This window comes from Xenopus laevis, chromosome 2L (assembly GCF_017654675.1).
Source record: "Xenopus laevis strain J_2021 chromosome 2L, Xenopus_laevis_v10.1, whole genome shotgun sequence".
In the NCBI taxonomy this organism is placed as follows: Eukaryota; Metazoa; Chordata; class Amphibia; order Anura; family Pipidae; genus Xenopus; species Xenopus laevis.
The window spans coordinates 182,446,084-182,518,172 of NC_054373.1; the positions used below are offsets into that span (position 1 = coordinate 182,446,084).

The 72,089-nt window shown below is 40.7% G+C and overlaps 7 protein-coding genes across 7 annotated transcripts in view; all 7 read right to left on the reverse strand.

The window, feature by feature from the left end:
* Window positions 1-6,641: 6,641 nt before the first annotated feature.
* On the reverse strand, window positions 6,642-7,688 carry LOC121399682 (olfactory receptor 6B1-like). Its single transcript, XM_041581215.1, has one exon. It carries the CDS (start codon window positions 7,620-7,622, stop codon window positions 6,642-6,644), a length of 981 nt encoding a protein of 326 aa, XP_041437149.1. The 5' UTR covers window positions 7,623-7,688.
* Window positions 7,689-15,324: 7,636 nt separating this feature from the next.
* Window positions 15,325-16,345, reverse strand: LOC108705137 (olfactory receptor 56A5). The gene has a single exon (XM_018241938.2). The coding sequence runs from the start codon at window positions 16,324-16,326 to the stop codon at window positions 15,325-15,327; it is 1,002 nt and encodes a 333-aa protein (XP_018097427.2). The 5' UTR covers window positions 16,327-16,345.
* A 6,534-nt stretch (window positions 16,346-22,879) lies between these two features.
* Window positions 22,880-23,990, reverse strand: LOC121399776 (olfactory receptor 56A5-like). Its single transcript, XM_041581343.1, has one exon. It carries the CDS (start codon window positions 23,891-23,893, stop codon window positions 22,880-22,882), a length of 1,014 nt encoding a protein of 337 aa, XP_041437277.1. The 5' UTR covers window positions 23,894-23,990.
* A 6,448-nt stretch (window positions 23,991-30,438) lies between these two features.
* LOC108705136 (olfactory receptor 6B1) lies at window positions 30,439-31,437 on the reverse strand. The gene has a single exon (XM_018241937.1). It carries the CDS (start codon window positions 31,435-31,437, stop codon window positions 30,439-30,441), a length of 999 nt encoding a protein of 332 aa, XP_018097426.1.
* Window positions 31,438-44,347: 12,910 nt separating this feature from the next.
* On the reverse strand, window positions 44,348-45,497 carry LOC108705135 (olfactory receptor 2M3). Its single transcript, XM_018241936.2, has one exon. It carries the CDS (start codon window positions 45,495-45,497, stop codon window positions 44,457-44,459), a length of 1,041 nt encoding a protein of 346 aa, XP_018097425.2. The 3' UTR covers window positions 44,348-44,456.
* Window positions 45,498-53,075: 7,578 nt separating this feature from the next.
* Window positions 53,076-54,134, reverse strand: LOC108705134 (olfactory receptor 56A5). The gene has a single exon (XM_018241935.2). It carries the CDS (start codon window positions 54,114-54,116, stop codon window positions 53,076-53,078), a length of 1,041 nt encoding a protein of 346 aa, XP_018097424.2. The 5' UTR covers window positions 54,117-54,134.
* A 17,169-nt stretch (window positions 54,135-71,303) lies between these two features.
* LOC121399683 (olfactory receptor 6B1-like) overlaps window positions 71,304-72,089 on the reverse strand; it is a 994-nt gene continuing 208 nt past the window's right edge. Inside the window, exon 1 of the mRNA XM_041581216.1 lies at window positions 71,304-72,089. This exon is cut by the window's right edge and continues 208 nt beyond it. Coding sequence (XP_041437150.1) covers window positions 71,304-72,089 — 786 coding nt within the window.

Sequence of the window (72,089 nt, forward strand, 5' to 3'; positions counted from 1 at the left end):
GCCCGAAGCCCAAGCAATAAAGGAGTACATCAGTGAAAATCTCGAAAGACGTTTTATTAGACCCTCTAGTTCCCCTGCTGATGCTGGGTTCTTTTTCGTGGGCAAGAAGGATGGAGGTCTTCGCCCATGTATTGATTATAGGGGCCTAAATAAAATTACCATCAAAAACCGCTATACCCTTCCGCTGATTTCTAAGTTATTTGATCAGGTCAAGAATTCTACCATCTAGTCTGAACTTGACCTTAGGGGTGCATATAACCTCATTCATATCAGGGAAGGGGACGAGTGGAAAACGGCCTTTAACACCAGGGATGGCCACTATGAATATTTAATTATGCCATTCGGTCTTTGCAACGCCCCCTGCAGTGTTCCAGGAATTTGTCAATGGCATCTTCTGGGACCTGCTGGGGTTATTCGTAGTGGTATAACTGGACGATATTCTACTTTTCTTCTCTAACTTGGGTGACCATCAGAAACATATCCGGTAGGTTTTACTCAGGTTAAGAAAAAACAATTTATTTGCGAAACTTGAGAAATGCACTTTTCAGGTTTCTTCTGTCCAATTTTTGGGGTTCAATGTCTCCGGTAAGGGTCTAGAAATGTATCCCAAGAAGGTCAAGGCCGTATTGGGCTAGGCTCAGCCTCTTTCTTTACGTGCAATCCAAAGATTCTTAGGTTTTGCTAATTATTACCATCAATTTATTAAAAACTTTTCTGTGGTGGTGTCTCCAATTACGGATATAACCAAAAAGGGTGCAGATCCAAGTATATGGCCTCCCGAAGCTATTCAAGCCTTCGAATTCCTTAAGAAGGAATTTGTGTCTGCTTCCATTATCCTTATACTACTCTTCCTTTTATTGTAGAGGTTGACGCCTCAGAAGTCGGGGCAGGGGAAATCCTTTCTCAAAGGCATCTGATAACCAACAAGGAGCATCCATGTGCATTCTTCTCTAAAAAAATTCTCACCCAAATATCAGGTAGGAGACTCAGTATGGTTGTCCAAAAAACATCAAACTTAAGGTTCCCTCACTCAAGTTGGGGCCCAGGTTTATTGGTCCATATCCCATTACTGAAAATATTAATCCTTCTTCTGTTTGTCTCAAACTACCTGATAATTTCGAGATATCTTATTAATTTCATGTATTTCTCCTAAAACCTGCCACAAAGGTGCGCCAACAGTCCTTTCCCTCCCCAGTGTTGGTAGAGGGTCAGCCTGAATTTGTTGTCCAAGAACTCCTTGACTCTCACCTGGTGCGGGGTAAGTTACAATTCCTAGTGCAATGGAAGGGGTATGGCCCTGAGGAGAATTCTTGGGTTCCTGTTTGTGACATTAGGGCTGATTGACTCAGGAAACAATTCCACCTTATGTTTCCTGAGAAACCTGGGGGTCCGTTGGGGTAATGTAACATACTGTGGTGGTCTAGTTGGGGGACGGGAGGGATGCCTGCCGCCCCCATCGGCAGGAACGCCCGCCACGTGTATGTCCTCTTCCTCTTGCGCCGGTCAACTAAGTGCACGCGCGCCTCTGCTGTTTCTATCGCCGCATGTTCACTGGTGTGTTGACTACAGCGCGCAATGGCATGAAAATTGAAGTATTTAAAGGGCCATTGTACTTTTCCTCATTGCCCATTATAGGATTTGTTCCTGGTGCTTCTGAGCGTTTGTGCTATCTGTACTTTGATCCTGATTCCTGTTGTGACCCCTACCTGGCTTTTTGACTATTCTGACATCTGTATCCTGACCCCTGCCTGATATCTGACTTCACTTATTCTATATCCCTCTGATTGATCTCCTGGTTTGACCCTTGCCTGCCTGACTCCATTTGCACTCTGCACTGGCCTGATCTGACTACTCTTCTGCCTAAGCCTTGTACCGCACCCTTCTGCCCAAAGACTCTGCATTTACCATTGTGCCCCTGTGCTTGTTCAGAACCCCACGCTTTGCACCTCTCATATTAAGACCTGGCGGCATCCGATTAGCCGAGGGCTCCTCCCGAGGTGAAAGGTGGCTGCTAAAGGCTGAAGCAAGAGCCGAGACCGGGGTGCCAACCCCAGAACACACAGCAGATAAATGCAGTGCCAATTCCATGTATAATACCCCAGAACACAAAGCAGAATTTAGAGACAAACTCTAAATCAGGAATAAAGCAGGGTCAAACATGAGGGACAGGACCAAGGAAAGAGGAATCAGGGAGCAACAGTGGAATCAGCACACCATGGAAGGAAACCCTGGGTGCTACCCCCTGACTTCCCAACATGGCCCGATCATGGCTGCAAAAGGGTTGCAGCTGGGGCAGGGGGCCCAGGGAGGCTAAGGCAGTGAGTGAAGGCCCTGGGGCAGCAGCTGACGCTGCAGCTGAAGCAAGCCATTCCTACTTTAAAATTCAAGGAAGTGAATCCCAACCTTAGCTGTCTGCTTTTTCTACAGTATAACAGAGATATAACAGACTGTATAAAAGTTGTAGGTCACTGGTTAAAATCCAGACAGAATGTTAAAATTATAATGTGTGGAGTAACCTGTAAAATTAAATTTTATCAAAAAAAGTGTTAGAAACATCTATTGGTACTGTTTTGAGAATGCATAATATTCTAATATTGTCTAATAGAAATTAATAGAACCTCAATTAGTATAAAATTGGAATTGTCGATAGGGGACAACCCTGTCTTGTTCCATTCCATAAATATATTATATCTGACAGTATTACATGAATTCATATTTTGGCTATAGAGAAACCAAGAACCCATGTATTACATTTTTATGATTCTCAAATCTGGTGTGCATTCAGGTCTTGTGTCCCTTATTGTCTTTAAAAAATTGCTTTGATTTATCTGTAATTTTATTATTATTATTATTATTATTATTATTATAAATAAAATTGTCATTTAATTTCCAGCTGAAGCTTTGTTTTTATATGGTAAGTTGAAGTCTCCCCCCATGAAAAAATGCCTTCTTGGACGGCTTTTAATTGAACATTTCTTTAAAAAACCTTAACAGATAAGTAAACTTTAAAAGATAAGTAAACCTTAAAAAACTGAATATAGAATCGCCCAGGGTGCTTTTCTAAGCACTTTTGCATTTTTTATTAATTATTATTTCTACTTCAGAACTATTTAAGTTTTTATTAAAGGGGAACTATCACAAACATGAACATTTAATATAAGCTTCATCATACTGAAATAAGAAACTTTCTAAATATAATCAAATAATAATTCTGCATTGTTTTTGAAATAATCACGTTTGTATTCACTATTCCTCTATCAGCATCTGTTTCTCTTCATTCACTCTTCATGGATGAATGATCCAATATATCTTATTGGAGGCTTCCTTTCCCAGCATAGTAACATAGTAACATAGTAAGTAAGGTTGAAAAAGACACACGGCCATCAAGTTCAACCTTTTAGTTTTTTTTTTAATCTGCCTAACTGCCAGTTGATCCAGAGGGAGGCAAAAAAAAACATCTGAATTCCTTCCTGACTCCAAAATGGCAATTGGACTAGTCCCTGGATCAACTTGTACTATGAGCTCTCTCCCATAACCCTGTATTCCCTCACTTGCTAAACACCATCCAACCCCTTCTTATACCTATCTAATGTATCAGCCTGTACCACTGATTCAGGGAGACAATTCCACATCTTCACAGCTCTCACTGTAACAAACCCCTTCCCAATATTTAGGCGGAACCTCTTTTCTTCTAATCGGAATGGGTGACCTTGTGTCAGCTGGAAACCTACTGGTAAATAAATCATTAGAGAGATTATAATATGATCCCCTTATATATTTATACATAGTTATCATATCACCCCTTAAGAGCCTCTTCTCTAGCGTGAACATCCCCAGTTTGGCCAGTCTTTCCTCATAGCTAAGATTTTCCATACCTTTTACCAACTTAGTTGCCCTTCTCTGTACCCTCTCTAATACAATAATGTCCTGTTTGAGTGATGAGACCAAAACTGTACGGCATATTCTAGATGGGGCCTTACCAGTGCTCTATACAGTGGAAGAATGACCCCCTCCTCCCGTGACTCTCTGCCCCATTTAATACAGCTCAAGACCTTATTTGCCCTTGATGCTGCTGACTGGCATTGCTTGCTACAGCCAAGTTTATCATCTACAAGGACTCCAAGGTCCTTTTCCATTATGGATTTGCCTAGTGCAGTCCCATTAAGGGTATAAGTGGATATTTTTACATCCCAGGTGCATGACTTTACATTTATCAACATTGAATCTCATTTGCCACTTAGCTGCCCAGATTGCCCGTTTGTCAATATCGTGTTGCAAGTGCCACATCCTGGATGGAATTAATTGGGCTGGATAGTTTTGTGTCATCTGCAAACACTGATACATTACTTACAACACCCCCCCTAAGTCATTAATAAAACAAATTAAATAAAAGTGGCCCCAATACCGAGCCCTGAGGGACCCCACTAAGAACCTTACTCCAAGTAGAGAATGTCCCATTAACAACCACCCTCTGTACCCGATCCTGTAGCCAGTTTCCTATCCACGTACAAATGACTTCATTAAGCCAAACAGACCTTAGTTTAGAAAGCAGTCGTTTGTGGGGCACAGTATCAAACGCTTTGGCAATATCCAAATAGATCACTGCCCCCCACTGTCCAGCATCTTAATTTGCCCACCACAGATGTCAAACTTACTGGCCTATAATTGCCAGGCTGAGATCGTAATCCCTTTTTAAATATTGGAATAGAGCTCACTCAAATAACTGACTCCAGTACAAACAAAATCTAACAGAATAACTGCCTTTTGCACAAATTATGCATGTAGAGAGATAGGATTTCTGGCGATTTTAATAAAGTGTGCACTAATACATCTTCTAGGAAATGAAGCCCACCCCATTAAAATATATTGGATCTAACTGTCAATAAATATCTGACACCCAACTGCAGCATGAAGACAGAATGAAGAGAAACAAATGCTGAAAAAGAAATAGTAAACATAAATTTGATTATTTCAGAAACGGTAGAGAATTTTAAATTGGTTGTATTTAGAAAGCTTCTTATTTCATTATGATGAAGCTTATATACATTTTTTTTATTTGAAAGATAGTTCTCCTTTAACTGCCAATATAATGAATTTCGTAAATTCTACTCTTTGGGTCCAGCAAACACCTCTGTGTGAATTCCAGCCCTTTCTGGGGCTACAGTGAAAGGTCCTCAGCAGATAGATGTTCTGTAAAATGGTATGACAAGTATACAGTACATTATGAATTTGATTAAACCTAACATTTGCATTATGTGACATCACGTAGTCTAACATCTCTTCCTGCCCTGTTTCATAACTTCACAAAAAAACTCTCCCATGAGAGAGAGTCAGCTTACCTTTGGATGACTCTCTAATGAAAGTCACAATATATAGAGAATTATCTACAGTAGGAGAAATTTTGGTGAGAATACGCTGAAACTAGTATGGAAATATGAGAGGACAGCCAGAAGATTTACAGATTTCAGAAACCATCTATGGCTTAAACTATGATGTCAATATCAGGGAAATACTCAAAGCCATCATCAGGCTGAAATCTGCCCTAAGAGCTCAGTGGCAAGTGGATGCCATCAGAGTCAATGGCTGGCTGCATGAGTGCTTCAGAGTGGCGACCATAACCTGGGAGTAAATCCCAAGATATTTATTACAGGTATGGGATCCGTTATCCAGCTCTGAATTATGGAAAGGCTATCTCCCATGATTTCCTTTTTCTTTGTAATTATAAAATATTACCGCATACTTGACCAAATTAAGATATAATTAAGTCTTATTGGAAGCAAAACAACTCTATGGGGTTTATTTAATGTTTACATAATTTTCTAGTAGTCTTAAGAAATGGACATTCAAATTACAGAAAGACCCCTTATGCGGAAAACTGCATGTCCCGAGCCTTCTGGATAACAGGTCCCATACCTGTATAAGTAGTGTTGGTAGTTAGAATATACAGCGATTGGAGATCTTTTGTTTTAGATGAAGCAGATGCATTTCTTTTGTCTAAATTCACTTTATACCTTTATTGGTTATTCCGCACAGAGAACATTGTATAGCGGAACAGTAATGTCCATTCACATCAGTAGTTTAATGACTCATTACCATGGTTCTAGTAAAGGTGGCCATACAAGGGTCGTTAAAAGCTGGCGATAGACCGATTATCAACAGATTATCTGCCCGTGTGGCCCTCTGATGGGCTTCGACAATCGATATCTGGCCGAAAGTCAAGTAGATGCCGATCGGGCAGATTAAAAACCGAATTGAATCGTGGCCACACCTGTTTGTAGATGCGGTCCCGCGATCTGACCGCCCATATTGGCAGAATTATGATCCGATTGTTTGGCCTTAGGAGCCACAATCGGGTCAGCCCAATATCGCCCACCTCAATTTGGCCCGAAAATCAGGCAGATGTTGATCGGACAGGTTAAAAGCCAAATCAGATCGAGGCCGCATCTGTTCATAGGTGCGGTCCCATGATCAGAACGGCCATATTGGCAGCATTATGATCTGATTGTTGGGCCCTAGGGCCCATGATCGGATCAGCCCAATATCGCCCACCTCAATGTGGGCATATCGGGTAGAGATCCGCTGGTTTTGTGAAATTGTCAAACGAGCTGATCTCTATGTGTATGGCCACCTTTAATGACTCTTCATTTTATTATTCTAGATTTGTACTCATGTTCCACGTGGAAGATATTATTAAACACATGCTCCAAAATAGTTCTAATTTCTTTGGTTCTTAGGCAAAAAATTATAGGACTAGCTATATGGGGAATAAAAGTGTAGAGACAAATAATTAAGGTGTTCATATCAGCATCAAGAATCAAAGGAATCTGACTGGTACTATAAACAAACAACCTGGGGATAAAGTACAAGCCAATGACAATTAAATGAGTGGTACAGGTATAAAATGCCTTCTGCCAGTTTCCATTGTTGGCTGATAAGTGCACAACCCTGATTATGAGAATATATGAGAGAATAATAAAAGCCAATGGGAAGAGATGCACACATATAGCAATAATAAAACCTTTTTTTCTTTCCAAAGAAACATCAGCACACGCTAATGAAAGTACCGCTGCATTTGAACAGAAACAGTTCTTGACACGGTTGGGTCCACAGTAAGGAAGAAGTCCAGAAATGAAAGTAACAGCTAATCCAATTAGAGCAGCACAGACCCAGAAAATGTAGCAGATAAGAGTCACCAGTCTATTGGTGATATTGGAGTGATACCTGAGAGGTTTGCAGATAGCAACATAACGATCAATAGCCATCAGCATAATGATGAAGGAGTGAAGACTTCCAAGGGAATGGACACAGAAGAGCTGGAAAAAGCAGCCATAGAATGTTATAGATCCTGCTCCAAACCAATATTTGGCAATGATTTTAGGTAATGTTATTGTGTCAAAGAGAAGGTCAGAGAGAGCGAGGTTAGCAATAATAATATACATGGGGTGGTGGAGTTGTTCTCTCAGGATAATTAATATGATGACTGTGCTATTTGCAATCAATGAAACAATGTAGGCAACAAACATTGTAATTGAGACTGGAAGAAAGAAATTCGAATGTAGACCTGGAAACCCGAGGAGGATAAACTCAGTGACAGCAGTCTGATTAGACATTGAGATGGTCATGGTCTTCTCTTCTGAGCTTCAACATGGAGAGATGGAAGGACAAGAAGAAGACTGATGCAGTCAAAGATTTAGACCATCTGTAATAATAACAGTTAATGTCAAAGAGTTGGTAAAACTGTAGTGAGAAAGAAGATCTCTGCAGCATTGCTGGGCTGCAAGAGGACATATTGAAAATGGAAACCCCTTGTCTTTTGAAAAATGGGGCAATGCATATGGAAACCAGAAAATAGGCCTGTTTGGGGTGTTGTGTTGGTGGATTATCATGCTCCGTGGCTAGTTTACTGTCTGCATAAGTGGCAGATATACAGGCAGATATACATGCAGTCACCTTTTAAATGTTAAAGATAATTTTAAGCAATCATAGGACAAAGGGAAGTTGCAACTTATGTTTACTTGATAAGCCTCGGCAACAAAGCATCATTCATTGTCTCCAAATTAATATTAATTTCTAGATATCTATCTACTGTATCTGTCATCTAAATTTCTGTTAGATCTATCTATCATCTGTCTATCATCTGTCTCTGTCTGTCTCTATATCTCTGTCTGTCTATATCTATCTATCTATCTATCATGTATCTCTTTCAACTATTGCTATGTATTTATCTTTGTTTGTATCTTTAATTTTTTCTTTGCATTGTCCTTTGAATCTCTAATGAGTCTGAACACTTACAGGTTGGCAATAAACTGACATTTGCATGTGGGTGAGATCTCTGGGTTCAGCTCCAGTCAAGATTATGGCTCATCTGCTCCTGCTCAGAAGAATTTATAGAGAACTGAATTCAGCCATGTATAATTAAAGTGTCTGACATGGGAAATATGCCCATTAATTAGTCAAAGAAAGTATTCCACATGGAGTTGGGTATTTTTTTAGCTACTTAACTATACCAAGATTTGGCAAAAAAACATATTTGCAGAAAATGTAATGGTTTGTTTGCCAAGGCCTGAAAAGTCCAATGAATTTTATTCAGTTGTGCATTTTGATTTAATTTTGCCCAATTTCCTTGTTATTGGTATAAAGTACCAGTTCTTTATTTCAGGGCCCATCATTAGGTACAGAAATAAAACATCCTAAATATGAATTGCCATGTGTCTGTATATGTTTGTGACAAACTGTTCTGTGCATCTTTATTGGTGCTGTGAATGTGGAAAAACCACCTGATCCACCCCAAACTATTTGTGTGTGTTTGTGTGTGTGTATATGTATCTCAGGGTCAACTCATTCTCCACCTTGTTTTGTTGCTTATTGACTTGAATGAGGGGGAAGAGGAAGTGACCTTAAAAGCCAAACAGGAAGTGATTCAGAACATAGAATATAAACTCCTCCACTGAATGTAGATTTCATGTTCTGTGGCACATACAGGGGACAGGTTTTTGGAGGGTTTGTCCCCCCTTCAGTGACTCCACCGTGTTAAATTCAAGCAACCAATGCAAAGTCGGACATTGCTTGAATCCTTGTTGGCCATTAGATATGATGACCAGTGTTGGTATAATATTATTTGTAATATTTTAGCACTGTGCCACTTTTAGGAAACGTCAATGGCAAAGTGTTTCTATTGTTGCTACTTCACTGCAGTTATGATCCATCTAAGTTTGGACTTGTTTTTCAGGTAAAGACACTCTTAAAGATCCAACCTTGCAGTTGTAATCATCGGTCAGGACTTCCATTAGATCAAAAAATGGGCACACATTTGGGAAAATATCAGAGTGTCAGCTATTCAGCCATAATTCCAAGAACATCTAGGACATACAATACCCATTAACCCCAAAATATTACCCTTACTGACCCTCAAGCTGGGCTTTCAGCTTTATTGTAGAATAAGAATTCATCATTTTATCCAACTCTCACCCTAACTGGCCTTCAAATTGAGCCCCTCCTGCCCAAACCCTAAGTTGTGCTCTGATACACACACATGCACACACAAATAATTACATCAAAACACACACACACATTGGAGAGAGCACCTAATCTTTTGCATGCACATGTATAACATTATAACATATATAACTTAGTCCTTGCTTGGACACACAAACTATTCTATGAACCCCCTTTATAGAAAGTTCAACAGCAGATTTCTCTTTTGGGGGTTCCTAATTTCCCCTTTCACCAGTTATGTGTAGAACAAGAGTAACATTAAGAGCCCTGATGCTCAGAATACTTTGGGTATCAGCATTTTTTATTGGTAACAGTTTTTGTTAATAATCAGGCAGCACAAGCATAAAAATCAGATGACTTGATGAAAATCACAGTGGAATCAATGGTCATTTTAAAGGGGTTGTTCACCTTTAAATTAACTGTTAGTATGATGTAGAGAGTAATATTCTGAGACAATTTGCAATTGGTTTTCATTTTTTATTATCTGTGTTTTTTTGAGTTATTTATCTTTTTATTCAGCAGCTCTTCAATTTGCATCTTAACCAATCTGGTAGCTAGGGTCCAAATTCCCCTAGCAACCATGCACTGATTTGAATAGGAGAGGGACTGAATAGAAAAATGAGTAATAAAAAGTAACAATAGCAATACATTTGTAGCCTTACAGAGCATTTGTTTTTTATGAGGGAGTTAGTGACGCCCATTTGAAAGCTGGAAAGAGTCAGAAGAAAATGGCAAATAACTATAAAACTATAGAATCAAACTAATGATGACCAATTGAAAATTTGCTAAGAATTGGCCATTCCATAACATAATTAAAGTTACCTTAAAGGTGAACCACCCCTTTAAGATGTTACATAGTTACATAGTTACATAGTTAAATTGGGTTGAAAAAAGACAAAGTCCATCAAGTTCAACCCCTCCAAATGAAAACCCAGCATCCATACACACACCCCTCCCTACTTTTAATTAAAATTCTATATACCCATACCTATACTAACTATAGAGTTTAGTATCACAATAGCCTTTGATATTATGTCTGTCCAAGAAATCATCCAAGTCCCTCTTATAGTCATTAACTGAATCAGCATCACAACATCACCCGGCAGTGCATTCCACAACCTCACTGTCCTGACTGTGAAGAACCCTCTACGTTGCTTCAAATGAAAGTTCTTTTCTTCTAGTCTAAAGGGGAGGCCTCTGGTACGGTGATCCACTTTATGGGTAAAAAGGTCCCCTGCTATTTGTCTATAATGTCCTCTAATGTACTTGTAAAGTCTAATCATGTCCCCTCGCAAGCGCCTTTTTTCCAGAGAAAACAACCCCAACCTTGACAGTCTCCCCTCATAATTTAAGTCTTCCCTCCCTCTAACCAGTTTAGTTGCACTTAGTCTCTGCACTCTCTCCAGCTCATTTATATCCCTCTTAAGGACTGGAGTCCAAAACTGAACTGCATACTCCAGATGAGGCCTCACCAGGGACCTATAAAGAGGCATAATTATGTTTTCATCCCTTGAGTTAATGCCCTTTTTTATACAAGACAGAACTTTATTTGCGTCACAGAATGACACTGCCCAGAATTAGACAACGTGTTATCTACAAAGACCCCTAGATCCTTTTCATTTAAGGAAACTCCCAACACATTGCCATTTAGTGTATAAAAGTGTATGTTGAAAGGGTTGGATTCCTTTTATGAAGTGAGAAAATACCAAGTAACTGAAATGAGCTCTAGGGAGTCAGGAAGGGAATTTTCCCCACTTAAAGGATAAGTAAACCTTTCAAATAAGTGAATGGAAAATTGATGAGGGGGTTATTCTAAGCACTTTTGTAATGTACATTCATTATTTATTCTTTTTTTCATTTCCAAGATATTAAGGGATACATGTACTGTTAATATGAATTTTGTTACAACAGCGCCACCTGCTGGTCATTCTCACACCAGTCTGACCAGCAAGTAGTCAAGGAAGTTGTCAGGAGAAAGAAAGAGGCTGCTATGATGTTCTTCTGCTTAGGAAAGATGTGAAAAAGGTTTCTAATTTTATTCCTAAGCAGAAGAACATCAGAGCAGCCTCTTTCTCTCTCCTGACAACTTCCTTGACTACTTGCTGGTCAGACTGGTGTGAGAATGACCAGCAGGTGGCGCTATTGTAACAAAATTCATATTAACAGTACATGTATCCCTTAATATCTTGGAATAAAAAGAAAATAAATAATGAATGTGCATTGCAAAAGTTCTTAGAATAGAACTCTCATCAATTTTACATTCACTTATTTTAAAGGTTTACTTTGGGTTGTTTTTTTTTAAAGGTTTACATGGGTTTTTTCACCTTTCTCTGAATCATCTAGAAGTTAGACTGGTTTCACATAGAGAACTTGATAGACCAATTTTAGTCAGGTTAAACCTTTAAAAAAACTTTCATTTTTTTTAAACTTTTTTTATTTTCATCATCCATAGCATTAAACATGACTTTGTCTTTCAGCATTCCAATGCTCTCCTTCGCAGAGGGGAGCTCTTACGTTAGAGACCATTATACTGTACATAACTGTATTATCACATTTTTGTCAAGATCTAAAATTAAAAACAAATGAAACAGTTTTGGCCATTAAACAATAAACTTTTTGAAGCACACCTTTTGCACCCATCTCCGTTATTTATTTTATCCTTTATTATTTGTTCTCTCCGTAATCAAACTTTCAAATTAAGGATTCCATTGTATTCCATTCTGGATAAAAATCTTACAGCTTCCCTGCATTGCCACCAGATATGCAATTTTGTGCCTCTTTCCCCACAATTTCAGCAACAAAATGGGCTACAGTTTGGATAATATTTATTCAATTTAGTAGGAACCATATGCCATCCACTCACAACCTTATATAAAGTTTCCTGCTTTAAAATATTAATTGAGATCTTAGCTGTATTTTCCCATATCTGTTGCCATGTTCCTTTGTCTATTGTTACGTTTAATTCTTTTTCCCATTGCCTACTATAGGTTGGGGGAGAAGAATTTACAAACTTTCATTTTAATACTTCCACTCACATTCAGATACCATATGGACACCTAAAGGCCACTCTTTGGGTGACACCATCAGGCACCACTTTATGAATTCCAGACCCTTTCTGGATTCTACTTTGTCTACTTCTCTGCACAGCACACAAACCACTGGGCTCCAAAGATTAATCTGACTGTGCCCTCCAGTTCTGAACCCAACAGCACACATTTTGAGCATTGGGTCTCTCTAAAAGAATACTTTTTAACATCAGCTCAGAAGATGTCAGGATACACTATTAGAGCTTTTAATGTGGGTACATGTAGGGACCTATAGGATCTGCTAGGCTCCTATAGCTTTAAACCCCTACCCTTCCTTATTTCCTAGTTACTAGGCAAAAGTCCCTGTATCTAGTTTTAGTATTTCACTATCATTGGCCAAAGGGTGTATGACCACTTCCTGCCACACTTCCATATAGTGTTGGAAAGGAGTGGCCTCTTCCTCTTTGGCTGCTGGTGTCTTATCCAACTGGTTGTGCTCACTGAGTCTGGGTACACCAAGGCCCAGTAAAGCCATTGCCCTAAAGGGTCCTGTACCCTTAGCGACTAAGTCTGGAAACCAGGAAATCCCGTGAACGAGGTTAGCAAGCACAGGTTATACTCTTTAATAGACTCTCTAGGAGAGTGAGATAGACAGATTATATAGAAAGAGCAGTTGTGTGCTCCATCAAGGATAATAGCAGGGAGTAGCTTCCCACAAGGCTTCACTTTAGTGTAGGGACCACAGCAGATAGGGTGGAATTGATGTACGCTAGACTATTTGATTTATGGGAGTGACATCTGTGATTTGCTGTATCATCCTCCTCTATCCACCCTCCTCTGTGATTTGTTACACCGTCCTCATATGTGAATAAACCTGTGGTCAGTATTGTTGCTCTTGTAAATAAATCCATTTGTTATTTTATCAAAGAACCTCCTGGCGCCCAATTTATCTATCTTTGCATATAATAGCCTGTGTGGTGTAGTTCTACTACCCCTTAAAGGAAGCTTCCACTTGGCGAAGGCCCTGACCCTGTTGTGTAAGTCGTAGTGTAACCCATGTTCATACCAATAGCTGGACACTTTAACCATTTGTGTTCTAGATAGCCGAGAATAGTGTTTTATACACAATTAAAGGGGTCACAGGGTGGAAGGATTAGGGCTTCAGTTACATAGTCTTCAAATATGTGAAATTTTATTTAAAGAGAGTACATAGAGTGTATTGTGCAAAGGAAACACCTGGAAAGAAGAGCGTGATCAATAACTTCACCCCAATTGACATTCAATTATTTGAGAGCTGAACAATGAGTGGAACAATTTTGCCTTTACATAGGTTCAGAATTCTAGAAGTGCATTAGGGCAAGTGGCAGTCCAACACCATTTTAATAAAAAAACACTGATACCACCTACTAAAATAAGGAATTTAAGAAAGCTAATGCATTTCAATCTAATCATAAGCCCTATTCTTGAGGAGGAAATGTGAGCACTGGTCAGGAAAAGATTTAATATTATAAAGACATAATTTTGTATTGTAAGGTCCTACAACCTAACTGCCTTTATGACAGACAATTGCAAATAGTCTCAGCATTTACATTATGCTAAAGGCTGATTAAAACCTGCTTTTATTTTTTTTTTATATTGACAAGTCAATTAAAAGGTATAACAAGAAGGAAAACTCACAGAGGGATTTGAGAGCAAAGGGAGAAGTTGTTCTGATGATCTTTGGAGGTGGTGGCTTTAAACACAGTTGTATGAGTTGTTTGGGCAGTTGTACAGTTTAGCCTGCATTTATGCTTGTAAAACAATGATTTATCTAGCCTAGGATCTTCGTTTAAGTTTCTATTCTCCTTATCCTACCAATGATTCCTAATTGGTTACAAAAATTGCTTAATAACTGGTTGCACAAGAAAAGAAAATGAAACAAGAAAGAGTAGTTGGTGTTAAACCACATATATCACACATATTAAAAATGCTAAATACACCTCTGTACCATTCATGAACCCATGCCTGCTCCAAAGGCCTCCCTACCTGCTCCCTTCCCACACAATGCATTATCACAACCAGTCCTACTTGTGTTCCTGGCTGAATAATGCAGAGTTTTGCAGCAGTATTGTTGGACACAATCTCGAACAACTTCTTTTTGATCACTGGTATAGAGCATGCAAAGTTGAAGCCAGGACAGAAGGTTTTAACTGCACATTCTTCTGTAGCTAACACACACACAGGATTAGAGGTGGAACAAGATGGCACGTGCCAAGTCCACTGGTAGACTCTGGATTTTTAGCTAGTATTGGCTGTGAGACTAACAAGTGGTGTGAGGAGGGAGATGGGAGCAAGGCCTTTGGAATGGACTTAGGGTCTAGGGTGGGTTTAATTTTCCTTGGTTATTTCAGAGGGCTATGAAGCATTTAATGACACATGATATGAAAGAGAACCAGAAATGGTCTAAGACACCTGCTGACCCAACTGTGAAACTCAGTTCAGGAGAGATTCAGGAGAGGGGCCGTCTCTGCACAATGACAAACAGCTGCCATTAAAGTCAGTTCCTGGCATTTTCTGCTGGTGTTTTTGCACCAATTTAGCCAATAGCCCTAATGAAAATCTCAAGAATCTCATGACCAATAGTATTAGGAGCTAGAACAGATGGTGAGAAGAGACCTGTTGTTTGTAAACGAAGCAGGTGCAGTTCTGTGGTCTATATAATTTTATGCTTCTATCAAGTTCCATTAAACAAACTGCCATGGGTTGTTCAACAGAGAGACATTATATAGAGTAGCAGATTTTTTGTGCCTAGTTACAACAGAATTTAATGACACTTTAAAATAATACTAGCGCAATGCCGTTTCACTCGTCTTCTAGAGCTAATCTCAAATCTAGGGTGATTGCTATTGAACATTTGCCCCAAAATAGTTCTAGTTTCTTTAGTTCGAAGACAAAAAACAATGGGGTTGGCTAAATGGGGAATAAATGTGTACAGAAAAACAATTAGAACGTTTAAGTCAGCATCAAGAATTAAGGAAGCTTGATTTATACAATATGCAATCAACCTGGGGATAAAGTACAAGCCAATAACAAATAAATGAGTGGTACAAGTATAAAATGCCTTCTGCCAGTTTCCATTATTGGCTGATAAGTGCACAACCCTGATTATGAGAATATATGAGAGAATAATAACAGATAATGGGAAGTAGTGCACACACATGCCAACTATAAAACGGTTTCTTTTTGCCAAGGTAATATCAACACATGCCAAAACTATTAAAAATTGGTTGGCACAGAAACAGTTCTTAACACGGTTGGGTCCACAGTAAGGAAGCTGAACAGCAATTAAAGTCATAGCTAAGCCAAATAAGGCAGCAAAGAACCAGACAATATAGCAGAGCAGAGTCATCAGCCTATTGTTGATAATGGAGTGATACCTGAGAGGTTTGCAGATAGCAACATAACGATCAATAGTCATCAGCATAATGATGAAGGAGTCAAAAATTCCAAGAAAATGGACACAGAAGAGCTGGGAGAAGCACCAGTTGAATGATATAGACCCTGCTCCAAACCAATATTTGGCAATGATTTTAGGTAATGTTATTGTGTCAAAGAGAAGGTCAGAGAGAGCGAGGTTAGCAATAATAATATACATGGGGTGATGGAGTTGTTCTCTCAGGATAATTAATATGATGACTGTGCTATTTGCAATCAGTGAAACAATGTAGGCAAGAAACATTATAAGTGAGACTGGAAGAAAGAAATTCGGTTGTAGACCTGGAAACCCGAGGAGGATAAACTCAGTGACAGCAGTCTGATTAGACATTGAGATGTTATGGTCTTCTCTACTGAGCTTCAACATGGAAAGATAGATGAACAGAAATATGGATAGTGACAAAGAAAAAGTCCATCTGCAAAGAACAGCACAGCAATCAGTTAATGCCAAAAGAATTGGTAAAATTGTAACAAGAGAGAAGGTTCTTGAAGAACCCCTGGGCATTTCTGAGGACATCATAAAAAGAGAAACTCCTAACTCTTTATAAACAAGGAGTTATATATTAGGAAACAGAAGTGCAACCGAGTGGGCATTTTGGGGGTGCTGTTTTGGTGGGTTATCATTATAACAGCAGCAATTCCTGGATAATCTACTGTATATATGTGCTCTTCCACACACACACGAGGAGGGGAGACGTAGTTGACTAAGTTGCCTAGGGCTCCCAGCCTACTTAACGTAGCACTGAGTGGCAGATATACATGCAGTCACCATTTTAATGTTAAAGATAAGTCTCCCTCAGAATATTTTTCTTTGCATTCTCCTATGAATCTCTATTGAATCTAAACACTTACAGATTGGCAATAAACTGGCATTTGCACTGGGTTCTGCTCCGCTCCAGAAAGGATTATGGCACACCAGCTGCTCAGAAGGGTTTATATAGAAGTGGATTCGACCATGCATAAATAAAGTACCTGCCATGGGAAATGTGCCCATTAATTAGTCAAGGAAAGTATTCCACATGGGGTTGGGTATTTTTTCCTGCTTAACCATTATCCATTTGACAAAAACCATACTGGTAGCAAATGTAGAGGTTTGTTTGCCATGGTCTGCTGGTAAATTGCTATTTACCTTGTGGTTGGTATAAACTAACCAGTTCTTTATTTCAGAGCCCATGTCCAACATTCCATTGGATACAAAAATTAAACATCCTAAATATGAATGTCATGTGTGTACAGTATATCTATGTGGCAATTTATGTGCTATGTTCATGTATGCGTGTGTGTTGCGGTTGTGGAAAACCCATCCAAGCACACCAAAATGTGTGTGTGTACCATAGGGGCCACTCATTTCCCACCTTTGTTTGTTGCCTAATGGCTGGAGAACACTGGGGAAATGGGGAAGCGGCTTTAGAAGTCTCTCCCCAGACAGAAAATGCTGCAGAACATAGTTTCGATACCCTTTATACCTATAAGATACATAGAGGAATTTGATCACCTTGCACTGCCTCCACTGTATCCAATTCAAGCAAACAATACAAATGAGGGCATTGTTTGAATCTACTAGATGCTGTGTGACCAGTGTTGGTATAATATTTGAACCTATTTGGGAACCTATTGTTAGAAAATTCAATTTCCCAAGTGTTTATATTGTTACTACTTCAATGCAGTAATGTTCCCTTTAAGCCAGGGTTTGCCAAAGTTTTTCAAGCCTCTATTAAATGTCAAACCTTTTGGCCAGGACCTCCCTTGCAGCTCTAATCATTGGTCAGGACTCCCCTTAGCTCATAAAATGTGCACACATTTGGGAAAATATAAGTGTATCAGCTATTCATCCATAATTCCAAGTATACTGTATTTAGTACGCAAAATACCTATTAACCCCAAAGTATTAACATAACTGATCTTCAAACTGGACTTTCAGGTATATGTAGAAGAAGAATTGGTCATTTTCCCCAACTCTCACCCTAACAGGTCTTCAGGCTGAGTTACCCGTGCCCCTTCTCCAAGCCCACCGGTGACCCGCTGGTCTAAGCTGTACACACAAATAATTACATCACACATGACTAATTGGGGGAGAGCAAATAAATAACACATAATATTGTATGCACATATATAACATATATAGGACAAACTATTCTATGCACTCCCTTTATGGAAAGTGCAACATCCGATATCTCTATCTACCGATATCTCTATCAGGGGTTCCCCAATCACCAGTTATGGGTGGAATAAGGGTTACATTTTGAGCCCTTAGTATTGGACGATGCTGCAATATCCGGATGTGTTTCTCTGTTTAATTTTAGGACACAAAAAAATTTGAATACCAGTTTTTTTATTGGTAACAGCTTTGTTAATAATCAGGCAGCACAGGCATAAAAGGCAGGCAGCTTGATGAAATGCAGTGAGGGAATAAATGAATGGTCATCTTAAGATGAGGAAAGAGTTGGATGCCTTTTAGAAATGTGGAAATGCCAAGTTACTGAATTTAACTCAAGAACAAAGTTGATCCAGGAACGGGTTTGGTTGTACACTTGGGAGTCAGGAAGGAATTTTTCCCCACCTAAGAAAAATTGGAGGAGCTGCAGATGGGTTTTTTCACCTTCCTTTAGATCATCCATCAGTTAGGCAGATTTCACAAAAAGGTAGAAATGAATGGACAAGCTTAGTCAGGTTAAACAGTCTCTATCAAACCTTCAAACAAACTGTCACTTTAATACTTGTACTCATTTGCCATATTAACACCTTAATGCTACTCTTTGGGTGACACCAGCAGGTGTGTGACATCCAGATCCTTTCGGGATACTACAGTGGAGGTTCCACGGCTTTTAGAAGTTCCTACAGTTATATTCTCCAAAGACTCTAACCTGACTGTGTCCTCCAGTTCTGAACCCCACGGGCACATTTTAAGCCCCCTCTGTATATTTGTTTGGAAATAAATATATATTTAATGGAATACTTTCACAAGTTTAAACATCAGTTCAGAATATGCCAGGGTGTAGTACTAGAGCTTCAGAATTTGGATACACATTTTTAAAGGGGTCACAAGGTGGAGGGCATCATGCTTCTGTTGGTCTTCAAATATGTGAATTTTTTACTGATAGAGAGAGGTTATTAGAATTTGCCCCATTATCTGCCATCTATCTCTTGTGCCATCCACAGGGACACTTCCATTATTTTGGAAACAGGCCTGCACCCACCCCAAAACAACATTTGTACCCTGACTGTACCTCACCTCCCCACAGCCCCTAAAGTCAATGTGACTTCTTGGCAACCTTCAACCAACCCCAATACTCACACCTTTGCTTGTCCTGCTTGGACAGAACAGATTGGGGTTTCTTAGGTTAAATGTGCCCCCACTTGGTACACATTTTATGTTAACTTGTCTACTTTCCAGATTATCAGTAACAACATCCCAACCAATCCGGTTCCCACTTCAGTGCTTCACCCACTGTTGGTATATTGGTACCTCTATGACCTCGTACGTAAAGCAAAACCACAAAATAGTGCAAGTTCAAATACAATGAGGTAGTTTATTGTGTCCAAAATACAAGACAATAGGTTTTGCCTGGGGAACAGTCGTGTGTCACCTGGGTGGTACCCGAATGCTTTCCAAGGATACTCCCATATAACATAAGTTTATATACCCATTTTGATGTCATAGATGGGGGTGATAACAAATGGGAGTATGCCAATACCATACATAGTCTGACTCCTCCTTGTACAATTAATGTCTAAATGATTTACTTAGTCTTACATGTTATCAAAGGAATGTTGTAACATACTGTGCCTAGCTCCAACGGTCCACAACCTCGCAATCAGCTATTGGCTAACCAAGGCCATTGTGGTATTTCCAGTAATTTAAGCTGCACTTCTGCAAGAAGGGGCCCCACCAGACAGGCTGGCGTTATGCTGACACTCTGGAATTTAAGTAACAGAGTGATGATCTTTTGTTGTATGGCCTAGTATAAGCTATATGAGTGACCAATTGTCCACAGTAGACCATTAAGCCCTTATAGTCCATCCTGCCCTTGGCCCTAATAGCGTTATGCGTCATAGAGGCTGGGTGACAAATATCAACCCCTCTGACACTAGCCATTCGTCCTGTCATAGGAATTGGACCGTTCCAGATATATTTTATATAAACACCACTAATAACCCAGATGTTTGTTTCAAGAGGACAATATCCTACAACCTGCCATTATGACAGACAATTGCAAATTGTTTCAGAATATCCATTATGCTAAAGGCTGACCAAGTCCTGCCTTTTTTTTATATTGACAAGTATGAAGGTCAATACTAAAGATTACCAAGGTAATTGCAAGGTTTTTAATTTTTTAATTTTGGGGCATATGCTATCTTTATAGTAAGGACTGTCCATAGGTCCACTTCAAAATACTGCATATAAATTAGAAACATGCATAGTTTCTTACTTAATACATTTATTACAACAGCAAAAATTCATATTAATACATTCAAAAACAGACCACAGTGCAGTATCTTCCCCCCCGTCTGCCTACCTTGTGTTAGCCACACGCACTAATAAATGTTTTAAGTAACAAACTGTGCATGTTTCTAATTTAATTGCAACGTATTAGAAGAAGGAAAATTCTCAAAGGAACTGGACTGCAAAGGGAGAAGCTGTTCCTCTGATGATCTTTGGATTTTGTGTCTTTCAACACAGTTGGTTGGACAGTTGTCCAGCTTAGCCTGTATCTGGATGCACAAGTGAAAGAAAACAAAAGAAGAAAGAGTAGTTGGTGTTACACCACACATGTCAAAAAATGCTAAACGCCCCTCTGTACCGTTCATCAAAACCCAACCTAAAGCCCAATCCTGCTCCAAAGTCATCCCAGCTCCCTCTATAGGGTTTTTGGGAACAATCTTGCACAGCTTCTCATATGCTTTCTTGTATTGCCATAGAGAATGCAAAGTTGAAGCCAGGACTGGATTGGTTTTAATTATGTATTTCTCTAGTTTACTCACACAGAAGAGGACCAGAAGTGGTGCAAGAAGGCACATACCATTCCCACGACCAAACTCTAGATTTTTAGCTAGGATTGGTTATGATACTCCCTCCTCGCATCACCTGTTAACAGGTTGTACAAGGAGTTAGAGAGGAGCAAGGCCTTTGGAGGGGGCTTGGGTTTAAGGTCAGGTTTCACGGGCAGTTCAGAGGGATACAAAGCCCCCTTTTCTGTAAGAGGACCAGAAATGGTGCATGTCAACCCCACTGCGAAACCCAGTTCGGGTTTGTGGGTGTAGATGGAATTTTGTTCCCTCAGAAACATTTTCAGGCTGAAATCCACAACCTATGCTCAGTGACAAACAGCTGCCATTAAAGAGCCTTCATGAAACAGCAATTTCTCTGCTGGTGTTTTTGCACCAATTTATACCACCAATCCTCATACAAATGTTCCATAAAACAAACTGGCATGTTCTGCAATAGCCCATACAGGCTATTATATGTAGGACAATCATCACAGAAAATAAAGATAAGATAAAAAGAACATTTTAAACCAGATAAAGGACAAACAAAGGACAAAAAAGTAAATACAAAAAAGAAACAATGTTGGCAAGAAATGTTTTTGAGTTTAGACATTCAGTCAGTCAGATAAAATGATTCTTGAAACACTAGAGGCAAATAATGAGTATTACTCTTACAAAGAGAATGCTTTTGGATTTGGGAACTGCAAACGGTACATCCTAAAGGTTCAAATGAGCAGTGGAACCTAAGTTGTTTTTTGTAAATATTGTTTTTAATCTAAGGTCTTTTATCCTTCCACAGATAGTCTACTGGGTAATGGGTAAAAGTAAGAATACTGTTAACAAAGTATAGTCTTTTATTGTAAAGAGTGAGTTGCTGAACTACAACACTATATATGACCAAAGCAGGGAAATATGGACTGTAACACACCAAATTGACACAGAAATTCTCTAAATGCAATACACTGCACAAAATGCAAAATATGCACCAGAAATAAAAAAAGTTAGTCCTTTAGTTTAGTCTCCTCCTGCCGGTCCTAATTCAGTCTCTCAACTGTGGAATACTTCATATAGGAAAAAAAATGGATCAGCGCCTTTGGCAACGGAGTCGAACTCGCCAGAAAGAAAGAAAGGGGGAAAAAAGAATCGACATATAGTGTAGTATTTTTAGAAATAGTAGTTTCACACCAAGTGCTTGTGTACAGAGTTTCTATTTTATTATATTAGTTCCCCTTTTCCAACTCCTCTTTATTTTTAGTCCTCCACTTCGGGGGCTGTGCTTATATTTACTTTTCAACATGCATGTGAGTCTTCCACCAACAAATGGCTAAAGTGCCTACTTACAAAACTTTTACTTTTTCAATCACATATGATAGTGTTTTCCTTTCCCTTTACGCCAAACTTCTGTGCCTTCCACTCTCTCTCACAAGCACTTGGTGTGAAACTACTATTTCTAAAAATACTACACTATAAATGTCGATTCTTTTTTTCCCCCTTTCTTTGTTTCTTGCGAGTTCGACTCCGTTGCCAAAGGCGCTGATGCATTATTTTTTTTTCCTATATGAAGTAACACACCAAATTGGACTGGTAATACCCCCTGCAATGATGATGTGACAGAGTGGGGTTATTTAAGGGTGGTTTTGACTCACTGATGTAACTTGACAAAGGGAGGTGTAGACTCCCGAAACGTTGGCTAATAAACAAGGGATAGCATCAACAATGAAGTGGTGACTTCTCATTTTATCCAAGCACATTGTTATAATGTGGCAGTATGTCTAGAAGCTTGCATGACCAAAAAGTGTAACCAAGTAACATAAAGGGTTGTGCTCCCTAAAATACTTTGTTCCGCACAGAGACATTATATAGAGTAGCAGAATTGTTGTGCCTATTTACAACAGAATTTAATGACTCTTTAAACTAATACTAGCGCAATGCCTTTTCACTCGTCTTCTAGATCTAACCTCAAATTTAGGGTGCTTGCTACTGAACATTTGCCCCAAAATTTGTTTAGTTTCTTTGGTTCTAAGGCAAAAAATAACAGGGTTGGCTAAATGGGGAATAAATGTGTACAGAAAAACAATTAGAACGTTTAAGTCAGCATCAATAATCAAGGGGGCTTGATTTATGCAATATGCAAACAACCTGGGGATAAAGTACAAGCCAATGACAATTAAATGAGTGGTACAGGTATTAAATGCCTTCTGCCAGTTTCCATTGTTGGCTGATAAGTGCACAACCCTGATTATGAGAATATATGAGAGAATAATAACAGCCAATGGGAAGTAGTACACACACATGCCAATAATAAAACGGTTTCTTTTTGCCAAGGTAACATCAACACATGCCAAAACTGTTAAAAATTGGTTGGCGCAGAAACAGTTCTTGACACGGTTAGGTCCACAGTAAGGAAGCTGAAGAGCAATTAAAGTCATAGCTAATCCAAATAGGGCAGCAAAAGGCAAGACCATGTAGCAGAGCAGAGTCACCAGCCTAATGCTGATAATGGAGTGATACCTGAGAGGTTTGCAGATAGCAACATAACGATCAATAGACATCAACATAATGATGAAGGAGTCAAGACTTCCAAGGCAATGGACACAGAAGACCTGGAAGAAGCACCAGTTGAATGATATAGACCCTGCTCCAAACCAATATTTGGCAATGATTTTAGGTAATGTTATTGTGTCAAAGAGAAGATCAGAGAGAGCGAGGTTAGCAATAATAATATACATGGGGTGGTGGAGTTGTTCTCTCAGGATAATTAATATGATGACTGTGCTATTTGCAATCAGTGAAACAATGTAGGCAAGAAACATTGTAATTGAGACTGGAAGAAAGAAAATTGGCTGTAGACCTGGAAAACCGAGGAGGATAAACTCAGTGACAGCAGTCTGATTAGACGTTGAGATGGTCATTGTCTTCTACTGAGCTTCAACATGAAGAGGTGGATGGACAGAATGCTGGCAAAAAATAGACCATCTGCAAAGAAAGCCCAAGTAATCATAGTTAATGTCAAAAAAGTTGATAAAACTCTAATGAGAGAGAAGGTTGCTAAAGAAATCCTGGATACTCCTGAGGACATCATGAAAATAGACATATGAGGTTATAAATCTGGAAAAAGAAGTGCGAGGGAGTGGGCATTTTTGGGGGTGCTGTCTTGGTGGAATATCATGCTCCCTGGTTTGTTTTCTCAATTATTGGCAGATATACTGTACATACAGTCACCTTTTTAATGTTAAAGATAAATCTAAGCAATCTAAGTCTATCTATCATCATCATCTATCTTTATCAACTATTGCTATGTATTTATCTCTGTCTGTATCTTTCTATTTCTCTACCTCAGAATATTTTCTTTGCGTTCTCCTTTGAATCTCAAATCAGTCTGAACACTTACAGGTTGTCAATAAACTGTCATCTGCACATGGGTGAAAGCTCTGGCATCTGCTCCGCTCCAGGGAGGATTATGGAGTTTATATAGAAGTAGATTCAGCCATGCATAAAAAAGTGCCGGCATGGGAAATGTTTCCATTAATTAGTCAAGGAGAGTATTCCACGTGGGGTTGGGTATTTTTTTATACCATAATACACTTGACAAAAAAAACAAATGTAGCAAATTGAGTAGTTTGTTTGCCATGGTTAGAAAAGTCCATACAATGTTATTCAGTTGGGCAAATGGATATAATTTTGCCTATTTACGTTGTTGTTGGTATAAACGAATCAGTTCTTTCGTTCAGGGCCCATGTCCTAAGGGTCATTAGGAAAATTACATTTTAAAAAAATTAAACCATAAATTTGAATGTCATGTGTGTGTATATGTATGAGATAAATTATGTGCTGTGTTCATGTATGTGCTGTGAGTGCCCCAAAATTATGTGTGTGTACCTCAGTAGCCACTCATTCCCAACATTTGTTGCCTAAGGGCTTGTGAACAATGGGGGAGTGAGGAAGTGGCTTTAATGGTCACTCCTCAGACAGGAAGTATTGCAGAACATTCTGTAGATCCTATAGATCCTTCTATATACTGCCCCACTTTTGGAAAACACAAACACCCAAGTGTATCTATTGTCACTACATCAATGCAGTAATGTTCCTTCTGCGCCAGCGGTTGCAAAGTTTTTAAGTTCAAGCCAACCCTTTGGCCAGGACCTTCCTTGCAGCTCTAACCATTGGTCAGGACTTTCCCAGCAGTAGCCAGCTCCATGTTGCAGCTCCTACACTTCCCAGCTACAAACAGGTGATTCCAGTGGTGGCCAATAAAAGGGAAAACAGTTGGGAGTTTTAACCTTGAAAGTAAGTAAGTTGCAGGTAGAAATTAGTCCCTGTGTAAAATGTATAATGAATGTAATAATAAAACAGTAGCTTGTACTTGATCCCAACTAAGATATAATGAATCCTTATTGGAAGCAAAACCAGCCTATTGGCTTTATTTAATGTTTATATGATATTCTAGTAGACTTAAGGTATGAAGATCCAAATTACAGAAAGAAAGAAAACCCCAGGTCCCAAGCATTCTGGATACTGGATCCCATACCTGTACAATATATTGATATACAATCCCTGTTTTGTTTAAAGGGGAGGAAATATTTTTGTAGCTGTATGCACAAAATGTCTCAGTGTTCTTAATGTATTGATAATGGGCTGAGTGCAGAGGACCTCTTGTATTTGTATGGGAACACATATGGGAACATATCAATGTATCAACTATTGTCAGAAATTCACACTTCCACTGATGTACATTGAAAGATTATCACCAGCCTCAATGAAAATCATGGTACCACTGTGACTGGATCACACTTTCACACATCTGTGAGTTTCAGCCAACACTTTATTGAAATTCAATGGAACCATTGTGATTGGATGTCTGTGACTTCACTTCCCTCAAGGGTTTCAATGCGAGGGAATTCCCTAACACTTTTTGAACTGAAGAAGTGACTCAGATGAGTTTATTCTACTAGATACTGTATATTATGAGCTGGATAAATAAGAATCTTCATAGACAGATTTACTCATACTTCTAAGTATATTTAGGACATCAAATATCCATTAACAGAACAGTAACACCAACAAAATTACTTTTTTTAATGGAATGACAACATAATGTAGTGTCGCTATGCACTGGTAAAACTGATTGGTTTACTTCACAAAGACTAATATAATTTATATAAACAAGCTGCTGTATAGCCATGGGGACAGCCATTCAAGCACAGGATACACAGTAGATAACAGATAAGTACTACTATAGTTTATATAAAGAAGCTGCTGTGTAGCCATGGGGGCAGCCATTCAAGCACAGGATACACAGTAGATAACAGATAAGTACTACTATAGTTTATATAAACAAGCTGCTGTGTAAGCCATGGGGGCAGCCATTCAAGCACAGGATACACAGTAGATAACAGATAAGTACTACTATAGTTTATATAAACAAGCTTATGTGTAAGCCATGGGGGCAGCCATTCAAGCACAGGATACACAGTAGATAACAGATAAGTACTACTATAGTTTATATAAAGAAGCTGCTGTGTAGCCATGGGGGCAGCCATTCAAGCACAGGATACACAGTAGATAACAGATAAGTACTACTATAGTTTATATAAACAAGCTGCTGTGTAAGCCATGGGGGCAGCCATTCAAGCACAGGATACACAGTAGATGACAGATAAGTACTACTATAGTTTATATAAACAAGCTGCTGTGTAGCCATGGGGACAGCCATTCAAGCACAGGATACACAGTAGATAACAGATAAGTACTACTATAGTTTATATAAACAAGCTTATGTGTAAGCCATGGGGGCAGCCATTCAAGCACAGGATACACAGTAGATAACAGATAAGTACTACTATAGTTTATATAAACAAGCTGATGTGTAGCCATGGGGGCAGCCATTCAAGCACAGGATACACAGTAGATAACAGATAAGTACTACTATAGTTTATATAACAAGCTGCTGTGTAGCCATGGGGCAGCCATTCAAGCACAGGATACACAGTAGATAACAGATAAGTACTACTACAGTTTATATAAACAAGCTGCTGTGTAGCCATGGGGGCAGCCATTCAAGCACAGGATACACAGTAGATAACAGATAAGTACTACTATAGTTTATATAAACAGGCTGTTGTGTAGCCATGGGGGCAGCCATTCAAGCACAGGATACACCATAGATAAAAGATAAGTACTACTATAGTTTATATAAACAAGCTTATGTGTAAGCCATGGGGGCAGCCATTCAAGCACAGGATACACAGTAGATAACAGATCAGTACTACTATAGTTTATATAAACAAGCTGCTGTGTAGCCATGGGGGCAGCCATTCAAGCACAGGATACACAGTAGATAACAGATAAGTACTACTACAGTTTATATAAACAAGCTGCTGTGTAGCCATGGGGGCAGCCATTCAAGCACAGGATACACAGTAGATAACAGATAAGTACTACTATAGTTTATATAAACAAGCTGCTGTGTAACCATGGGGGCAGCCATTCAAGCACAGGATACACCATAGATAACAGATACGTACTACTATAGTTTATATAAACAAGCTGTTGTGTAGCCATGGGGGCAGCCATTCAAGCACAGGATACACAGTAGATAACAGATAAGTACTACTATAGTTTATATAAACAAGCTGTTGTGTAGCCATGGGGGCAGCCATTCAAGCACAGGATACACAGTAGATAACAGATAAGTACTACTATAGTTTATATAAACAAGCTGCTGTGTAGCCATGGGGGCAGCCATTGAAGCACAGGATACACAGTAGATAACAGATAAGTACTACTATAGTTTATATAAACAAGCTGCTGTGTAGCCATGGGGGCAGCCATTGAAGCACAGGATACACAGTAGATAACAGATAAGTACTACTATATTTTATATAACCAAGCTGTTGTGTAACTATAAAGCTAAAGCAAGCAGATTACTTTTACCAGTGCAGGACAACAGGATATTATACAGTATTTTCATTACTTTAAAACACTTTAATTTTTTGTTGTTACTGTTCCTTAAACCCCAAATCTCACTTTAACTGACATTTAAAGGAGAACTAAAATCCCGGATATATACTCTATGAACCCCATTTATGAAAAGAGTAACATCAGATATCTACTGTATCTTGGGGGTTCCTAATTTCCAGCTATGGGTGGAACAAGGGTTACAATCAGAGCCCATGCAGAGGATGCTGCAATATCAGTATGTGTTCCTCTGGATATTAGGACACAGAATACTTTGGGTATCGTGTTTTTTATTGGTAACAGTTTCATTACTAAGGTAGCGCAAGCATAAAAGGCAGGTGTTTTGATATCAATAACAGTGCAATAAATGTCAATGTCAATAACATTGAATGGTCATCTTGAGACATGGATAGGGTTGGATGCCTTTTAAAAAATACACCAAGTCAATTAATTTAACTCTAGTACAAAGTTGATCCAGGAACTGGTTCAATTGCCCTCTTGGGTGTCACTAAGGGATTTTTCCACATCTAAGAAAAGTTGGAGGAGCTGCAGATGAGGTTTTCACCTTTATAGTATTTATATGGTCTTCAAATATGTGAAATTTCACTGAGAGAGAGAGAGTGCCCAGAGTGTAGTGTTCAAGGGCAACCCTGTACTTAATGCCTGGTCTATGGTCAATGTAAGTAGAAGACTTCCTTGTGTCTCAGCTTGCTATGCCATGTGTCACAGTAATAGGAGCAAAGGGTGATAAGTACAGGAATACAAAGGTGCGAGCCCTTGATATGGGCACCGCCAACTGAAGGACCCCCGCTTTATCCTGATTAAAATAATACTGATTAATCTGAATGGAGAATGCCACAGCATGGTATTAGAATTTTCTCCAATCTCTGCCATCTATATATTGCCCTTTCCACAGGGACACATTAAATTTGGCAACAGGTCTGTATCAATTTCAAAACAAAATTTGTACCTTGGCTGCAACCCTTCTCCAAAAAAGCCCATAAAGCCTATGTGGGACATTCACTAAGAATCGTAGTTGCGCTGGCGGCCTCTTCGCCGCGATTCACTGCATTTCGGCAGGCGTATTTTCGATCGATCGATCGTTTTCAGCCTATCACCCATAATAAAGAAAAAATGCCAGCCAGTAACTTTTTATGAAGCAATCCCTATTGCCCTATTCGCCTGGTCTGAGGTGGCGAAGGAAGTCTGGTGTAAAAGGTAGCGTTCAGAACAATGTGCGCGTTAGTGAATTTGCGTAATTACGTCCTTTCCGCAAATTCGCCAGGCGTAAGGGTGTGAAGTAACACTAGCGAATTGACGCCAGCGTCTGTTAGTAAATTTGCAAAGTAACGAAAATGCCCAATGCTAGCGAATTCACGCTAGCGTTAGCCGCTTCGGCGCTAAGTGAATTTGCCCCTATGTGAGTTCTTTTTACCTTAACAACCTTCGACACATGAATTTTTAAACTCAGCACTAGACTTGAAGAAGACAAAGTTTGGCACCTGCCTTGGCCAGCACAGTTGCCAGCAACATATAAAAAAAGAAACACCTTAAAACAAGAGCAAGATTAATATTTTAATCTCAATCTTCATGTATATGCTGTCCTGCCATTGGTTCAGGACTCTATACCAGAACTAGGCAAGTGGCACTCCAACACCATATTAATGAACACCTTTTATAGGAGTCTCTGTCAGTTGATACCAACAACCTACTAAAAATGCCAATATCCCTGTGTTAAAGATGGATTAAAACATGCTTCTTTATTTTATATTGACAGGTTTGTGGTTCATTATTAATGAGAAGGTCAACTTAGAAAGGCAGTCTAATTATAAGAGGGAAAACAAGTGCAAAGCAAGAAGTCTACCAAACAGAAAGCCCATAATTCTTATGACTATTAGGGGCAGATTTATTAAGCTCGAGTGAAGAATTCGAATGAAAAAAAAAATCGAATTTCGAAGAATTTTTTTGGGTACTTCGACCATCGAATTGGTCAAATTCAATGGAATTCGATCGAATCGAATGATTCGAACGATTCTAAGTAAAAATCGTTCGACTATTCTACCATTCTATAGTCAAAGTACTGTCTCTTTAAAAAATACTTCGACTTCATAGTTCGCCACTTTAAACCTACCGAGGTGCAATGTTAGCCTATGGGGACCTTCCCCAGCACTTTGCTAAGCTTTTTTTGATCGAATAAAAGTCTTTCGATCGATCGCTTAAAACTGTTAGAATCAAAGGATTTAATTTTTATTCGATCGTTCGATCGAGGCATTTGCTCTACAATCCTTCGATTTTGATATTCGAATTCGAAGGATTTTACTTCGAGGGTCGAATTCGAGGGTTTATTAACCCTCGAAAATCGACCCTTGATTAATCTGCTCCTAAGTGTTACAATAGTGAAAAAAACCTGTTGTTTTTATGTAAAGCCAGCAGATGCATTTCTAGGGACTATAGATTATTCTGCACAGAGATCATTATATATCTGAATTTTTGTGCCTATTCAGAACTTAATGACCCTTAAAAATAATGGTGTTTCAGATTTGTGCTCAGCCCTATGGAAAATGCCACTGAACCTTTGCCCCAAAATATTTCTGATCTCTTTGGTCCGAAGACAAAAAATAATGGGGTTGGCTAAATGAGGAATAAATGTGAAGATAGAAACAATTAAGGTGTTTGTATCAGCATTGAGAGTCAAAGGGATCTGACTGGTACTGTTCAAAAACAACCTAGGGATGAAGTACAAACAAATGACAATTAAATGGGTGGTACAGGTATAAAATGCCTTCTGCCAGGTCTCATTGTTGGCTGCTAAGTGCACAACCCTGATTATGGGAATGTATGAGAGAATAATAACAGTCAATGGGAAGAGGAACACACACATGTTAATTATAAAACCTATTCTTCTTTCCAAGGTAATATCAACACACGACAAAACTATTACAGCTGGGTTGGCACAGAAACAGTTCTTGACACGGTTAGGTCCACAGTAATGAAGTTGTCCAGCATTTAAAGTCATAGCTAATCCAATTAGGGCAGCAAAGAGCCAGAATTTGCAGCAGAGCAGAGTCGCCAGCCTATTGCTGATAATGGAGTGATACCTGAGAGGTTTGCAGATAGCAACATAACGATCAATAGCCATCAGCATAATGATGAAGGAGTCAAGACTTGCAAGGGTATGGATACAGAAGAGCTGGAAGAAGCACCAGTTGAATGATATAGACCCTGCTCCAAACCAATATTTGGCAATGATTTTAGGTAATGTTATTGTGTCAAAGAGAAGGTCAGAGAGAGCGAGGTTAGCAATAATAATATACATGGGGTGGTGAAGTTGTTCTCTCAGGATAATTATTGTAATGACTGTGCTATTTGCAATCAGTGAAACGATGTAGGCAACAAACATTGTAAGTGAGACTGGAAGAAAGAAATTTGGCTGTAGACCTGGAAAACCGAGGAGGATAAACTCAGTGACCACAGACTGGTTAGACATTGAGATGGTCATGGTCTTCTACTGAGCAATATGAGCATCAACATGGAGAGATTGTTTCAACATGTAGGGTCAGATGAGTCAGAAAGAAGACAGATGCTGGCAAAGAAATAGACTGCAAAGAAAGACCCAGAAACATAATTATGATTAATGTCAAAATATCTGATAAGAGAGAGAGAGAGAGAGAGAGAGAGAGAGACTGTTTCTCATAACTTGGTTGTATATCAGAGTCAGAGGGGGTTTTATAGATACATTAGGGCATTAAAGAAGAAGATGTACTCATAAAAGCTTTTTGTAGATGTTGGGCAGTACATAAATATAAACATTTTAGTTCAGTGATTGGTGAAACCTTTTATGATTCGTTTTCATTACCAGATACTGTATAGCACACACAGAACACATGGAAACTTTCATAGTCATTTTATACTTTAGCAAAACTATAGAGCTGTAAATAAGCAGGGAAGTGCACAGATTTGGGAACACAGACAGAATTAGACACCAAAAATGAGAACATAGACCTTAGTTATCATGAACATCGATCTATTACTATGTATTTATATCTGTCTGTATCTTTCTATTTCTCTCCCTCAGAATATGTTTTTGCGGCTTTTTCCTATGAATTTCTATTGAATCTACAGTAAATACTTACAGATGTGCAATAAACTGCTTGTGGGTGAGATCTCTGGGTTGTGCTCCAATACAGGGGGGATTATGGCACATTTGCTGCTCAGAAGTATTTATACAGAGGTGGATTAGACCATGCATAAATAAAGTGGCCAACATGGGAACTTGCTCATTAATTAGTTAAGGAAAGTATTCCACATGGGATTGGATAATATTTGTTACCTGTTGACATTATAACCTCTTTGTTGTAATCAGCTTCTTTCCTTCCGCCATGTCATTATCTACCAAGAAAATGCACTGTAAAGATGAATGTCAGGGTCATTTTGAACAGTTTATTGCCTAATATCAATACGATTACCAAAGTATGCGGCATGTAAACCATTTTATGGCACAAGTTGTTGAGGAGCCAACCTGACAAAATGCTATACTGGATCTAGTGATCGCTAATGACCCAAACCTTATAGCAAATGTGCAAGTAATTGAACCCCTGGGTAATAGTGACCATAATTTTATATCATTTAATGTCTGGTGCAAAAAAACAAATGTACACTGGGATAACAAAAACCATGAATTTCAGAAAAGCTTATTTTAGTGCCACAAGGGCTGTCCTTGAGAGCATGGTTTTCTGCTAAAAACACAGAACAGAAATGTTTGTCATTTAAAATTATATTAAATTGTTACTGTTCTCAATTTATTCCCTTAAGAAGTAAATGTAGAAGCACCAAGAAAAACCCTATGTGGCTTAAAACAGAAGTAAACTAGTTAATAGGAAAGAAGAGAAAGGCATTTAAAATCTGCAAGTCTGTTGGGACAGAAGCTGCATTTAATGAATATAAATACTGTAATAAATGTTGTAAATCAGCAATCCGGAAGGCAAAGTAAGGAAATGAAGAGTGTATTGCGGCTGAGGCTAAGACTAAGCCCAAAAAGTGTTTTAGGTATATTAATAGTAAAAAGATGTGGGTTGAGAGTGTTGCCCCTTTAAATAACGGAACCAGTATGGTTGTAACAGATACAGAAAAGGCAAAAGTGCTAAATCGGTTCTTTTCTTCAGTGTATACAATAGGAGTCTGAGTTCCCAGGCTCACTTCATAGCTGCACTGATGGCTCAGCTCAATCTAGTCATTGGCTGACTCAGGATATATTTCATAAAGCTTTAAAAAAATTAATGTAAACAAGGTGCCAGGGCCAGATGGAACACATCCATGGGTTTTAAGAGAACTTAGTTCAGTTTTAGACCAGCCCCTATTTCTGATTTTCTCAGATTCAATTTTATCTGGTATAGTACCTATGGATTGGTGAAAAGCTGATGTCATTCCTATATTTAAAAAAGGATTATGATCTCAGCCTGGCAATTATAGGCCAGTAAACTTGACATCTGTGGTGGGCAAATTATTTGAAGGCTTGTTAAGGGATCACATTCAAGATTTTATCCAACTGAATGGCATTATGAGCAGCAATCAGCATGGCTTTATGAAGAAAAACAAGAAAACAAGAAAAACTATCCAGCCCAATTAATCCATCCAGGATGTGGCACTTGCAACAGGATCTTGACAAACTGGCGATCTGGGCAGCTAAGTGGCAAATGAGATTCAATGTTGATAAATATAAAGTCCTGCACCTGGGTAACAATATCCACTTATAGCCTTAATGGGACTGCACTAGGCAAATCTATAATGAAGACAAAACTTGGAGTCCTTGTAGATAATAAACTTGTCTGTAGCAAGCAATGCCAGTCAGCAGCATCAAGGGCAAATATGGTCTTGAGCTGTATTAAAAGGGGCAGAGATTCATGGGAGGAGGGGGTCATTCTTCCACTTTATAGAGCACTGGTAAGGCCCCATCTAGAATATATCATACAGTTTTGGTCTCCATCACTCAAACAGGACATTATTGTATTAGAGAGGATACAGAGAAGGGCAACTAAGCTGGTAAAGGGAAAATCTTAGCTATGAGGAAAGACTGGCCAAGTTGGGGATGTTCACATTGGAGAAGAGGCGCTTAAGGGGTGATGTGATAACTATGTATAAATATATAAGGGGATCATATAATAATCTCTCTAATGCTTTATTTACCAGTAGGTCTTTCCAGCTAACAAGAGGACGCCCATTCCGCTTAGAAGAAAACAGGTTCCAGTTAAATATTGGGAAGGGGTTTGTTACAGTGAGAGCTGTGAAGATATGGAATTCTCTCCCTGAATAAGTGGCACATTAGATAGTTATAAGAAGGGGTTGGATGGTGTTTAGCAAGTGGTCTGGTCCCATTGAATCTGGGAGATGGGAAGGAATTTTTACTCCTCTGAGGCAAATTGAAGAGAATTCAAATAGGGGTTTTTGCCTTACTCTCAATTAGCAGTTAGGCAGGTTATATACAGACTTAAAAGGTTGAACTTGATGGATGTGTGTCTTTTTTCAACTTAATTTACTATGTCATTATGTTATTTTCCATGACCAGTATGTGCCATGTAGAGACCCTATAATTAAGATTAGCAGTTTTTTTTTTAAGATTCAGAAATTTGTCTCAAAGCTTGCAATTTACAGCAATATATGCCTTACATATACTTATATACAAAAAATGAACATCCCAAAAAATGAATGCCAGGGGTCTTCTGAACAGTGTGATGCCCAATATGCACAGGGTTACAAAACCATGTAGTGCAAAGGGGCCACTGAAAGAAAATATTTCACATTTCTATTGGCAAATTGAAGCAATCACAAATAATACCGAATGCACCAAAATCACTAAAACTCAATTAAAGCAACAAAAAACATTTTTTCAGCTTCAATAGTTTTGTTATGCAATAAAACAAGAAATCAACAGCTATGTGGAACTAAACATGCAGTAAAGTCACCAAAATATAATTTAATAAGTAATGCAATGTTATTAGAGATCACTCTTTCCACACTGGCAATTAAATGTTTGTTAAGGCAAAAAAATCACATGATATATTAAAGGTTTACAGTGGAATATTTTTTGGCCTTTAGGAACTGTGTAACCTGGTATAATATTGTTTGAACCTATTGTGGCACTGTCTACTTTTGGAACACTCACTGCAGTAATGCTCCCTATAAGCCAGGGGCAGTCAAACTTTTTCAGTTCAAGCCACCTGTGAAAATCCAACCTTGAAGTCAGGACCTCCCTTGTAGCTCATTATTAAGGCCCCCCTTAGCTCCCAGGGCTTACCCCGAATGACCCTCAAGTTGGCATTGACTCACTGGCAGTGACCATCAAACTGCTACTGCTCCATGCTCTCCAGAGGGTTAGACCCACCATTTGGGAAACACTGCTCTAAGCTTTGCTTTCTTACATACACATTGTTGCACCAGTTAAAGTTTACCATTTAATAAATATGATGCTAAAAATCCATTAGGAATAAATAGAAGTTGGTTGACTTTTTCCTTGGTGAATTCTAGCCTCATATTTTGACAAATCTGCCCTTAGGTGTTGTTTTGCTTAATACTAGGGCACAGAATAATTTGGCTGCCTGTGTTTTTCATATTGTTAATAATTAGGCCGTGCAAGCCTAAAAAGCGGGCAGCTTGATGCCAATAAGAGTACAGTGGATACAATAATACTTCCTTAACATAACCATAACTCCTTTATTGCACTTATGGCACTTTAAAGGGAACCACCTCTACCCCTATTACATTTGTGATCCTATTCTGCCATATCCCTGACATCACTAACAATCCTTGGTGGGTCATTTGGCTGCTCCACTGATTTAGGGGAACATCTCCAGTGCAGCACACAATCTAAAATCTTGAAATTACCCCTTTCTAATCGTCCTCCTCTATTATAAATTTCATTTTACCTCAGAGTCCAGCATTTCAAACTGATCCACCTGGGAACAGGAAGCTTTTTTTTGCAAAGGTAAGGGATCATGTCTCATTTTGCCCAAAAAGCAAGCGTGAGAATGCAGACCTGTTCCATTACTTTTGGAGTTGTCCCCGGATTAAGTTGTTCTGGACATCATTAGTTCAAAGTAGAAAATATGCTTTAATTTCACTCCACCTTATGTCCTCTTAAATATTGGCTCACTTTCTTTCTCTAAAACAAATCAGTGTAATCCCAATGTGAAAATGTTAGTCAACTTAATCCTTCATTTTGTTGCTGCCACAAAAAAAACCTTTACTCTTATATTGGCTTTTAGAATCTCTTCCCTTCATAAAAGATATTTTATCGCAGATAAATCAGTTATGTTGGCAAGAAGCGATTTGGGCAAAAACAGCTGAACCTAATTTGAAGCGCAAATTTATGGATGACTTGACTCTTTTCTTCAAACTAATTTATCCTGGTCACAAAACTAAATGTGTTGTATTGAAATGTAAAATGGCTTTATCAGTTGATGAATATTTTGGATACTTGATACTGCCATATTTGTTGATAATTATCATTACATAGATATGTAAATCCACTGAGTGAAGTTTGGTTAATTATTGTCTCTTTACTTCGTTATTTTATTTACTATGTTACCTATTTTCCTTTGGAATGTGTGATTTTGAGTGTATGTTTATAAATATTTGTTTGTACCTTTGGCATGTTATACAGCATTGTATATTCTTTTCTTTTGTTATTTTGACATACTCAATCTGCGTAACGTATTCTATTATGTTTATGGAAAACTCAATAAAAATTATTGAAAACAATCTAAGATCTTTAAAACAGTCAGGGACAAAGAGAAGGACTGAGTTCAGTGATTGCTGCAAAATGATATCTACAGGGATGTTTTATTTATATCATTATAAGAACCAGCTCATAGACCCAATTGTGCAGAGATGAATCAGTTTCTTTATATTTAGCTTTGGTTGCAATGTCACATTAGCATGTTAGTAATATAAGTGATGTAACATAATCTCATTGGCTGGGTGCCATATTGCCCGCCAAAGTATCCCCATATACAGACACCCTATTGCCATCTAGTGTCTCTGCATATCCAGGTGATACTGAACTTAACACAGCAATCTAACTAATGTGTGTTTGTCTGGCCATGTGGGGATGGCAAGGTAGAACCTACTTATAAGTAACCTTTGATTGTCAAAATAAAATCCTGAAGGGCTGGAACTGTGGTTGGCACAATGGTGCATGTATATGTGGAGACAGTGGTTGTCAAAATGCTTCTTGCATATGCAGTTACCTCTTTTGCATTATGAACTGGAGATCAATAGATAAGAGCCTCCTTACAGATGATATTTGCCCATAGCTGCCTATAATTTTTTGTTCTATCTTTGCAGCTAAGAATATGTAGGCGATAAAAAGCTGTAAAATGCAAATTCTTGAGCTACATTTTAGGCTATATTGTAGAAATAGCTAACTCAATTTATTGTTGGGTAATTTGGGGTTGATGCCCATACCCAATAAAACGTTGAGCTTTTTTTACACAAGGTTTCCCAAACTGAGAACAAATCCCAAGGTCTCGGCCTCGCCTCACGCTTCCACCTATAACAGCTACCTTTCACCTTCAGTAGGAGCCCTCCACTACTTGGATGCCACCAGGTCTTATAGTGAGAGGACCGAAGAGAAAGTTCTTTGCAGACAAGGAAACCAAACATGAACTAGAGGAAGAAGGAGGGACAGGCCGAGTCAATAGCAATCAGGCAGAGCAGTACTGTCAGGATCAGCCCGGGACTTGAACTCTGGTGGTGCTGTTCTGCTCATTGCAGCACTTACCTGATGAGCCACTGGGGGCTCTCAGGGCTGATTCTGAACTTTGGTGTGTATTGTTTTCTGTTATCTGCCATTCACAGTCTGTTTTCCACCCACCTCGTTTACCCTCATGTGTTTCCCATTTCCTAATCACCTTCCCTTTTTTAAACCCCGCCCTGAGCGTTGCTCAGGGCTGAGTCATTGATTGTATCCTGTTTGTTCCTGACTGCTATTTTGAATCTGAATCTGAATCTGAATCTGAATCTGAATCTGAATCTGAATCTGAATCTGAATCTGAATCTGAATCTGAATCTGAACCTGAACCTGAATCTGAACCTGAACCTTGAAAACCTTGTTTGTCTTGTTTCCTGAAAACCTTGTTTTCCTTGTTCCTGAGTGAGTACTTTTGTTCCTGTGTTCCCCTTTTTTTCCCTCACCATGTGGATTCCTCGATCAGCCATTCTGCTTGTTCCTGCCTTTTGTGTTTCTGTGTTCCGTCTGCAATAAACCTGCTATAACTTCATCACCATCATGTTTTGCCTACTATTACCTATGGCTAACCCCTGGGCGTCCACCATATCCACTCCCTTGGAGTGGCTATCCTCGGTCACAACAGTTCCTAGTTGTGAACGTTACAGAATGACTCAGCCCAACTACAGGAAGCCTTTGGGAAAGCCCTCCATGCCTTCTGACTCTGTTTTTAAAAATGCAACTCCCTTGGGATGGAGAGGGTAAGGCAGAAGACGCCATCCATTTCACTGATGATGTCTGGCAGGATTTTTGTCTCCGATATGATTGGGAGGATTCTGCCTTCGATGAGGACTGGGAGGATCTAGACTCGGTGAAGATGAACTACAAACCGCTATCTGGCCTGTGTCAGATCGGCCACTTCCAGTTTTTGGGCCTTGTCTCCTCCACAACCTTCTGCTCCTGTGGCAGCTGCCAAACCCAGGTACCCTTTTTTCTCTCAGACCTGAACCCCAGTTTATTAGTTTTTTCTACAGTTTCCCAGCACCCTCTCCAGTCTCCAGCTCGTGTGCCGGCTCTTCAGTCACCTGCTCCTGTGCCGGCTCGCCAGCCTCCAGCTTTTGGTGCCGGCTCTCCAGTCTCCAGCTTTGGTGCCGGCTCTCCAGTCTCCAGCTTTGGTGCCGGCTCTCCAGTCTCCAGCTTTGGTGCCGGCTCTCCGTCTCCAGCTTTTGGTGCCGGCTCTCCAGTCTCCAGCTTTGGTGGGCCGGCTTCCAGTCTCCAGCTTTGGTGCCGGCTCTCCAGTCTCCAGCTTTGGTGCCGGCTCTCCAGTCTCCAGCTTTGGTGCCGGCTCTCCAGTCTCCAGCTTTGGTGCCGGCTCTCCAGTCTCCAGCTTTGGTGCGGCTCTCCAGTCTCCAGCTTTGGTGCCGGCTCTCCAGTCTCCAGCTTTGGTGCCGGCTCTCCAGTCTCCAGCTTTTGGGTGCCGGCTCTCCAGTCTCCGCTTTGGTGCCGGCTCTCCAGTCAGTCCTCTCTCCTGTGGCCGGCTTCCCAGCCAGTCCTCGCTCCTGTGCCGGCTTCCCAGCCAGTCCTTGCCCTGTTGCGGCTTCCGCAGCCAGTCCTTGCTCCTGTGCCGGCTTCCCAGCCAGTCCTTGCTCCTGTGCCGGCTTCCCAGCCAGTCCTTGCTCCTGTGCCGGCTTCCCAGCCAGTCCTTGCTCCTGTGCCGGCTTCCCAGCCAGTCCTTGCTCCTGTGCCGGCTTCCCACGCCAGTCCTTGCTCCTTTTGCCGGCTTCCCAGCCAGTCCTTGCTCCTGTGCCGGCTTCCCAGCCAGTCCTTGCTCCTGTGCCGGCTTTCCCAGCCAGTCCTTGCTCCTGTGCCGACTTCCCAGCCAGTCCTTGCTCCTGTGCGGCTTCCCAGCCAGTCCTTGCTCCTGTGCCGGCTTCCCAGCCAGTCCTTGCTCCTGTGCCGGCTTCCCAGCCAGTCCTTGCTCCTGTGCCGGCTTTCCCAGCCAGACCTTGTTCCTGTGCCGGCTTCCCAGCCAGACCTTGTTCCTGTGCCGGCTTCCCAGCCAGACCTTGTTCCTGTGCCGGCTTTCCCAGCCAGACCTTGTTCCTGTGCGCGGCTTCCCAGCCAGACCTTGTTCCTGTGCCGGCTCCCCGAAAGCTGCCTGTGCCGGCTCCCCGAAAGCTGCCTGTGCCGGCTCCCCGAAAGCTGCCTGTGCCGGCTCCCGAAAGCTGCCTGTGCCGGTCCCCGAAAGCTGCCTGTGCGGCTCCCCGAAGCTGCCTGTGCCGGCTCCCCGAAAGCTGCCTGTGCCGGCTCCCCGAAAGCTGCCTGTGCCGGCTCCCCGAAAGCTGCCTGTGCCGGCTCCCGAAAGCTGCCTGTGCCGGCTCCCCGAAAGCTGCCTGTGCCGGCTCCCCGAAAGCTGCCTGTGCCTGCTCCCCGAAAGCTGCCTGCAGCCCAGCCGGTTCCAGCCTCCGTGCCTGCAGCCCAGCCGGTTCCAGCCTCCGTGCCTGCAGCCCAGCCGGTTCCAGCCTCCGTGCCTGCAGCCCAGCCGGTTCCAGCCTCCGTGCCTGCAGCCCAGCCGGTTCCAGCCTCCGTGCCTGCAGCCCAGCCGGTTCCAGCCTCCGTGCCTGCAGCCAGCCGGTTCCAGCCTCCGTGCCTGCAGCCCAGCCGGTTCCAGCCTCCGTGCCTGCAGCCCAGACGGTTCCAGCCTCCGTGCCTGCAGCCCAGACGGTTCCAGTCTCCGTGCCTGCAGCCCAGACGGTTCCAGTCTCCGTGCCTGCAGCCCAGACGGTTCCAGTCTCCGTGCCTGCAGCCCAGACGGTTCCAGTCTCCGTGCCAGCAGCCCAGCCAGACTCCGTTCCCGTGTCAGCTCGCAGAAGACTGCTTTTCTTCCCGAGCCAGTTTCTGTACGGTTTGCCCTGGCCTCCGGGCCTGAGGACCGGTTTGCCCTGGCCTCCGGGCCTGAGGACCTGTTTTGCCCTGGCCTCCGGGCCTGAGGACCTGTTTGCCCTGGCCTCCGGGCCTGAGGACTGTTTGCCCTGGCCTCCGGGCCTGAGGACCTGTTTGCCCTGGCCTCCGGGCCTGAGGACCTGTTTTGCCCTGGCCTCCGGGCCTGAGGACCTGTTTGCCCTGGCCTCCGGGCCTGAGGACCTGTTTGCCCTGGCCTCCGGGCCTGAGGACCTGTTTGCCCTGGCCTCCGGGCCTGAGGACCTGTTTGCCCTGGCCTCCGGGCCTGAGGACCTGCCTGCCCTGGCCTCCGGGCCTGAGGACCTGCCTGCCCTGGATAGTGCCACTTTCCCTGCTACTGGACCTGGTAGGGCGGTTAATCCTGTCTCTATCAGGTCTATTGCTGTAGGTGTTGGTATTGCTGTCCTGGCTTGCCTCTTCCTATTTCTAACGGGTGCCTGTGCTCCTGGTCCGCCACCTGTGATGGGTGCCTGTGCTCCTGGTCCGCCACCTGTGATGGGTGCCTGTGCTCCTGGTCCGCCACCTGTGATGGGTGGCCTGTGCTCCTGGTCCGCCACCTGTGATGGGTGCCTGTGCTCCTGGTCCGCCACCTGTGATGGGTGCCTGTGCTCCTGGTCCGCCACCTGTGATGGGTGCCTGTGCTCCTGGTCCGCCACCTGTGATGGGTGCCTGTGCTCCTGGTCCGCCACCTGTGATGGGTGCCTGTGCTCCTGGTCCGCCACCTGTGATGGGTGCCTGTGCTCTTGGTCCGCCACCCGTGATGGGTGCCCGTGCTCCTGGTCCGCCACCCGTGATGGGTGTCCAAACTCCTGATCCGCCACCCGTGATCGGTGCCTGTATTCTTGGTCTGCCACTGTGATGGGTGCCCGTGCTCTTGGTCCGCCACCTGTGATGGGTGCCCATTGCTCTTGGTCCGCCACCTGTGATGGGTGCCCGTGCTCCTGGTCCGCCACCCGTGATGGGTGTCCAAACTCCTGATCCGCCACCCGTGATCGGTGCCTGTATTCTTGGTCTGCCACCTGTGATGGGTGCCCGTGCTCTTGGTCCGCCACCTGTAATGGGTGCCCGTGCTCCTGGTCCGCCACCCGTGATGGGTGTCCAAACTCCTGATCCGCCACCCGTGATGGGTGTCCGAACTCCTGATCCGCCACCCGTGATGGGTGCCTGTATTCCTGATCCGCCACCCGTGATGGGTGTCCAAACTCCTGGTCTGCCACCCGTGATGGGTGTCCAAGCTCCTGGTCCGCCACCTGTAATGGGTGCCTGTATTGATTTTGTCTGTCTTCATGTCCTGGTTTCCGACTCTGGCTGTGATATCTTGGCTCCTAATTCTGCAATGTTCCTGTTCTGGCTCCTGACCCAGCAATTTCTTTGTTTTGTTTTCCAATCCTCAAAGAAGCTCCTGTTCTCGTTTCTGGCGAGGCTTCGGCCCATTTCCCCAGGGTTTGGACTAAAATGGATGGGGGACCATTTGATCCTGGATCGCCCGGAGGTCGATCCTCAAGGGGGGGGTAATGTCAGGATCAGCCCGGGACTTGAACTCTGGTGGTGCTGTTCTGCTCATTGCAGCACTTACCTGATGAGCCACTGGGGGCTCTCAGGGCTGATTCTGAACTTTGGTGTGTATTGTTTTCTGTTATCTGCCATTCACAGTCTGTTTTCCACCCACCTCGTTTACCCTCATGTGTTTCCCATTTCCTAATCACCTTCCCTTTATAAACCCTGCCCTGAGCGTTGCTCAGGGCTGAGTCATTGATTGTATCCTGTTTGTTCCTGACCTGCTATTTTGAATCTGAATCTGAATCTGAATCTGAATCTGAATCTGAACCTGAACCTGAATCTGAACCTGAACCTTGAAAACCTTGTTTGTCTTGTTCCTGAAAACCTTGTTACCTTGTTTCCTGAGTGAGTACTTTTGTTCCTGTGTTCCCCTTTTTTCCCTCACCATGTGGATTCCCTCGATCAGCCATTCTGCTTGTTTCCTGCCTTTTGTGTTTCTGTGTTCCGTCTGCAAAAAAACCTGCTATAACTTCATCACCATCATGTTTTTGCCTACTATTACCTATGGCTACACCCCTGGGCGTCCACCATATCCACTCCCCTTGGAGTGGCTATCCTCGGTCACAACAGTTCCTAGTTGTGAACGTTACAAGTACTAAATCAGGAGACAAGAGCGTAGTTGGAGTCACAGGGTCAAACCAACAGTATCGCAGTACAAAAGTAGGATCAGTAAACAGGCAAAGGTCAGGACAGGCAACAAACTAGGGATGGTCAAGAACAGGCTAACTCAGGAACTGACAACACAGATTATAATTTGCACCCAGGAACTATTGAAAATGGACCTAGGTTGGGCAAGGAACAATTGTCTGCGGGCCCTTTAAATATTTAAATTTTGTGCCAAATGAGATGATGTCTGATGCAGTGCTCGGATGAAGACAGGCAGTAAATATTCAGTAAACTTATTTTCTTAAAGGGGCACTAATGTAATGTATTTAGTTCAAACTCACTTGCTCCTCCAGTGCAAATAACTTTACTCCCAAATAAATTGAATTCTAGACCCAAACAAAGTCTTTTGTTATCATTTATTCTCAATAACTTCCTATCTAAATAGTCTCTATCACTCTATCACCTCACTCTAATACCTGTACACACATTTAGATACTATATCGCAAACTAAAGGCTACTATTTGAGCGAGTCCAGCAGTTACCCCTGCATGACTTTCAGCACCTTTCAGGATCCTCCAGTGCAGGTCCCATTTCAGTTATATGTTCCTCCAGTTAGGCTCTTCACAGGGTACTAATCCTCTCCCAACAGACCACTGTGCTCTTATCTGGCTGGCTCCTCCAGTTCTGAACCCCACAGGGCTCATTTTATGCCAAGGTATAGTGCTAGAGTGTGTAGAACACCAATTGTAAACCTCTGCTCATCAGTAAGTGAAATACAACTGACAACTTTACATTGCAAGGTAAAATGCCACAGCTTGTTAATTACAACTTGTCCCATTCTCTGCCTCTACCTCGTTCCTTTTCCATAGACATCCATTGTTTTAGAAACAGACCTACAACCATTTGTAACCTGACTGCCCCGCACCCTGTGGAGTCCCTAAAGTCACTGTCATTCCTATTATTTTAGCAAACCTCAACCAATCAAAGCACTGACACTATTACCACTGCTTGGGTAGAATGGAAGAGGGCTTTCACCTCTTATCACTTCTCAACTTGTACCCCAATTCCCCAGTGCTAACAAATCCAGTTCCCTCCTCATGTATACATTTTTGCATCCAGTGCTGCAGTCAATAATTACCCAGATTATATTGGTGTAAGGAACATGGAAGCAAAGTTGACTTGGCCAACACAATTGTGGAAACAAGAATGAGAGCAATACTCCCGTCCACAGTCTTCATTCAAAGAACTGAAATGTGTCCTGTGTTATAAGAATGGAGTGGCATTGTCTTATATTGGTTCAGAACTGGAAGTTTATTTCAGAAATGCATTAGGGCAACACTTAAGAAGGTATTGCTTGCAGATTAGAGAAATTTAAGAACAACAGTCAATTTAGTTAAATCTAAAAAGTGTTTTTCTTGATAGTAAAGAGTAGTTTATGATTACTAATTCATATTTATAAAACCCCAACATACATCTGCTCATTTAGGGTTGGTATGTTGTTGCTGCACAATGCTATCCTAAAGCCTTTCATTATAACAGACTGGAAGATAAGAGTCCAAATGCAAAGGTTATGCAGCCAGCAGATCCATTTCTAGAGTCTTTATTCACTTTAACCTTCTATACATGTTCTATGAAATAAATTGCATTAGGTTATTCTGCACAGTGGGGCATTATAAAGAGTTTTTGTACATTGGCATTTCATGAACATTAAACTGAATACTAGTACAATGCCTTTTTACCAGCGTTCCAGATTTGTTCTCTGATCTAGGACATATGCTCTTGAACATTTGCGCCAAAATATTTCTAATTTTTTTAGTTCGAAGACAAAAAGTAATAGGGCTGGCAAAATGGGGAATGAATGTAAAAATAGAAATAATTAAGACATTTGTATCAGCATCAAGAGTCACAGGAGCCTGGCTTATAATATATAAAAACAACCTGGGGATAAAGTACAAGCCAATGACAATTAAATGAGTGGTACAGGTATAAAATGCCTTCTGCCAGTTTCCATTGTTGGCTGATAAGTGCACAACCCTGATTATGAGAATATATGAGAGAACAATAACAGCCAATGGGAAGAGATGCACACATATAGCAATAATAAAACCTTTTCTTCTTTCCAAGGAAGCATCGATACATGCCAAAATTATTAATACTGCGTTTGAACAGAAACAGCTCTTGACACGGTTAGGTCCACAGTAAGGAAGCTGAACAGCATTTAAAGTTATAGCTAATCCAATGATGGAAGCAATGACCCAGCACAAGTAGCAGAGGAGAGTCACCAGTTTATTACTGATAATGGAGTGATACCTGAGAGGTTTGCAGATAGCAACATAACGATCAATAGCCATCAGCATAATGATGAAGGAGTCAAGACTTCCAAGGTTATGAACACAGAACACCTGGAAGAAGCACCAGTTGAATGATATAGACCCTGCCCCAAACCAATATTTGGCAATGATTTTAGGTAATGTTATTGTGTCAAAGAGAAGGTCAGAGAGAGCGAGGTTAGCAATAATAATATACATGGGGTGGTGGAGTTGTTCTCTCAGGATAATTAATATGATGACTGTGCTATTTGCAATCAGTGAAACAATGTAGGCAACAAACATTGTAAGTGAGACTGGAAGAAAGAAAATTGGCTGTAGACCTGGAAAACCGAGGAGGATAAACTCAGTGACAGCAGTCTGATTAGACATTGAGATGGTCATTGTCTTCTACTGAGCTTCAACATGGAGACATGGATGGATAAATGTTGGGAAAGACACAGACCATCTGCAAAGAAATATTGACAGAGTTAATGAAACAATAAAGAAAGCACTTGGTTATATACCAGAGCCACTCCTAGTCTGATGTAAATATGGGGCAGTATTTGTGCAAACTCTTTAGCACAACTCAGACAAGTGATGATTATTTTTAAACAGTTTGTTTAGACTTATCATTACTAGATACCATATAGCATGTCCCGGATGAACAAAAGCCTTTTCGTTTTCATGCAAACAATGCAATTATCAGATTGAGACTTATATTTGTTTGGGCCAGAATTACACACAGATTAGAACAAAGACCTAAGTAATGATATGCATTTATTCTCTGTGCATTTTCTTAGAACTTGGTCAAATTTCTTAGATGGTCTTTTAGAAAAGACACCATTTGGTAGTACGGGTTCCTCTCAATGCAGACACTTTTAATATTAATTAATTATTAATATTAAGAGTATCTTCTCTTGCAATTAAATGCAGACACTTTTACCAATCTTTTACCAAGGAGTGTTACATAGAAACCAGCTTTCCAGGGGATGTTGATTTCCATTTGAAAGTCCAGTATTTTGCAATAGGATAAACAATGCCCTCCTCTAATGCTCAGACATACATAGAATCATGAAGTAGTGTGAAATGATTATAATTAAATGCATTTTCTGCATGATCACCTATCTCTCTATCAAGCCATCCCATTATATTTCTTGGCTATCTGTCTATACGTTTCTACTGTATCTCTCTTTCTATCATCTATCCATCCTTTTATCTCAATCTGGCTGAATCAGTTAATTCCTCTGTCTATCTCTATCATGTGCAGTGCCTAAACACTTACAGGTTGGCAATAAATTGGCATCTACCTGTGGATAAAATCTCTGGGTTCTGCATCGATCTGTGGAAGGATTGTGACACATCCTCTGCTCAGAAGAATTTATATAACAGTGAATTAGGCCATGTATAAATAAAGGGCCTGTCATGGGAACTTGCTCATTAATTAGTTGAGGAAAGTATTCCACATGGGGTTGGATATATTTCTTACCTGTTGAACTATAATAACCTTGTTTGCCAAGGTCTGAAACGTAATTTTGATTAATTGTTGAACTTTACTTTACCCATTTACCTTGTTGTTGGAGTAAACTAACCAGCTCTTTATTTAAGGGTAAGGGCCTTCCCCTACCTTCCCTAGGCTATAATTAAAAATCACCAGTGGGATGGCACTCACTGCACTTCATTTTCCGAATTCGCCTGAAGTTGCCTCACGAGGAAACTTTGGGTGACTTCGGTAAATGAAGCGAGTGCCATCCCGCTGGCAATTTTTCATTATAGCCTGGGGAAGGTAAGGCAGTTCAGGGAGATTGTCGCCCCGAAGAAGAGGCGATTTGTCACCAGGGCGACTATTCTTCTCGAATCTGCCCGTGTACCCTTACCCTTAGGGTCTATAGGCTACATATCATTAGGTACCAAGCAAAAGCATATCAAATATAAATGGCAGTCGCCTATAAGTTATCAAAGTTGACTGATGTTTTTGCAGTTGGATTTTTTTAGCGAATAAAATACTGCATAATGTCTGTATGTGTAATGTGATTTTCATCCCCCTGATGCCCCAATAATTTATTTTTATGAGGTGAGCAGGGACCTCAATTCTGGGATGGCAGTGGATGTGATTTACTTAGACTTTGCTAAAACATTTGAAACAGTGCCACACAAAAGGTTACTGGTTAAATTAAGGAATGTTGGCCTGGAACATAGTATTTGTACCTGGATAGAGAACTGGCTAAAAGATAGACCACAAAGAGTGTTGGTAAATGGAACATTTTCTAATGGGACCAGTGTTGTTAGTGGAGTACCGCAAGGCTCTGTACTAGGTCCCTTGCTTTTCAACTTGTTTATTAATGACCTGGAGGTGGCCATTGAAAGTACTGTTTCTATTTTTGCAGATGATACTAAATTGTGCAGAACTATAGGTTCCATGCAGGATGCTGCCACTTTGCACAGTGATTTGTCTAAGTTGGAAAACTGGGCAGCAAACTGGAAAATGAGGTTCAATGTTGATAAATGCAGGGTATGCACTTTGGCAAAAATAATATAAATGCAAGTTATACACTAAATGGCAATGTGTTGGGAGTTTCCTTAAATGAGAAGGATCTAGGGGTCTTTGTAGATAACAAGTTGTCTAATTCTGGGCAGTGTCATTCTGTGGCTACTAAAGCAAATAAAGTTCTGTCTTGTATAAAAAAGGGCATTAACTCAAGGGATGAAAACATAATTCTGCCTCTTTATAGGTCCCTGGTGAGGCCTCATCTGGAGTATGGGGGCAGTTTTGGACTCCAGTCCTTAAGAGGGATATAAATGAGCTGGAGAGAGTGCAGAGACTAAGTGCAACTAAACTGGTTAGAGGGAGGGAAGAGTTAAATTATGAGGGGAGACTGTCAAGGTTGGGGTTGTTTTCTCTGGAAAAAAGGCGCTTGTGAGGGGACATGATTAGACTTTACAAGTACATTAGAGGACATTATAGACAAATAGCAGGGGACCTTTTTACCCATAAAGAGAATCACGTACCAGAGGCCTCCCCTTCAGACTAGAGGAAAAGAAGTTTCATTTAAAGGAACAGAGTAGGGGGTTCATCACAGTCAGGACAGTGAGGTTGGGGAATGCACTGCCGGATGATGTTGTGATGCTGATTCAGTTAATGACTATAAGAATGGCTTGGATGATTTTTTGGACAGACATAATATCAAAGGCTATTGTGATACTAAACTCTATAGTTAGTATAGATATGGGTATATAGAATTTATGTGAGAGTAGGGAGGGGTGTGTGTATGGATGTTGGGTTTTCATTTGGAGGGCTTGAACTTGATAAACTTTGTCTTTTTTCAACCCAATTTAACTATGTAACTATGTAATTAGTTTTTTTTAAAGGTTCGTGACAACAATTGGTCTTATATGCACCCCTTTGGAAAACACCAACAGCCAGGTGTTTCTATTGTTATTACATGACTGCAGCAATGCTCCCTCTGAGCCTGGGGTCAATAAAAAGTTTAAGTTCAAGTCATCTAGGACTTGAAAAATACCTAATCACCCTAAATCTCACCATAACTGATCTTCCAGCTGGACTTTCAGGTTTATGTAGGAGAGAAAATACCCATTCTCCCAACAATCACTGGTCTTTGGGTTCAGCCAATGAATTTAGAACTTCCCTTCTGAACTCATAGCATTTCACAGAGAATCACCTCTACCCATTTTGCTATGAATTTGTGGTGCTATTACAGGTTGCTCTGCCATTCAATAATTCAATAATATCATTAACAATTATTGGTGGATCTTGGCAGCTCTACTGGTCCAGGAGAAGCAAAAAAACTCCTGACTCATTTTCAGAAAGAAAAATGTAAAAAATCAAAGAATGTTTTAATGTGAGAATCATTAATACACTAAACCACGGAACCCAAAAATTACAAATAATTAAAAATTGGGGCATGGAAAACTATTAATAAACTATAAACAAAACACACTGAATATTGAGGAAGACATAGGCAGAAATAAAACATTAAAAAAACTTTTCTACCCCATAAATAGCTAAGAAGCTAAATATAAAAATGAGTGTCAATTTATCTCTGTATATCTTTGCAGATAGTAGCCCAACACCTTTCTTCAGGAAGGAGAAGTTTCTCACAATACACCACCCCAGGAAAAATAAACTCAGGATGCCTGGTGCGTCCCGAGGTTTTGGAAGTGAGTTTGCGTCTGACAACATCGAGTTTGGAGCGAAGCTTAAATATATAATGGAACTTGGGCATATATTCTTTGACCAATGTAAGGTCTAGTTCCTGCATCTGTTTCTTGAGTATTACTGATCTGTTGTTGACCCTGCCTGTCTTTGACTTTGTCTAGTTTGCTGCCTGTCCTGACCATTGCCTTATTTTCGACTATTCTCTTGGATCTTGTTCTGTACTGCGATAATAGTGTGTTTGACCCAGCCTGTGACCCAGACTATTCTTTCAACCCCTGCATTTGTGATTGATACAAACCCAGCCTGGCTTTCTACTATGCTCCTTGTATCCCATTAAGTTACCACATATTTGGTTCCCTTGCTTGCTCATAACTCTCTCCTTTGGCCTCTCCCGTTAAGACTAGTGTCTGTATGTGGGGCCCTCTGACAATATCTGCCTGAAACTCGGGCAGGGGTAAAAATCCCATTGGATTGCGGACGGTCACTATATCAGGCACCATGCAAACATTGTTTGGGCACCAAATGTCACGTTATTTCATATTTTTATGGAATATCTCTGAATTTGAATTAACAACCAACATTATTAACTGCTGAAAAGTAGCTATTGTAATTAGTTCCTTGCAGGTGGTATTTGCATATTACTTCCCACAATTCTTATTATTTTGTCTTTGTAGCAAAGAATACATGAAAATACCATAAAATCCAAATTAGGATAGGATGTTGGATAATCTGGGGCAGAGGCCCATGAATTTTCTAAGAAGATAAGATATTGAGGAGTTATCTTAGTTCCAGGGAGTTTTGTTTGCTGGGGCTGAATTGTCAGCCATGAAACCTGAAACTGCATATTTTTGAATATATTTGGCATTTGTGGAAACCATATATACATATGGTGGGTATATCGGGGAGAGATCCTCTTGTTTGGCAACATCGCCATCTCTGTGTATGGCCACCTTAAGTAAGAGGCGCAGCACAGTAAGGGTTAACCAGAACCAAGGTCCAAAGTCCAATTTTAATCAAGAGTCCAAGTATCGCATGAGAACTTTTATAACTCCATCATTTTAGAAAACAGGAAGATTTAAGGGTTTATTTATCAAAATATGATTTTTTCTGATTCTTTTAAAATAAAAAAGTCAGACCAAACTAGAATCTACAATGTGACCTTATTTATTATTACAAAAAGCATGTTTTCATCAGTTTGGGGACAAACTTGGTAAAATCGACCGAAAAACGGTACACAAATTTAGGATTTTTGCCCAAAAAGTCCAAATTAATCGGATATTTTCAGGCTAATTTCAGCACAGACCACAGACATTGCCATATAGGATAGGGACCTCTCCCATTGACTTGTATACAATAGTAATAAAAAACTTTTTCGAGTTTTTTCACTTTGGACTTTGATAAATAACCCCCATACTGTAAGCCAGAATGTACTTCTCTGAGCCCTTTAAACCCCAGACAGTCCATAATAAAGTAGAACCCAGAGAGAAGAGCCAGCAAGGGAGGCAGCAGAACCATAGTGAAAACCAGAGCAGTTTACTGAATGAAGTGCAAAAGCAAAGATGTAATAAACACACACCCTCTCCATGTTTTGTGCTATTGTTATCGGTGAGTGTATTGTAAACAGAAAATAACAGCTGTCTGAATGCTTTATTAGCAACAACTGCTACATTGGTGTATCTTGAGGTCTTATTTATCAATGGGGAAAAAGTGCCAAAATTGGTGTAGCCATCAAAATGGGCACCAACCTGCACCCATCAATAAATCACACAATCTGCATTACCATAATTATAAGTAATTATACCGATTAATTTGAATAGGTAATGCCACAGCTTGTTCCTTACGGCCCCATTTTCTGCCCTCTATTAAATGCCCTTTACACAGCAACATTTTTTTGGCAGTAGGCCTGCACCAATTTGTATTGGTTCTACCCTACCCCAACGGAGCAATTAAGCCACTGTGATTCCAATTACCTTAGCAACATTTAACCAACCCCAATCACACCCTTACCTCTGCTTGGGAAAGACAGTCAGGGGCTTCTTAGGTAAAATGTGCCTCTCTCCCCACCCCATCTTATCTTGATCTCCTTCCAGATTACCAGTGAACTAAAACCCTTGCAATGTTTAGTTTCCATGCAATCCATTTCCTTGCTCACATATGCATTTTTGCACCCAGCGCTGCACCCATTAATAGCCCAGATGATTAGGGGTTTTTAAGATGATAACACCAATTATCCACTTTAAAATATTGCTGTGAGGGACGTGAAGAAAAACTTTGGTATCTGTCTTGAGCAGCACAATCACCAGCTAAATATATACAAGAAACACACGGAAAGAGAACGATATTCCCACCTCAATCTACATTCAAAGAACTGAAATCTGTCCTGCCACAAAGATGGAACATTACTTACTGTACATATATTTACTCACAAGTTTTTTTCCAGAACTGCTATGTGGATACCAGTAACTAGAAATTCAATAAAAGAAAATACATTTAGTTAAAATCTTAAGAGATTTTTTGATAGCAAAGCTTGTGAGGCCAAATCAGGAAAAGATCAGTATTATTATCCTAGCCTTGGAATGAGCCAGCTCTCTGGTTGCCAGTAATCAGGTTAGATGAAAGCCTTAATAGTAAAGGTTAGAAGTTTGCAAATTGCAAATTGTCTTTGAATATGCATTATGTTAAAGCTTCAATTAGAAGTGTTTTTCAGAAGGATGGGATTGAATACAAAGGAGAAGGTCACATCAGAAAAGACGTAATTAAAATAAGGAATTCTCACTCAGGAACTGGAATGAAAAGGTTGATGTTGTTCCTTTGAAGAAGAAAAAGAAAGAAAGAAAGAAAGAAAGAGAAAGAAAGAAAGAAAGAAAGAAAGAAAGAAAGAAAGAAAGAAAGAAAGAAAGAAAGAAAGAAAGAAAGAAAGAAAGAAAGAAAGAAAGAAAGAAAGAAAGAAAGAAGATGTCTCAAAATGTTTCATACTCCTCTGAACCAGCCAGGACTTTAAAGGACTTGGGTCCAGTTCCGGACTGAGAATTAAAATAGGCCCTGGCATTTCAGGTACACAGAGGCCCAATCAGCCCACATAGAGGCCCAAATAGCCCCCACCAGCCCACTAAATACTGACTTTCTATGGGAGCTTATAGCAGCCCCTCTGGCATTTGCCAGAACCCACAGATTGCCAGTCCGGGCCTGCTTGGGTCCCTACAATGGTCTACATTTCCATTACCTCCCTGCACCACCTATTAGTCTCACAATCAGTCCTATCTGTGAGCTGAATTTTGCAGTAGGGTTGTTGGAGCCTCTTGTGCAGATTGGGGTGATCAATGGCATGGAGCACACATTTGAAACCAGGCCTGAATTGTCTTCAGCTGCCCATGCTCCTGTGATGTACTCATAAAGAAGAGGACCTATCAACTCCACTGCAAGGACCAATTTGGTTGAAGTTCAGGAGTGGAGAGGAAGGCCTTTGGACAGGGCCTGGAGATGTATGTTGTATTTCGCTAAAATGGCAACAACCTGGAATACACAGAAGATTTTGGCCCAAAACAACCTTTGGATTTTCTCTGCTGAGAGAAGGCACCACTAGCCTAAGTGAAAATCCCCAAAATCGTATTACTGGTAAGGTTAGGGGCTACAACAAATGGTAAGAAGAGACCTATGGGTTTTATCATGTAAAGCACATACATTTCTGTGCTATATATTCACTTTATCCTCCTATGAATGTCTCATAAAACAAATAAGTATGAGATATTCCACAAAGAGACAATTATATACAGTAGCTGAAATTTTGTGCTTATTCACAATGGAATTTAATGACCTTTTAAAATACTAATACCATGTCTTTGCACTGGTGTTCTAAATCTGTGCTCAGTTCTAGGGCAAATGCTACTGAACATTTGCCTCAAAATACATCTAATTTCTTTGGTTCGAAGACAAAAAATAATGGGGTTGGCTAAATGGGGGATAAAGGTGAAGAGAAAAACAATTAACATGTTTACGTCAGCATCAAGCATCACAGGGATCTGATTGATAATATATAAAAACAATCTGGGAATGAAAAACAAGCCAATGACAATTAAATGAGTGGTACAGGTATAAAATGCTTTCTGCCAGTTTCCATTGTTGGCTGATAAGTGCACAACCCTGATTATGAGAATATATGAGAGAATAATAACAGCCAATGGCAAGAGGTGCACACACATACTAATTATAAAACCTTTTTTTCTTTCCAAGGAAGCATCAACACATGCCAAAACTATTACAGCTGGACTGGCACAGACACAGTTCTTGACACGGTTAAGTCCACAGTAAGGAAGTTGAACAGCAATTAAAGTCATAGCTAATCCAATTAGGAATGCAAAGAGCCAGAACAAGCAACAGAGGAGAGTCACCAGTTTATTGGAGATGATGGAGTGATACCTGAGAGGTTTGCAGATAGCAACATAACGATCAATAGCCATCAGCATAATGATGAAGGAGTCAAGACTTCCAAGGGAATGGACACAGAAGAGCTGGAAGAAGCACCAGTTGAATGATATAGACCCTGCTCCAAACCAATATTTGGCAATGATTTTAGGTAATGCTATTGTGTCATAGATAAGGTCAGAGAGAGCGAGGTTAGCAATAATAATATACATGGGGTGGTGGAGTTGTTCTCTCAGGATAATTATTGTAATGACTGTGCTGTTTGCAAGTAGGGAAATTATGAATTCAAAAAACATTGCAAATGAAACTGGAAGAAAGAAATTCGCCTGTAGACCTGGAAAACCGAGGAGGATAAACTCAGTGACCATAGTCTGATTAGACATTGAGATGGTCATGGTCTTCTCTACAGAGAGATGGATGGACATAAAGAAGATGGAAGGCGACAAAAGAATAGATCACCTGCAATGAAAGCCAAAAAGTTTTAGTAAATAGCATCAAAGGAGTTGATGAAACAATAGCAGAGTGATAGACAATGTGTCTAGAAGCATTTGGTTATATTTATCAGGGCCAGAGAGTTTTTACAGATACAGTAGGACATTATCAAAAGGCACCCTTCTACACTTTTGTATAAATATCCCGGTGCCCAGAAATCTAATTTTTCTGGTTGGATTATCATACTCTTCTATTTGTTGTCAAGATTAGTTGCAAATATACATGTAGTATCCGATTAATATTAAAGCTCACCTGTTTAATTGGTCAAAAGGTGGAATGCTATTAGAATGAGAAATTGTCTCAAAATGAAGACCGTGATAAAAGTATCAGCTGCTGGTTTCCTTGTAGGCTTTTCGGAACTAAGAAATAGCTTTTGCCGGAAGACAATTCTTGCACTGTTCTCAATGCCAGACATTTCCAGTAATTACTGGAGACAAGGTTCGGCTTTGTCTCAAAACATTCAGTCCCAGTATAATCCAATAAAATAGACAATACCCTCAGGGGCGAGTTCTACAGATAGAGGACAGTGAAGGCCTCCCTCAGGCGGTCAATCGCCAGCTAGTTTCCAGGGCGGCAACCAAAAGCTGCTCCTGGTTCCTTTTAAGCACCGATTATTGGTTTTTGAACGGCAAATTCGGCTTTAGTGAGGCGAAGAGACGAAAGTATCGCTCTCGTCACTAGCTGAACTAAGATGCTTGCGGGCGCATTTACTGGAAGCCAGCCTAAGGAGCAAGGTGGTTTTAAAAAACGGCGCTGAATACCCTCCTATAATTATGAGGTAGTTCACCTTCAAATCCACTTTAAAGGGATACTGTCATGGGGAAAAAAAAAATTCAAAATGAATCAGTTAATAGTGCTGCTCCAGCAGAATTCTGCACTGAAATCCATTTCTCAAATGAGCAAACAGATTTTTTTATGTTCAATTTTGAAATCTGACATTGGGCTAGACATATTGTCAGTTTCCCAGCTGCCCCAAGTCATGTGACTTGTGCTCTGATAAACTTCAATCACTCTTTACTGCTGTACTGCAAGTTGGAGTGATCTCACCCCCTACCTTTTCCCCTCCAGCAGCCAAACAAAAGAACAATGGGGAGGTAACCAGATAACAGCTCCCTAACACAAGATAACAGCTGCCTGGTAGATATAAAAACAACACTCAATAGTAAAAACCCATGTCTCACTGAGACACATTCAGTTACATTGAGAAGGAAAAACAGCAGCCTGCCAGAAAGCATTTCTCTCCTAAAGTGCAGGCACAAGTCACATGACCAGGGGCAGCTGGGAAATTGACAAAATGTCTAGCCCCATGTCAGATTTCCAAATTGAATATAAAAAAATCTGTTTGCTCTTTTGAGAAATGGATTTCAGTGCAGAATTCTGCTGGAGTAGCATTATTAACTGATTCATTTGAAAAAACATTTTTTTCCCATGACAGTATCCCTTTAAGTATGAAGTAGACAATTTGCAATTGGTGTTCATTTTTTTATTATTTCAGTTTTTTGAGTTATTTAGCTTTTTATACAACAGTTCTCCAATTTGCAATTCCAGCAATCTGGTTGCTAGGGTCCAAATTACCCCAGCAACTATGCACTGCTTTGAATAAAAGACTGGAACATGAATAGGAGAGGTCTGAATAAAAAGAGTAGTAATAAATAGTAGCAATAACAATACATTTGTAGCATACAGAGTATTTGTTTTAGATGGGGTGAGTGACCTATAAAAAATAAATAATGAAGACCAATTGAAAAGTTGTTTAGAATTGGTCATTTTATGACATACTAAAAATGAACTTAAAGGTGAACCACCCCTTTAAATGTATTTGATCCATTTTCACCTGTAATGATTTCTAATCTACTTGCATAACATATGATTTGTCATGTTTTTTGTGCACTCACCATTCATTTCCTAATGAGTCTAAACTCTTACAGGTTGGCAATAAACTGGCATCTGCATGTGGGTGAAATATCTGGTCTCTGCTCCACTCCAGGGTGGATTATGGCACATTCCCTGCTCAGAAGAGTTTATATAGAAGCTGAATCATCCAAGCATAAATAAAGTGCCTGCCATGGGAAATGTGCTCATTAATTAGTTAAAGAACGTATTCCATGTGGGGTTGGGTATTCATTGTTATCTCTTTGACCCTAATAACATTTGGTAGAAACCGTATATGCAGCAAATGTAGAGCAAGGGTCTAAAAAATGACCAGTTGTGGGTGGAACATGGGTTACATTCAGACCCCTCGTGCCAGCATTTGGTAAAAAATGATTCCTCTAGGAATGTTTATTTCAAGCCAAAAGCACAAACATTTTTGGGGGACCCATAGCTCCTTCATCTTAACTCACAGTCCATAGATTCCCTTAAGAAATGATAAAGCCATACCACCCCTTCCCATTTAGCATGTGCTGCAGTGTCACATTGGAATGTTAGTTGCGCCATTATCCCATTGGCGCCAAAAATGTCTCTAGATATCCAGGTGCCATTTTGCCAAAGAAGAATACTCAAGTGATACTGAGACCAACTCAAATGTGAGTTAGTCTGTCTGGCTGAGTGCGGTTGGCAAGATGGCACCTACAGTTGGGTTGGGTAAACATTGGTTGGAAAAATACAATTCTGAGCAGCTGGAACTGTGATTGGAAATATGACATTGGATGGCAAAATGGCTTTAACACATGCATTCATCTTTTGACTATTGAATTAAGAAAAGCAATAACAATTACTGCTCTTAAAATAATTTATTATCCAGACTACTAAGACTGATCCAGTTTACTACTCTTATATTGTCCCTGATAATCCACTATGTGCCCTGCAAGTCTACTGCATCAATTTAGTCAATAACCAATAATAAGCAACAAGGTCAGCAATGTCATAATCAGACCAACGGTGGGGAAGGGAAACTTCTATCATTGTGGTTTTCAAAACAAGGGAATATTGGAATACACAGACACAACCTTGTCCAAGGCAGTAGACTTGAAGAATAGGAAGCAGCATTTGATAGTAAGATAACAGTGGTCAAAGACTGGTTAATATTTCAGTCACTATGTAAACATTTTAGGAGCAGCAAGTATAAACAAATGTTATATCATGTTTCCCTACTGGGGAAAAATAATAACACAGTTGTTATAACACAATTAATATAATATATGTAGCCCCAACTCACTAACTCCTCCAGCACAAACTGTATGGGTATTATTTCAGCTCATTTGGATCTTAGACCCCAACAAAGTACTTCCATAAGGGTTTCCTCTTTATTCTGAGTCATTACATGCGCCCAGGTTAATTCAGCTGCTATATAACAACCTAAAGGCTACTTTTTGGGTGAGTGCAGTAGACACCACTGTATGACTTCCAAATCATTTAAGGATACTCCGGTGGAGGTCCCACTGCAGTTATAAGTTCCTCCAGATCTTCCCAGGGTACTAATCTTCTCTGCACTGATCTTTCCATGAATGTGCTCCAAAGGTTCTTATCTGGCTGGGTTCTCCAGTTCTGAACCCTAAGGGGATAGTTTTGTTTAAAAGCTAATATCTGTTTAACAGACGGGGTTTAACATCAGTCCAGAACAGACCAAGGTATATAACTAGAACTCTTAGAGCCATTTCAGAACACAGCACAATCTGTGTTAATTGAGGATATGCTAATCTGAGCCATACAAAGCCCAAACAGCAAGAAGAAAAATACATTGAGAAAAATGAAGATAAGCCTTAAAGGGATACTGTCACAGGAAATTTTTTTTCCCCAAAACACACCAGTTAATAGTGCTGCTCCAGCAGAATACTGCACATAGATTCATTTTTTAAAAGAGCAAACAGATTTTTTTCTATTTAATTTTGAAATTTGGTATGGGGCTAGATATATTGTCAGTTTCCCAGGTGCCCTCAGACATGTGACATCTGCTCTGACAAACGTCAGTCACTCTTTACTGCTACACTGCAAGTTGGAGTGATATCACCCCCTCCCTTACCTCTCCAGTAGCCCATCAGCAGCCTATCAACAGAACAATGGGCAGCTAACCTGATAGTAGCTATCTGATACCATTGCTGAAGAATTTGTTTGCATTGCTCCCTAAAACCCCTGCGTTTATCCTGCTTTGGTGTGATCTCATACCTACCATCTAGGTGTGGCTAGCAATGCAAACATGACCCATGTTGTGGTATAATACAATGGGAAGGGCAGCCACAATAACTGTCTCAAAGCAGTTCCATCCTGTGCTGTGCTGTGCTGCCTTCTTCTCAAAGCTCAGGATCAGGCACAATGCATTGAGATGGCTCATCCACACTAATATTACAACTAAAAAAAATACATTTGTTGGTTCAAGAAGACCATTTTAAAAGTACAGTGACTTATTTGCAATGTAAACAATGTATTTTAGAAATAAAAAGTAATCCATAAAAATCATGACAGAATCATCATCATCATCATCATCAATTATTTATATAGCGCTGTCAAGATACGCAGTGACAGAATCCCTTTAAACATCATAAAAACCAAAAACAGCTACTTTGGTGTATCTGAATGTAAGGAGTCTAATTTATCAATGGGCAAAAGAGTGAAGTGCTAAAATTGGAGCAACCTGCTATGATTTTTTTCTTCCACAAGAAGTCCTTGGGACTTTCTGATTCCTCCTCAGAGTCGAAAAGGACATTTGCAAGTGACTCCAGAGACACAGATTCATCTTCAGTGGAGTCTTCCTCTCTACCCAGACTAGGACTGTTTACCAAATCCCTTGGGGCTATGGTAGAAGGGCCAGAAACAGAACAGCAGATTTCAATCCAGCAGGATCTGCAAAACTTCTTGCCTGTTTGAGGTGGATCAAAGCAACCCATACATTCCTGGGCCGTAGAGGGGCCTTTGCACTTTTTAGAAGATCTATCTTCTAGCAAGGTGGAAGCGATAAGAAAAAAAACCCAAATTCAAGAAAGAGAAAGAGAGAGAAAAGGAAAAGAAAAAAGGAGGGATCTACCTAGCTTGGAGGGCAGAGGCACCTGAGGCTAAGGAATCCATACCAAATATCTGAACAGAGAAATCGGTTCAGAAAAAACAAGGTAAGCCGCAAAAATAAAATACCAGGATGGCTATATTGAAAAAACTCATCACATCCCCCCTTAGTTACCTACCTTTCCTGACACAAAAGAAGGAGACTCAGCTCGAACCAGCATGGAGAAAAGGGCAACACGAGTGCTGCCATTTCCAGGCCTTAAAAACCCCGCACGCACGAAAAGCAGGTGTGCGCCCATCTAAGATGGCCGCTGTGGCTTGTCAAGTCGTAATTGCGCATGCGCAAAAACCAAAATGGACCCTGCGAGTGGAACCACGCCACTCACAGGGAAAAAAGGGGTAGCAGCTGAATCCTATTCTGTGCAGGAAGGCAGACATGAGAGAAAAGGCAGATAACATCTACCATGGATTCCTTTGCAGCACAAGCAACTTCCAAGTCACTTACTTGCTGCGCTCAGGGAGACAAAACGGAGGAGGTAGAAAACCCATTCGAGGGTTTACTCTTTGTCTGCCCCAATCACCGACTTTACAAGAAGGGGAGGAAGGAGAAGCTCCTTGCCTAGGGAAGCTTACAACTACCCACACAAACTAGGAGACAGAAAGAAAAAAGACGAAGTAAGTGTGTCCAGGGGGTGCCTTTAAAGCTTTAGAGGGGGAGGGACGTCCTGGTCTATGGGCAGGAAAAGGGTTTGTGCTGGAAATGTATCGACATTGTAAACAAATGGGGGGGGGGTGAGAATGTGGGAAATGCCAGAAAGCCATCTGGGGCCGGTGTTTTATGGAGCCTAAGAAGTTTAATGGCAGACTTAAGTCTTCAGGAATCAAAGCATTGAGTGATTGAGAATGAAAGGAAGTTAAGGACACTAAAGTGATATCCTGAAAAAGTTTATCAGTTGGGGGTTGTTGTGGCTTGATATAGTTTCTTATAAAAAACATGGAATTGACGTAAAAGAGTTTGTAGTGTTGTGGTTTTAGTGAAATGGAGGCAAAACTCCTTGATGTTCTTTATAATTGTGTCTGTAGTGTATATTATATATAGTTTCCAAATCTTTAGCTCCCTCTCCAGGCTGTGAAGGGACATAGAGGGTCTTCCATTTGCTGTTTGCCTGGTCTTTGTTTCTTCACAACTGCAGAATTCTAATGGGTCTCTTCCTTTCCTATGTACCAGTTGACCCAAAGAAGGTGAGGGTCTTCTAGTATTACCACCTGAGACCTGCCAGGTGAATTCTAAGAGGGTTGAGCTCTCCAAACTACAAATACATCAGGAAAGGAACTGATATAACTATGGGGCAAATTTACTTACCTCCGAAGTTGCGCCAGCGTTGCCTTCGCCACACTTCGCCAGCATTTTTTTGGAGACTTTTTTTGGACCAATCCCTGTCTACTCTATTGTACTTCGCCAGGTCTGAGGTGGCAAAGTAAAGTCTGGTGTAACAGTCTGGTGTAACGTTCATGAAAATCCGCAACTTAGTCAATTAGCGTAGTTACGTCCCTTCGCCAGAGCGCAACTTCGCCTGGCGTAAGAGTACAAAGTAGCGCTAGAGTAGGTCTACGAATTTACGCCAGCACCCGTTAGTAAATCAGCGAAGTGGCAAAATGATGTCACTCTGGCGAATTTTCGCTACCGTTAGCCACTTCGCCCTCTAGTAAATTTGCCCCTATAAAGGGAGTGGACTTTGACTTTCTAGTGATTTCTGTAAATTACCTATAATATTTACCTTTAAACATCATCAGATTATGGGAAGGTATAAACTTTATAGATGCAAGCAAAAATGTAATTTACAAATCTGATTGTAAGTATATATAGATAATCGAATATCGAACCGAATCGGAATACTAATTTGCATATGCAAATTATTGGTGGGAAGTGGAATTTTTTTTTACTTTCTTGTTTTATGACAAAAAGTCACGGATTTCCCTCCCCTCCCCTAATTTGCGTATGGAAATTAGGTTTCAGGTTCAGCCGAGCAGAAGGATTCGGCCGAATCCTGCTGAAAAAGGCCGAATCCTGGCTGAATTCCGAAAAATGAATCCTGGATTAGGTGCATCCCTAATGTGGTTACAATCAGATTATATATTTAAACAAAGAGAATGGCACTCACAGAATTAACCTAATTAGTCTTCCAAAGATTTATTTTGCTGAACGTTTCGGTTCCCCACAGGGACTTTTGCTGGGAGTCAACAGTGCAATTCTATAGCCCATTTTGGTTTTGGGGATGCCAAGCAGTTTGTTTGTTGTTTAAGATTTTCAAGTAGGTTGTGGGGACATGCTACTGTAATCTACCTGTATAAGTGTCACCTATATAGATAACTCTAATTTAGATTTAACCCTTATAAGTGATGCTTATACAAGTAACATTTACATTTTAGTGACTGTTTAGTAAGAGACCCTCTGGATTTTAGTGTTAAAGTAATAGAACATGTGCCCTTTAGGAACAGGAATGAATTCTGACCATTTCATTTCAATGAAGTACTGTATATTGGATACTTATATTGGGCACTAGAAACCCCAAGGGTTTAAAAAAGAGATACAATACTGCCTGTCTATGTTAACTATATGTTATGTCATATTGTTTTCAATGTATCAAGTATGGTATGGTAATAAATCTATATGTAGGGACCCATAGGTCTAATGGCCCTTATGGCTTTGTGTCCCTACCATTTCCCTTATTTCCTTGTTGCTGGGTTAAACCCCATGTAACGTGTTTTACCTATTTTACATACCCATTTCATTGGCCCTCAGATTGATGATCATATCCTTTATCACTGTAACAAACTGCTTTGCAGGGGGAGGTCCTTCCTCTTTGGCTGCAGCAGTTGATCTGGGTGGAAGGTCCATTGAGCCAGGAGTCAACAAGGCCCCTAAAGGGACAACCCCTTCAGAGAAGTCGGGGAACAGGGACCCCGTGAACGAGGTGAAGCTAGTGTGCAGGATAGCCACTGTTATAGCACTTTCTAGAGAGAATGAGTTAGTAAGCTAGTAAGAGTTAGTAAGAGCAGCTTTGAGCTCCACCAAGGAGGATAGAAGGGAGTAGCTCTCCCCCAGGCCCTGCTGCCTGTAGTGAAGGGACCACAATACTGAAAAGGGAATAAAGTTATTTTTCTATCCCTGTTCCAGGTCTACTGTAGGGGATCCGGACCACATGAGGTACTGACAACCTGGAAGGTGTATACTTTCAACTCCCTGTGCTATTCTTTCAGTGGAGCTATTGATGTTGTGTCTGCTACACCTGTGAATGTACCTAGCATTTCTCTGACTACCTCATGTGTGAGTATTATCAACCCTGTGGCACTTCATAATTGAATTAAGCCTGTGCTATTGTTTTGCAAAGAACCCCTGGCGTCCGTCTTTTAATATTTTGCACTTTTGACAGTGTAGAGGTGCAGTTCCACAACACCCTCACGTGATCTTTCCATAGAGCGAAAGCCCATCCTGTTGAAAGATGGTCAAGTGTAGCCCATGCTCTACCCCTCTAGTTGGTATCTGCCTTTTTAAGCCAAATTAGGAATACATATACACTGGTTTTAAATATGACATCCAGCAGAGGTCAGTGTTGCTTAGTGTATGACTAAGAGTAACCTTAGGTTGATGACTTCCTGTAGCAGACCTTGCTAACTACAATAAAACAGTGCGTAGGGACCCATAAGTTTAATAATGTTACTATGGCTTTAAATCCCTACACTTCCTGATCTCCCTAGTTGCTGGGCGGATTCCCATGTATCTAGATGTAATTTGTATAGTTCTATTGGCTAAGAAGCTTGATGACCACATCCTGTCACACTCTGGTATAGTGAGTGAGAAGTGGTGGATCTTCCTCTTTAGCTGCTGGATGCTGATCAGGCTGGATGTTTCCAGGGAGCCTGGGTACAACAAGGCCCAGTCAAGCCAAGTTTGCCCTTAGAGGGACCTGAACCTCTAGGGTGGAAGTCGGGGAGCAGGGACCCCGTGAATGAGGCTAGTGAGTGGCAGGAATATAATGTTATAGACTCTCTAGGAGAGTAAGATAGTGAGGGAAGAGAGAAAGAGCAGCTTTGTGCTCCATCAAGGAGGTGTAGCAGGGAGTAGCTTCCCAGGCTGTAAGATTTGCCTACAGTGAAGGGATACAGTGGATAGGGTGTCAGGCTTTAGATTCTTCTCCCTGACGCCTCCAGTGTGTGGAATCCGGATCACGTGTGAGCTATTTCTGCCTGGAGGTGCTCTACTGCCTTGACTACATACGAAAGGGGACCACAATCAGCTGTCTCATCAAACTGTCCTAGCCTCTGATTACCTATTCTGCATATACTTCTTTGGACTGTAAGTAACTCTGTGTACCGTTTCTCTCTCTGACAAATGAACTTCCTCCTTATGCACAGTAGCTTGTGGGAGTTGTAGTTGCACTACACCACATAGTCAATTCTTCCACTTTTGCCTCAAATGTATCCCACGCTCTAATGCCCTCTTGTTTCTGTCTGAAAAAATCTTACGGAGGCAAAAAGCCGGTTGACTTGCACCAGGACCCTGTGGATCAGCGAGCAGAGGGGGGCGTGACAGGGAATTTCCGTGGGTGCGTCTGTTCCTCATATTTTGTAATCTTATGTCGTCCTGAAATGTTGTGTTAATCGGTAAAACGTGAAATAATTCTCAAGCAGAAATGTTTGTAGTTTAGTAAACTGGTTTTTCTGAAGTCGTCACCATCGATCATATTTAAGTCGTCAAAAACACGTAAAGGAATGCGGTCAAACAAACCCCACTGTTTTTTAAGAGAAAACATTTTAGTTTCTTTTTTTGTTCCTGCTTTGAGCTGCTGGTCTGAGACACAAACTGACCTGCTCCATCTGCCTGAATAAAGTTCTGGGGGAAAAATGAGTCCGGTTAAAAAGCAGACTAAGAGAGAAGACCAAAGGCTGAAGAAGTGCAGGAGAGAAGTGGAGAAATATTCAGCCCCTGAGACAGAAAGAGTCACTACTCTGTTTAAAGGCTTCAGGAAAAAGTTAGGAACTGTAGAGAAGAAACTCAAGAGGAGGCTCTCCGATCAGAAAGAGGAGCTTTCCCTAAAACTCTGGGATCAAATCCAGCAGCCACATGTGAAGGAGGACGAACTGTTTAGGTTGTTTCATTACTTTGCTTCCCATGTTGGAATAGCTCAGAACTCAGAGATATTACTGACAGAATTGGATGAGATTGTAACTCGGGTAAAGGATGTGTGTTTCCCTTTCAATGTCAAATCCTTGAATTATACTGAGAATATAAGGGCAGAGCTGGAAGATAAAGTAATAATGCCCCCAACAGACCCCGTGAGTAGTTTTAATCCAGTCCACTGGCAGGAGGCTACAGACCTGTTACTGGATATAGACACAGCTGGGAATCATTTATCCGTATCACCAGATGGGAAATCTGCTTATAAATCCGAACTACATTACCCACAATCCCAAGCGAGATTTCAGGATGTTTGTCAGGCTTTAAGCAGCAGGAGTTTTTCCTCGGGGCAACATTACTGGGAAGTGGAGGGCAGTGAATTAGGGGGCTGGAGGGTAGGGGTGGCCTATCCCAGTATAGAGAGGAGAGGAGATCAGCCCTTGATTGGTTATAATACTAAATCATGGTGTTTGTACAAAGGGTATAATTACTATTCAGTGGTACATGATAGAAAAATCACTGATTTACACCACGTCCCTTCCAGCAGGAGAATCAGGATCTTATTGGACTATGAGGCCGGTCATCTGTACTTTTATGAGATGAGTGAGCCAATCAGACACTTATACACTTACACTGCCAAATTCACTGAGCCCCTCCATGCTGCATTCCATGTATGGGGAGAAGATGATTGGGTGAGAATCATTAGTTAGGCAAATCCATTCCCAGAACTGCCCTTAACCTAATAATGCCCAGAAAGGAAGGGGGTATATGCAAGGGTCCATATTTATGTTGGGAAAACTCCCCTGGAAATGGCAGGTAGGTATTTCAAATTTAAGGGTTAAAGGGGTTGTTCGCCTTTAAATTAACTGTTAGTATGATGTAGAGAGGGATATTCTGAGACAACTTGTAATTGGTTTTCATTTTTTATTATTTGTGGTTTTTGACTTATTTGACTTTTTATTCAGCAGCTCTCCAGTGTGTAATTTCAGTTATCTGGTTGCTAGGGTCCAAATTCCCCTAGCAACCATGCATTGATTTGAATAAGAGACTGCGATATGAATAGGAGAGGCCTGAATAGAAAGAGGAGGAATAAAAAGTAGCAATAACAATACATTTGTAGCCTTACAGAGCATTCGTTTTTTAGATGGGGTCAGTGACCCCCATTTGAAAGCTGGAAAGAGCCATAAAAAGAAGGTAAGTAAAAACTAGGGATGCACCGAATCCATGATTCAGCCAGGATTCGGCCTTTTTCAGCAGGATTCAGATTCAGCCGAATCTTTCTACCCGGCCGAACCGAATCCGAATCCTAATTTGCTGTTCAAATTGGGGGATGGGTAGGTAAATCACGTGACTTTTTGTCACAAAACAAGGAAGTGAAAAATGTTTTCCCCTTCCCACCCCTAATTTGCATATCGCGTAGGATTCGGGGGTTCGGTCCAAATACAAAATAGTGGATTCGGTGCATCCCTAGTAATAACTATAAAAAAATCAATAAGGATGACCAATTGAAAGGTTGCTTAGTAATGATTGACAATTCTATAACAATAAAAGTTAACATAAAGGTGAACCACCCCTTTAAAGTGTATTTCTACAGGTCATAATAAGCGCCATTGCTTTTCGCATTAGAAAGTGACGTTCAGTCCCCCAAAATCCCTCAGCGCCCCTCTTTCCATGAATTCAATCATTCTTCCACACCCACAGCACCATTTATGTTTCTGTACTGCAAAAGATTTGTAGTGTGTCATAGACTGATTTTTATTTTGATGACCTCTACATAATGATAATGAACTGTTAATCTATTGTGGCAGAATAATTAAAGGCCAAGTCTTGTTTTTTCTGCAGTTTTGTGTCCCTGTCTCTTTTCTGCATAACAAACCCTCTTGTCTGACATTTCAGAAGCAAATCTCCCTCCCTAAACGTTGCACTGGTGGGAATATATAGATCAGTAGATACTGTGCCTGGTGGTGACACATTGATGAAGTGACACATTAGTAACATAAATATTATACAATCGAATTTATACATCTAAATTGATGGTATAACTTTGCATGATTAGTAAGGGGTGAGCATGTAATACAGCCTTTTGATTTTCCCCGATGGGTCCCAGATACACATTAAAGGGGTTGTTCACCTTTAGATTGACTTTTATTATTTTATAGAATGGCCAATTCTAAATAACTTTTCAATTGGTCTTCATTATGTTTATAGTTTTTGTCTCATTTGGCTTTTTTTTTTTTTTAAAAAACTCTTTTCAGCTTTCGAACGGGGGTCACTGACCCCATCTAAAAAACAATTACTCTGTAAGGCTACAAATGTATTATTATTGATACTTTTTATTCCTCATCTTTCTATTCAGGCCTCTCCTATTCATATTCCTGTCTCTTATTCAAATCAATGCAGGGTTGCTAGGAGAATTTGGACCCTGGAAAGCTTCTGAATAAAAAGCTAAATTACTCAAAAACCACAAATAATAAAAAATGAAAACCAACTGCAGATAGTCTCAGAATATCCCTCTCTTTGAATGTATATTGCTGTATATTATGCCTGAGTACATTTATTCCAAAATAAATCAACCTCTTTTGTTTCTAATCCCTGGAAACAGTCATACTCTTTTGGGGCCAAAAAGACAATAATGGGGGTGTGCAGTAACGTAACTAGAGCACATGGGGCCCGGGTGCAGGCTGGATGAAATTCTGGTGCCAGATTCCTATCAGCACAAGCATCAGTCAAGCCCAGAGGGGGTGCGAGCCCCTGGTGCACCCTGACTCACCCCCTGCACCCCTGGTAGTTTCACCACTGGGGGTGTGGGGAAATAAAGACTAGCAATGTAGAGCGCTGTCTACCTAGGTTGAGTGACACCAAGAGGATCTATCATGGGTTTATTATGTGGCAATAATTTAATTTAAACTTAGTTAAAGCAACAGTAACACCAAACCATGAAAGTGTTTTAAAATTATTAAAATATAATATGCCATTATCCTGCAGTGATACAAATTGTGCACTCGCTACAGACACATTTCTATAGTTTATATATAAATACTCTGCTGGGTATCCATTGGTGTAACCATTCGAGTCAACATATGGCTAATTGGCACTGGCTACATAGCAGATAATTAATTAGCTCTGTAGAATACAATGGGCTTAGTTCTTAACACAGGAGGATAAACAAGCTCAAATGTCAGTCATAGCTCTACAGGCCTATATAATGAATAGCTCTCTCATATAAAATAGGATATTTCTTGCCTTGACATTTAGTGTAGGTTTTAGATCAACAAATACAAAAACTTGGCATTATAGGAAATACGACCCATATTATTTTATTAAAACATCCTTAAAATAGAAAAGTTACCCGCACAGATCTACAGTATACTCTTATGTGTTTCATTTTTTTCCTTTTTTTAGTGTTGGAGCTCAGGCTGTTCGGCTAGCTAGCCCTACTCTTATCTATCACTCCTAGTGTGACCAATGACAGTATATCCTAAAACTTACTAGGCCCTACTTAACCTATGTTTAATCTGTGCTCCAATCTAGCTCCACCTGCCTGTTCAGAAGCCATGACATTGGCTTATCGACATGTCAATCAGAGGAGACCCTGCCCGGTTTTCCTTGACCAGGGCAGCCCTTCTGAAAACCGGACTGTCCGGGTCAAATCCAGACAGGTGACAACCCTAATTGGAGCATTACCAGCACTCAGTGTCGGACTGCAGCCTCAGGGGCCCCTACACCATCTTCTCTGCACTCAACCCCTCTTACCCCCCGGAGCTTGCACTCACGCATGTACCTGTAAGGACTCACCCTGGTGGTCTAGTGGGCGGCGGGGTCCTCCACCACATCTCCGGCAGGGACACCCGCCACATGCGTCCTTTCTCCCCAATGTCCGGTTCCCCTATGGCGCGCACACCGGTGCACTTCCTGGTTTTTGCGCCGGCATGATGATGTCACGTGCAATGGCGCAAAATTCAAATAAAAGGGGAATTCGGTGTGTAGCAAGTTGCCCATTGTTAGGTTCTATTAGAAAACTTCCTGGGTGTATATTCTTAGTGAATTCTATCTGATCTTTTGTGTATTGACCCTTACTTGCCTACTCGACTATTCTGATCTCTCCAATAATGACCTTTGCCTGCCTGATTACTCCGACCTCTCTAATCCTGATCCTGCCTGCTTGTGACTACTCTGACCTCTCCAATCTGACATTTGCCTGTCCTCCGACTATTCTACACTCTCCAATTCCGTTTCCAGCCTGTCTGACGATTCTCTGCTTGTGCTGGCCTGGCCTGCCAGTTCCTGGTGGTGTTTTTCCTTCCAGTATCCTGGTGAGACGATCATGCCCCTTTGCTCGTCCAGAACCGTTAGCTTAGCTCCTCTCTCTAATAAGACCTGGCGGCATCCGATTAGCCGAGAGCTCCTCCCGAGGTGAAAGGCGGCGGTTAGAGGCAGAAGTGAGAGCCGAGACCTTAGCTTGGGTTCTGGATATAGGGTGCCGAACGGGACAGTACATCTTTCCAGCTCATCAGAGCGGCTGGGTTCAGGGAGGCAAGGAGAGGGAGTGCAGGGAGCGCGTCTGGGCCGGCGGGGCTCAAAAAATCTGGGGTCCAGTCCGACCCTGACAGCACTTTGTAAAGGAAAAGAATGACACTCTCCTAATGTGAATCTAAGCCCCTTTACAAAAAGGACAACATTTTTCTGGCCCTCCCTGATGCTGACTGGCTGAAATTCACAAATCTCCTGGCAAAGCAAAATGGGACAGATGCGAACATTACTTCTCTTATCCCTTCTTATCTTCTCATGATTCATTTGATTATTAGTAAAGTGACAACCCCCACAATTCCCAGCTCCCAAACACTTCATTCCCTTGTTATAAGGATTAAATATGGACCTTACATTGGTCAGGAGTATATTATAGAACTAGCAGTCCAACACTGTATTAATAAACAACTCTTGTAGAAGTCACTGTATGTAGATATTACTGAATTAAGGAAAAAAGATACAATTAGTTCAAATCTTGATTTGAAAAAAATGAACACTAGTCAGTCTTGTGTGGCCAAATCACAAACAGATTATGATTATTAATATATATTTATAATGCACCAATATAAGAACAGCTCGTTTTGGGGTGTCATCTTGTTATTACAGGTATAGGATATATTATCCTTGGGGTCTCGGGTTTTCTGGATAAGAGAAAAAAATTTTTTGATCACCATATTTTAATTCTGCTAAAAATCACTTAAACATTAAATAAACCCAGTGCAAGGTACAGTTATGGAACCGGTTATCCAAAATGCTCTGGACCTGGGGACTACTGGATAAATGATCTTTCTGTAAATTGGATCTTCATACCTTAAGTCTACTAGAAAATCATAAAAACATTAAATAAACCCAATAGGCTGATTTTGCTTCCAATAAGGATTAATTATATCTTAGTTGGGATCAAGTACAAGCTACTGTTTTATTATTACACAGATAATATTTGATTTTTCTGAAGTCTGTGGGACTTAGTCATGTGGAGCTTTTTGAAAAATAGGCTTCCAGATAACGGATCCCATACCTGCACTATTTTATTATTACTGAGAGAAAGGAAATTATAATTTTTTTTAATATAATATAATTATTTACTTAAAATTGACTCTATGGGAGATGACCTTCCTGGAGCTTTCTGGATAATGGGTTTCCCATACCTGTACATTCCTATAAACTGCAATTATGACAGACTGGAAGATAAGTTATGTTCTGAAAAGGAAATAAATCAATAATGATAACAATAAAAAACAGCCTTGGAATGAACTGGCATTTGCATTGCCAGGCATTAGGTTAGAAGGAAAACCCATATTAGAAACAGTTACAAATTGCAATTAGTGTGTCTAAAATAATCATTATTCTAAAGACTGATTTTTATATTAATAAGTATGTGGTTAAATAGCAAGGGGAAAGTCACATTAGAAAGGAAATATAATTAAAAGAAGGAAAGGAAAAGGTGAAGGTGGGACACAGTTGTATGAGATGGTTGAAAAGTTTGCGAGTGTTAAACCCTTGGAAAACCTAGCATGGTCATGAAATTGCTATTTACATAATCCTACCCAAGATTCCAACATGCTGGCTAAACTTTTGGTTGGTGAGTAGCTGGCCTACCCTTCTGAACCGTCCATGACTTAAACCCTAACTAGAACCCCGGACCTCCTCCATAGGCAAAATGTTCCCAAGCTGCACCACCAAACTCATAATAGGTCCTACCTGTGGACCTGGCTAAAAAATACAGAGTTTTGCAACGGGGTTGTTGAGTGCAATCTCAGACAGCTTTGGTTTCTCTTCTTTCCCATCACTAACACAGACCATGCACAGTTAAAACCAGGCCATGCTTCTTTTCTTAGCCAGGTAAACAGAGAGGACCAGTGGTAATGCTAAAGGGTGGTGCAGGAAAGTGAGGTCTTTGGAGAGGGCCTGGAGTGGTAGGTAGCATTTTATTCTCCTTAAAAGAGAACTAAACCCCCAAAAAGTCCTACTAGATAGTCCCCCCACCCTGCTTCCCTCCGTGTAGTTCATTACCCCTGCAAGTGTCCCGAATACATTGCTCACTTATTGGTGCAGCGGAGCTCATGAGTGCCATCTTCCGGATCTTCGGTCTTCTTCGGGTCCTCTTCCTTCCTTTCGACAATTCACGGCACTTTTGGCACAATCGCGGTTGTGATGAACTGGAAGACTGCTCCAACTGCCCAGGCAGATGAAGGTCAAAGATAAACTGAAGAAACTGTGTTATCTAAAGTCATCTTAACTCATTTAATGCATTTAACCTTTCCATTAGCATACCAAAGCATTATTGTTCACAAATGGTGATCTCTTTAATTAGATGGGATGTTGTGACATAATTTTCCGTGTTAAAGGGAATAAGTTTGTTAAATGAGTTTAGATATTCTGTGTTAAACCCACGAACCAAAGTGGCTTCAATTTCTGTGCTCAATCACAATGATGGACTTTTAAAAATAATACTAGTGTAATGCCTTTCCACTGAAGTTCAAGATCTGTGCTCACATCTAAGGCAAATCCTTTTGAACATTTGCACCAAAATATTTCTTATTTCCTTGGTTCTGAGACAAAAAATAATTGGGTTGGCTAAATGGGGTATGAATGTGTAGAGACACAGAATAAAGACATTGATGTCAACATCAAGAAACAAAGGGATCTGATTTGTACTATATAAAAACAACCTGGGGATAAAGTACAAGCCAATGACAAATAAATGAGTGGTACAGGTATAAAATGCCTTCTGCCAGGTCTCATTGTTGGCTGATAAGTGCACAACCCTGATTATGAGAATATATGAGAGAATAATAACAGTCAATGGGAAGAGGTGCACACACATAGCAATAATAAAAATCTTTCTTCTCTCCAAGGAAACATCAACACACGACAGCACTATTACTGTTGCATTTGAACAGAAACAGTTCTTGGCACGGTTAGGTCCACAGTAAGGAATGAGTCCAGCATTTAATGTAATAGCTAATCCAATCAGGACAGCAAATAGCCATACAATGTAGCAGAGCAGAGTCACCAGCCTATTGCTGATAATGGAGTGATACCTGAGAGGTTTGCAGATAGCAACATAACGATCAACAGCCATCAGCATAATGATGAAGGAGTCAAGACTTCCAAGGGAATGGACACAGAAAAGCTGGAAGAAGCACCAGTTGAATGATATAGACCCTGCTCCAAACCAATATTTGGAAATGATTTTAGGTAATGTTATTGTGTCAAAGAGAAGGTCAGAGAGAGCGAGGTTAGCAATAATAATATACATGGG

Excerpts from the sequence above, each read along its gene's own strand:
- LOC108705134 (XM_018241935.2), bottom strand. The coding sequence starts at position 54,116 with ATGTCCATCCATCTCTCTGTAGAGAAGACCATGACCATCTCAATGTCT.
- LOC108705135 (XM_018241936.2), bottom strand. The coding sequence starts at position 45,497 with ATGACCATCTCAATGTCTAATCAGACTGCTGTCACTGAGTTTATCCTC.
- LOC121399776 (XM_041581343.1), bottom strand. The coding sequence starts at position 23,893 with ATGACCATCTCAACGTCTAATCAGACTGCTGTCACTGAGTTTATCCTC.
- LOC108705137 (XM_018241938.2), bottom strand. The coding sequence starts at position 16,326 with ATGTCTAATCAGACTGCTGTCACTGAGTTTATCCTCCTCGGGTTTCCA.
- LOC108705136 (XM_018241937.1), bottom strand. The coding sequence starts at position 31,437 with ATGACCATCTCAATGTCTAACCAGTCTGTGGTCACTGAGTTTATCCTC.
- LOC121399682 (XM_041581215.1), bottom strand. The coding sequence starts at position 7,622 with ATGACCATCTCAATGTCTAATCAGACTGCTGTCACTGAGTTTATCCTC.